We start from the raw sequence: 59,118 nt of genomic DNA on the forward strand, positions 1-59,118 counted from the left end.
CGATCAAGAATAACACAAGGATATCAGCTTTCACTACTTATATAAGGTTCTGGCCAGGAAAGTTAGGCAAGAAAAAGAAATAAAAGGCACGGACATTGGAAAGGAAGAAATAAAACCGTATTTATAGACGGCATGATCTTGTATATAGGAAATTCTCAGAATATAGGGTCAATTTACAAAATACATTGTAGTTCTATACATTTGCAATGAACAATCCAAAAATGAAGTTAAGAAAATAGTCCCATTCACAATAACATCAAAAAGAATACTTGGGGAGGGGTGCCTCGGTGGCTCAGTCAGTTAAGCATCTGACTTCAGCTCAGGTCATGATTTCATGGTTCGTCGGTTCGTGCCCCGCATCGGGGTCGGTGCTGTCAGCTCAGAGCCTGCTTCAGAGCCTCAGTTTCCCCTCTTTCTCTGCCCAACCCTAGTCACTCGCTCACTCCCTTGCTGTCTCAAGAGATATATATATATATGTATATATATATATATATATATATGTATATATATATATATGTTTGGGGAAAAAAGAGGGGCGCCTGGGGGCTCAGTCGGTTAAGCGTCCAACTTCGGCTCAGGTCACAATCTCGCGGTCCGTGAGTTCGAGCCCTGCGTCGGGCTCTGGGCTGATGGCTCAGAGCCTGGAGCCTGCTTCCTATTCTGTGTCTCCCTCTCTCTCTGCCCCTCCCCCGTTCATGTCTGTCTGTCTCTGTTTCAAAAATAAATAAATGTTAAAAAAATTTTTTTTAAAAAAGAGTACTTAGAAGTAAATTTAACAGAAGTGTAAAACTATACTGTGAAAACTATAAAACGTTGACAGAGGGAGAGCTAAATAAATGGAAAAACATCTCATTTCCATAGAGCAGGACACTCAACATCATTAAGAGGGCAGTACTCCCCAAATGATCTCAAGAGTCAGTGCTTTCCCTCCCTATCAGAATCCCAGCTGACTTCTTTGTGGAAATTGACTAGCTAATTCTAGAATTCACATGGAATTGCCGTGGACTCAGAATAAGAAAACAGTCCTGAAAAAGGAATAAAGAAGGAGGACTCACTCTTCCCAATTTCAAAACTCACTATAAAGCAATGGTAAAACAGTCTGGCATTGGCACAAGAATAGACATTGATACCAATGGGATAGAATTAAGAGTCCAGAAATAAACTACATCTTTGGTCAACTGATTTTTCACAAGGGTGCCAAAACCAGCCAGAGGGAAAGAACAGTCTTTTCAACAGGGGTGCTGGAACAACTGGACAGCCACATGCAAAAGAATGAGCTCAATCCTTACCTCACATTATATGCAAAATTAACTCAAAACAGGTCAAAGACCTAAAAGTAATAACTAAAAACAGAGGGGTAAAACTGTCATAACTTTGGACTTAGCTAAGGTTTCTTAGATATGCCACCAAAAAGCATGAGCAGCAAAACAAAGATAAATTCACCAAAATTAGAAAGCTTTGTGCATCAAAGGAGACCATCAAAAATGAAAAGACAATCCACAGAATGGGAGAAAGTATTTGTAAGTAATATACCTGATAAGGGACTTGTATCTAGAATATATATTCTTACAATTCAGTAAGAGGAAGACAATTTAAAAACGAGCAAAAGGATCTGAATAGGCAGCTCTCCAAAGAAGACAGAAATGTCCAATAAACACGTGTAAAAATGCTTAACATTGTTAGTCATCAGAGAAGTGCAAACCAAAACCATACTGAGATACCACTCCATATCCACTAGGCTGTCTAAAATTAAAAAGTCAGATAACAAATATTGGCCAGGATGAGGAGGAATTGGAACCCTCATACACTGCTGGTGTGAATGTGAAATGGTACCACTGCTTTGAAAAACAGTCTGTTAGTTTCTCAAATGATTAAGCATATGGTGAACCATGTGACCCAGAAACTCCACTCCTAGGTATATACCCAAGAGAAATGAAGTGAAATATAAACCCATACAGAAACTTGTACATGAATGTTTATAGTAGCATCATTCATAATAGCCAAAAGAAACAACCAAACTGTCAGCAGATGATTGGAAACACAAGATGTGATGTATTCATACAATGGAGCGATACTTGATCTAAAAAAGAATGGAGTACTGACACATGATACAACATGGATGAACCTTGAAGACATGCTAAGTGAAAGAAACCGATCACACACACAAAGTGTATTATATGATTCCTTTCATATGGAAGTCCAGAATAGGGAAATCTATAGAGACAAAGGAGTTAATGGTTTTTTAGGCTGCAGTGGGATGGGAAGATAGAGGGTGGTAGCTAAAGGGTACCCGGTTTCTTTTCAAGGTGACAAAAATGGTTGAAAACTATCTGTGGTGATGGCGGCACATATCTGTGAATGTACTAAAAACCATTCAATTGCACACTTAAAATGGGTGAACTGTATGGTATGTGAATTTCATTTCAATACAGCTGTTTTGTTTTTTTTTAAAGTGCCACTGGCTATCAGGTATGTGAGTCTAGAGCTTGAAGAAGCCTGGATTGGCAATAAAGACTGGGACACGGATGGTGGTTCACACTGTCAGAATGGATAAGATCACTTTGGAAGAACACTTAGAATGAAGAGTGAGAACAGCTCATGAAATAAATGGTCAGGTGATATAAATAGAACTATGACATACAGTGTCACAGAAATCCGTGAGATTGGATATTTAGAAGGGGTGATGATCATCACAACCTCAAATGCAACAGGAGAGCCCAAAATAAGATTTGGTGGCAATAGCAATGGTGTCCAAAGCAGTAAGCATAGAAACCAGATCACGGAGTGGGAGGTTTTCATCTCCAGAGCTCCACTAAAGTCAGTCTCGTTGAGGTCTTAACCTCCATGTTTCCAAATCCAGTGGTCAGTTTTTAGTCCTCAGACTCTTAAACAGGAATGAGAGTTGATAGTGCCCTTCTTGAAACATTTATAAAATTTGTTTTATAGGATTCCTTGCTCTTTTGGGTTTTAAGTTCTTTTTCTTGGTTGCTCCTTTAAAAAAATTTTTTTAATGTTTATTTATTTTTGAGAGAGACAGAGACAGAATGCCAGTGGGTTAGGGGCAGAGAGAGAGAGAGAGAGAGGGAGACACAGAATCGGAAGCAGGCTCCAGGCTCCGCGCCGTCAGCACAGAGCCCAGCGCGGGGCTCGAACTCCAGAGCTGTGAGATCATGACCTGAGCCGAAGTCAGACGCTCAACCGACTGAGCCACCCAGACACCCCTCTTGGTTGCTGCTTTTAAATAAATTTTGCCGGATATTTTTTCTCCCTGACCTTTACTAGTTGGAGTGCCTTGGGATTAGAGGGCTCAACTTATATATAGACTCTGCTTGTCTTCTCTTGCGTGTTAACTAAGTGAGCACTCCCCACTGCATGGTTATAGATGCCATTTATACGTTAATAGCTCCCCACTTTATACCAGCAATTGTCTTCTCCTACGAGCCTCAGATTCATATTTCAATTGTTTACTCAGAAGCTCCACTTGGAAATCTAATAGGCACCTCCAGTTCAACATGTCTAAAATAGAACTGGACATTTCTCCAACAAAAACCCTCCTCCTGCTCCCCCCTCCTGCCTGGAGTTCTATCTCAGTAAATGGCCCGACTGTTTATTCTGTTGCTCCAGTCCAAAAGCCCGAGACAGCCCGCCTCTTTATCTTGCACTCCAGACTCACTCTATTAGCAGGGCACCTCTGCCACCTTCCACGTTATTTCCCGAATCCGGTCACTTCCTGCCACTTCCACTGCAACTCTAGTCTTGCAGATCTTTTGCAACAGCTTCCTAACTGGTCTTTCAGCTTCCATTTTGCCTCCCTGCAGACAGTGTTCAAAGAACCAACCAGACCAAATCTCTTCATTTATAAATCAGATCGTGTCACCTTTTTACTCAGAACCCTCCATGGCTTCCTAGCACCTGTAGGAGATACAATCCTAAATCGTCTTCTTGGTCTATAAATCTGGGAGTAATCTCTGACCACGTTTGTCTAATCTGCTCTTTCGCCACACTGGCTGCCCTGCTGTTCTTTGAACACACCAAGCCCACTCAGGCTCCAGGTCTTTTTACCTTGTTGTTTCCTCTGCCTAGAAGGTTCTTCCCCCAGTGGATATGATTCACTCTCTCACTTCAAATCTTTATTCAAATGTCACCTCGGCAGAGGGCCTTCCCCTGAACCGCCTCTGTAAAAGAGCACACCTACTCAGGTAACCCGCTTTTACCCCGCTTTATTTTCCACTAGTCTTCTTAATATTATTATCTTTCTGACCTTCCCCTCCCTTTACAGTCCCAACCCTCTGCACTGATAAATAAGTTCTGTGAATGCAGGAACGTCGGTGTGTTTTCTTCACTGCTTCAGCCCCAGTACCTAGAACAGGAGCTTACGGACGCCATAGGAATTCGGTATATGTTGACGGACTGAATGAAAGAACGGTTGGAATGGTGAGGCATCAGACAGCTGCTTTGTGCTCTGGTCCTCTTCTAGATGTTGGGGTGACAAAGGTGACAGAGACAAGCCATTATAGAGCTTATATTCTATGGTACTTTCCAGTTACAAATTCATAATTATAGCTTAAATGTCACAGGTAAAAATCGTCATGAAAAAACAATGCAGAGTGAGAAGGCAGAGGAGGATGGTGGTGTGGGGTATCATTCTAGTTGGAACAGTCAAGAGCTGCCTCTCTGAAGGAGGAGGATTTCAGTAGAGATCTGAGTGGAGAGAGCAAGTCTAGTAAAGATCTGCTAGAGGAAAATCCCGAGAGGGAACAAATGCAGAAGCCCTTAGGGATGGATCATGCTTTGGCTGCAGCTAAGAGTGGAGAAGGCCAACAACGCTAGAGCAGAGGTAGGCAGTATGGGAGAGGAAATCGGAGAAACAGGCACCAGGTCATGTAAGGCCTTCTTTGGAAGCCTGTGTGTGTGTGTGTGTGTGTGTGTGTGTGTGTGTGTGTGAGAGAGAGAGAGAGAGAGAGAGAGAGAGAGAGAGAGATAGGGAAGCTTTGGGGGCAATAATATGGCCTGACTTACATTTTAGGCCGCCAGTCTGGCTGCCTTCCAACTAGCAAGTCAATCATGGAAGTAGACAAACCAGCTAGGCGTTCATATGTTCATAAGTAACATACAATGAATTCTAATAGGATGGTAGTGGTAGAGGTGAATGGGGTCAGGTTCTTGCACCGTGCCCCGGTCAAAATGCCCTGCGCCCGGCAGCAACCTTTCCAGGGATCTCCCGCAAGCTTCCTTCAGGTGTCAGAGCCAAGCGGTGTCCACCACCAAGCCCATTCTGCGGAACTTGCGACACCCCCCCCCCCCCCCCGCCTCCCCTTCGGAGAAACAGCCTCTTGAATCGTTCAGCTGCATCTGAAGCTTCCGAATCCCTTAATTTAAAAACGGGTAAATGGAAGCTCTCGCGGGGAAGCGGGTCTCAAAGGGATTGAAACCACTTAAGGAAACAAGGTCCTCAAAGGAAATGGGGTTTCCACAGGGAGCCTGGCAAGCACTGCCTGTTCCCAGTGTTCAAAAACAGGGCGGAAATGGAGGCCGCCCAGGAGGTTGCCCTCCAGTCGGCTGGAAGGGAAATTCGGTTCCACCGCAGCCACAAGTCCGGGAGGCCCCCTGCCCCCGCGTCTGCCCGCAGCCGTGCGAGAGGCGCGAGCCCCTCCGAGCACGCCGCGAAAACAGCTTCGCCTCACGGGAGCGCGCACGCGCCCCTTGCTCTGTTTGCCGTTGGCCCTAAGCCCCGCCCCTTATGCGTCCTCCGCGGAGGGCTGGGAGCCGAGAGCTCGCGCGACCACTCTTCCTTCAGTCTTCTCCAGCACCTCGTCGCAAACGGGGCCGGAAAGCGTGGCGGCGCAGGCGCAAGCGCCGAGAGCGGAGGCGGTGGTGGTGGCGGCCGCTGGCCAGTGTAAGATGGCGGCGGCGTTGGTGGCGGCAGTGGACGGGGCGGCTGGGCCTGGAACAGTCGGAGCAGCCGCTGGCAGAAGGATGACCCAAGACGGGAAGCGGGCTGCTGAGCCTCGCCGGCTCCCGTGCTTGTAACTGCCCCAGCCGGACACCCCCCCCTTGACCTACCCGGTCCGTGTCTCGTTCCGGCTTGGCCTGACCCCCTCGCCCCTGGCCCGCTCCCCGTCAGGATAGATTGGATTCCTTTCCCAAGCTCCCGGGGCTCAGGTCTTTTCCTGGCCCCGACCCGGGTCTCCGCCGGGAGGACTGGCTGCCCTTGCCTCAGGTCAGCCCTGGGGTTGCCCCCAAGAGCCTGCCCCACGGTCCACAGGGACGGCTTTGCTGCTCGGGTGACCCGTTTGGGTGCGCGTGTTTACCCCCTTAGGCTGGGGGAAGCGGTCGCCCTGCGTCTCCCCGTCACCTCGGGGCCACCGCGCAGTGTGCCCCCCTCCCCCATCCCGAGTTCTCGGGCCCAGCACCTTGTACGGAAGGCCGAGGTCCAAGTCAGTTGTCGCCGTCTGGTCTCGCTCCCTTTGTAATACAATTCTCGCAGCTTGCTTCCCCTCACCCCCAGATCTTCCAGGGCCCCGCAGAACCGTACCCTTTTGCTCCCTGTTAGTTGGAAAGCATCTGGTGGCTTGAATTTCTGACTCATGATTGTCGCTGGAGTCTCTGTAAACAAACCGGCACTAACGCTATCACATTCTCTCCGGGATTTCCCCCCTGCCCTGTGGCTTCTTGTTGAGAGGTTTGGTTATGGGTTAGCAGCGACAAGATTCAGGTTTTCCTTTTAAATGACTTTTAACGTTTTAGCGGAGCTGGGAGATGACTTGCCTGGTTCGTGGTATTTCTGTAACTGCCTGGGTTATTTATTCAGTAGTTGGGCTTACTCTGGTTTTAAACAGTGCCGAGGAGGTCTGAAAAGGAACTAAAATGTATTCACAGATATGTCGTGTTATGGTCAGTAGAGATACTTTTGCCATTTAAACTTTAACTTTTCTCAGCCCTTCAGTGAATCAACCGACCTATTTTCTCAGGAGCTCAGCCTGGCCCAACTTCAGTGATAAAGAAGGAAAGGTGAGTAGGAGTTGAAGGCATTTAAATTCCTGAGCCCAAGACAGACCCTACCCTGATGCCCAAGTGCTGACCACTACAGTCATAAAATTCCTACCCCAGTATCCCAAAGAGTTGGGGTGTTGTTCTTGGCTGTGTTCCAGCTCCGGTTAAATTACTTTGACAAGTTTTATGGGCTGTGGGCGTCTTGACTTTCTGTCCTAAACTGTTGCTGGGTATCTTCAAATAACGCACCCCGCCCCCCCCCCCCACCTCGTTAAGCCTAGAAGGGAATGTGTCCCCCTCTTCCTTTATTCATTTGCCTTGTGTGTTGCTTTTCTGTGGATCGTGTTTCTTACGTCGTTAAAAGCTGGGAATTAGTCTGCCTGAGTTCTCTTCAGCCTTTTGTCAAATCGAGTCTCTTCCCTTCGCAGGGCTTTGCATTGTTACTTGTGTTTGGAGGAGAATCTTCGGCTGCTTGTCCCCGAAAGCTGGGAAGTGGTGCTGGGGAGGTCGGCGTCCGAGTTCAGTCCACTTGAGAATTCCAGTTTTGCAGGACATCGTAGTCAAGTTGGGGTTAAAAAAACCCAATCAGCTGCTCTTTAATAGCCGGTCTGAAGAATTTGGGGTCAGCCGAGGAATCATCTTGTGCATTCAGCAGCACAGGCCAGGGTCAGAGAGGGAGTCAGAACATACTCGTAAACGTAGTTTTTGTAAGACTCCTGGGTTTCTGGTAGCGGAGGATAGTGCTGTGGTTGAAGTCCACGGGATGTGACAGAAGAGCTGAGTGGCTCTGGGAGGGAGGCCTGGCTGATTCTTCATACGTTCAGGGTAGGTAGTAGGTAAAGGTTGGGTGGGACACTGCTGAGTTTTGTTCCGTGTGGTGTCCTGATTGGAACATCAGCCGGGCATGTCTGTGTGTCAGTGAGACAGATAAGTACAGCCGTTAGAGCTGGACAGATCAGAACTTAACTACTGTACTAAGATTTATTGGCCATGTGACCTTGGGCAAGCTACTTAAACTTCTCTGACTCTTAATTGCCACATCTCTGAAAGTGGGATAACGCCACTTACCTCCTACAGTCATTGTTGGTCTCGTGGGAGGGAACCTGTGTGAAGCTCTTATATTGTGCCTAGCGCATGATAGACACTGAAAAAATGTCTTCTGTTTTCTTTACACATTGTTGCTATGGCTTTGAATAAGGCATGCGCCAGTTTCTACTTCTTTGCCTTCTGTTTTCCAACGTAGTTTCCTTTTTATTTTTTTATTTTTTGTGAATCGTTTTTAACTGGTCAGCTTAGATGTCTGCTTTGTAGGCACCCATCTACAGTTACCTTCTGAACATGATTGGAGTCAGTGTGGTGGGGGTTCAAGACCAAGAACAGCGGAAATAATTAGACGTCCGTGTGTATGTGTCTCTCTAAATAAATGCGTTCTTAGACTAAACATCAGTGTATCTCCTTAGTTCATCGCCTCCTCCTCTTGGTCTCTGTTCATACACACCTGGTCAGCGTTGACACGAGGATTGGAATTCCTTCCCTTGCTGCTTCAGCGTTCACTGCCTCTGCTCCAGCTACCCCTTATGCCTTTTCCTTTTTTGCCTTGACGAGAATACATTTTTTCAAGCTCTTGGGCTCTGCAGTGACCCCCATCAATAGATCATCAGAGGCCTAGACCATGAAAAGGTCTCCTTGTTCTCGGAAGTGAGTCTGGGCTAGGGAGCTAGGAGTGTGGAGCGTTTTATTTCATCTCCCCAGCTGGCCCGTCTTAACAGCATGATGGCATAGATGCAGGTTTTTAACCTTCTCTTGTTGGCTTTTCTTCTACGTTTTTGGGGGAGGTAAGGGCACATGAAAATTAAAGTGTTGATAACGTCGCAATGAAATCAACTGTATTCATTCAGGCCAGTGACCAAATTAGACTTGGTCAGCTTTCGTTACCACCACCACCAAAAGTAGACTTGGGTAGAGGGTGTTGAGGTGGACTGAGACTGCATTTTTATTATTATTATTATTTTTTAATGTTTTTATTCATTGACAGAGCGAGAGAGAGTGAGCGAGCACGAGTTGGGGAGGAGCAGAGAGAGACAGAGATACAGAACCTAGAACAGGCTCCAGGCTCTGAGCCGTCAGCACAGAGCCCGACACGGGGCTCGAACTCACGAGCCCTGAGATCATGATCTGAGCCGAAGTCAGATGCTTGACCGACTGAGCCACCCAGGCGCCCTGATTTATTACTTACGTTTTTGTGAGATCTGGAGATCTGTGTTGGGAGAGGGGTGGGGTGGGAGGAGAAAAGGAGATATGTTGAAAAAGGTATAACTTTGTTCCTTATTACTCTGTGTGCTGGGTGAGAATCTCTCCTCCCCCAGGGGTTTCACCTTCTGTGCTTCAGGTGACATCTGTGTATATAGTGAACCAGTATTCTTAGTTTGTGGGCCACAACGATAAAATTCTTACTTTTCTGAAGTTATTTTATATTTCAGGGCGTCGCATAAGACTTGTCGCATCTTAGTAGGAAGTATTTCCTAGCATGGCTGAGTGGGAGGGTAGGTATGCTTGTGACTGTGACCTTAGTTCCCACCACCAGCCTGACAGGGCACTGTATACAGCAGTCTGTGGAATGTATAGGAACCAGCACCAGTGCTGTGATCCTTAGCGTTCACTGGGATCAACCTAAGACAGGCTTGTCTGCAGAGAGAGTAAAAGAAAGCAGCCTTTTGGTGGCCTGTTTAAAACAATACTGACATTTCAGAAGCAAAAGGACTCTAGAAGACATTCTGCAGAAGTGTGCCCTGTTGTGGGAGACTGAGACCTTCGAGTTTCATGCTCTCGGTCCTGTGTTCTATCAGGTGAGTTGCAGTGACTAATTAACCTTTGTTTTCAGGAGATAGATTTGTTTCTGGATTGTTTCTACTGGAGAAAAGTTATTCTAAACATGTCTAGGAATTTTCCGGATTATAAAAGACAGAATTAAGAGGTTTTTTTTTTGCATAACATTGCCTTTAAAGTTAGTCGTTAAGACTGAATTAGCTTTTTCTTTTTTAAAAAAACAAATTATCGGTAAGCCAAGATAATCGGCTTACACTCAACCAATTTGGAACCCCGGGCAACTAACTGGAAGAATTGAACCAGCAGTGGACACGGAGGTAGTGACACGTGTATCTCTTCATGTCAAAGCTACCTGCCAATGATTTTAGGTTAGCTTCACAGTAATAATGAAAACTTCATCTTAATGTTTTTGTGCCTGTAGTAGAGGAACTGTGCCACGGTTAGGATTGGTCAGAAATTCTTGTTTACTGATTCAGTTATTTTCTTGGAGAAGAAAGTCCTTGAGAGGTCTTTGAAAGTTAGTGCGTGATGAATTTTGTGACTCGGTCACGCTTCTTTAGAGCAGGCTTTTATCTGTGTCTCTGTAGGACCTGGTTTCTGGGCCAGAAGCCCACTTTCTCAAGTGCTACCTTCACCTCTGGAGTGTGCACGCTAAAGATAAATTAATGAACTGAGTCTGCCCTGAGTTTGCAGATAGGGCCTGGGAGTGACGAATATGACAAAGACGGCATCTTTTTAATGAAATGGTTGTGTAATGGATTGGGTTATTGGCGACATTTTTGGTATCGCGTGTGAGAGGTTAGATATTTGCTCTTGTCGTTGATACGGATCCTGTGTAAGGAGGCCTGTCCAAGTTCTAACGTGGAGCATCCATGCTTGCCTCTCATGTCATTTTGTTGTTGTTGTTCTTGTTTTTCTCAGCCATCTGGAAACCTGTGGTAGGATCTACCTCTAGTGGTAGCCAGGAGGCTGTATTCCCCTGGTGTAGTTTAAGCACTGCCACATTATCAGACGTGTTTTTGACCTTATTTTAGGACCCAGCATTAAGACTCTTCCCTCTCACCTAGTGCAGGTAGGAGGGCACTTCTTGAGGTTTTTAGACTTTCCGTTTTACTGTTTTATTATAAGTTCTATCTTTGGAGCATCGCACTTCCATCTCCTTTCCAGTGATTAAAGAACAGTTTGCAGTGTGAGTGCAAAAACTGGTAATGGGGGCTGGATTCTCATGTAAAGGTAAATCATTTCATCGTGGAAACACAGTGGAGTTTCCTTGGAAATGAATTTTCCTTAGAATCATTTAAACTGAGGTAAATGGGCTTAAATGTTGTCATAAAAGGTCCCTTAAGTCTGTTGCCGCAGACAGCACTTAAGGTTTAGAGCGCATTCCTAACATACTCTGAAATACTGTTACTAGAATTAAAGCCAATAAACTGTAAACACAGGACATTTGGAATTACCACCAGGGAGAGGAGGCATGCATCCAAAGGAGGAAAGAAGTTTCTTGTTCGTAGTGTAGTTGATGCAGGAATTCTTTATTTTCTTCCTCGTCACCTGTGAGGATTGCTTTGAGGTCCTCATCTTGGCCATCCGGTGAGCCTTCAAGAGGGAGAAGAACTCGGAGAGAGGCACCTGGGTATAGTGCTTTACCTGTAGTTCGTAGAGCATGGATGCGCTCGAGAGATATTGACAGATCTCTGAGTCTTTAAAAGGTCAACGAGAACAGGTCAACAGATCTCCTAGACTTAGAACCGTGTCCTCATTTGTGTACGGTGTTTGGAAGATCATTGCTGGGTGGTGAAGACGCCCAGGCTTCTCTAGGAAATGTGGTCTGGAGCCAGAAGTGAGAAGCCAGGAAGAAAATACACGTACCTCCCAGGTACAGACAAGCTCTTTGCAAAAATGTCTTCAGTTCTCTAAACCAGCTTCTGCAGGGTAATGGTATCATCCCATTTTATAGGAGGAGAAACAAACGTAAAAGTGCGTGGGAGGGGCAGAGTCAGACCCAGGTCCGACTGACACCAGAAACCCTTCTGTTCTACCAGGTTCTGTCTTGAAAAACCGGGCTCTTCAGTGCCGAGTGATGAAGCAAATGAGCTCAAAGGAAGAATTCGGTGTTTCTTATAAGAGTGTATCTAAAGAATAAAAGGTCTGTCCACATGACTGCACAAATAAAAACATTTCTGGGGCGCCTGGGTGGTTCAATGGGTTAAGCGTCCGACTTCGGTTCAGGTCACGATCTCGCGGTTTGTGGGTTCGAGCCCCGCGTCGGGCTCTGTGCCGACAGCTCGGAGCCTGGAGCCCGCTTCCGAGCCTGTGTCTCCCTCTTTCTCTGCCCCTCCTCTGCTCACGCTCTCTCTCTCTCTCTCAAAAGTAAACATTAACAAAATTAAAAAAAAAAATACTGAATTGTTTAAACATGGGTTTCAGGTGATGATTGATTGGTAGACTGATGAATTTTTTCAGGAAATAACTTTAATGGACTCAACTGAAGAGATAACTGAGTCCTTTTATGATCCTTGAAGAGGGAGGAAATGACATTCTCCCTTTATATCTGGGGTAATTCCATGGAAAGCTTCTCTGACTCTTCGAGCCTTTTCTCAGTACGCGTCTTTGTGGGCTTCTCTGTAGCATTTGAAATGGGAATTCTCTCTTTCTCCCTCTCTCTCTACATGGACCGTCCCCACCTTCTTGAAACCTTTTTATCTCTTGACTTCCAAGACTCCTAGCACTCCTTATTCCTTCCGCTCTCCTGAGCATTTTCCTGCCTCCCTCTTACTTCTTTCTCTAAGGGTAGATGTTAACCCGGGATTGTTTCCTCGGACTCTCTCACCTTTCTCGGGTACATATGTTTTTGTTGTTGAGTGAGGTAAAGTTTATAAGGTAGTTGATTTTGAAGCTTCTCCATGTAAGTCGTTCCCACGTCTGTATCTCTGACCCTGATTTCTCAAATTTCAGACCTACACTTGTTTTCTACTACCTTCCTGACATGTCAACTTGGATTTTAAACATAAAATCAAATTCATCTCTTCTCCCACATGCCAGCCTCTCATTTATGGGGTTGACTTCCCTTGGGCACCCAGACTCAAACTTGTCTTTTTGATTTTGTGAGCTTCATAACTACCATTGAGCCATCAATTTTACCTCTACAGGGTTCTCACATCAGTTCTCTTCTTGTAATGTCGTCTGCTATCAGCCTAAGACAGGTGCTCATTGCTTTTTACCTCAACAACCATGGCAGCCTTTAAACTGGTTTGTCCTTCCTTTTTTGTCCGTTTCTGTCGATCTTATTATCCTTGACAAAATAATCTTCCTGATGCCTAACACACACACGCACACACACACACACACACACACACACACACACACACCCTACTGCACTCCTTAACTAATCAGCTGTACCCCACCAGCCAGTCAAACCAGACTTGAACATGTTTTTCATCCTCCATGTATTTATTTTCCCATCCTTGTCCTGGTCTTTCTCACCTTTACGCACTGAAATCCTGTCCTTCCTTTAAAGCCCAGTTTATCTTTTTTGTAACCGTGATTGGTGCTTGGGTCACTTGTATCGTAGTTGTGTACTCATTTTTCCTAATCGATGATTGGCTGCAGAGGGGATCATGACTGCCTTGTCTGTATTTGTAGCTCCTGTATTGCCTTGTACGTTGTTGTGTTAGTAGCTTGTCTGTGTGTAGATGGGCCACTGGGTGGTGCCAGAGCCCTATAATTGGGATAAGCAGGGGCAGCCCGAGCGCCGTGCAGTTAGGTTGCCTTGTGCTGTGAAGTCTGCACAACACTGATGGACATTAACTTCCCCGATCCGGAAGCATGTATGGTCTCTTTCTGCTCCTCCGTCCAGCTTACCAGGGGAGACCGGGCAGTGTGGTCAGCCCCTCCAGGCACTTAATAGAGAGCGGCCCAGAACCTACCCCCCCTGGAAACGTGGTTTATAGTATGAGTTTCAGTCTCCTTGGGGTTATCCTTTGAATTTCAGTGCGTGAGGTTGTCTGATGAATAAACTGCATACCAATGGAGTGTGGCTGGTGGCCGGAAGGTTGGCCAGAAGTGTTTATTGTGAAGTAAAGAAATAGTAAGGTGAGGAGAAAGGATTTAAAATGAGCCATTTCAGCTTGAACTCCACAATTGGGGATGGGGAAAGTAGGACTGGTCGATTCCAGATGGACCGCAGAGCCCAGGGCAAAGAGGTAAATTAGGCCCGTGGATGGAGATTGGCCCTGAACAGCTGTCCCGTGATGGGGGTGTCGGGACGTCTGTCCTCCCAAGAGCAACCCGAGACCGTGTGGCTCTCTGGTAGGTGTTTTACCAATAATTGAAGTATTTCCTACCACTGTTTCTCAGTTTCAGAGGAAATTCTAAAACTTTGCTCCAACTACGGGTGTCGGTGTAGGAGAGCGGGGCCCTTGACTCGCAGAGGGAGGCGCACCACGCCAGGCACCGGGCCGCCCGGAGCGCTCCGGGCTCGTGTGTCGGTGAGCTCGGGTCTCAGTAAAGGGAGCAGTGGCGGTACCGTTCGGAGGAGTAGATGTGCCCGTTGGGCCTGAGGTGAGGTAGAACTGTCAGACCTATTTTCCTAGCAAAGGAGTTAAAATGAAATTTAATTTAAGAGAAATTTGAAAAATAAAAGCAGTAAGTATGCAAAATAACAGTACAACCACTGGAACTATTTTGAACTGCTTTCGGTTCTTGATACGTTTAGCTGTCACCAACTAGGTGTTGGGGTCTTTTAGAAGTTTAGGCTTCATCTTGCCTATCTTGCTTTTTTTTTTTTTTTTTTAAGTGTTTATTTGTTTTGAGAGAGAGGCAGGGGTAGGGGGGTGGGGGGGGAGAGCATTCCAAGCAGGGGACGTGGGGCTCAAACTCACAAACTGTGAGATCATGACCGGGGTCGGACGCTTACCTGACTGAGCCACCCGGGCACCCCTCGCTTGCCTTTAATGGTGCTGCTGGTAAGTCACGGGCAGCTTTGGTCACAGTAAAATTCCTCCCACACTTTCTTTTTCGAACAAGAAGACCTGATGTTTTGCCTTCATTTACTGTGGTGTGTTGACCACTTTAGCTGACTTGTTACTGTCACAGGCTTGAGAATTTAGTATTTAAAAAAAAATTGTTTTTCTAGTGTTTATTTACTTTTGAGACAGCGAGAGACAGAGCATGAACGGGGGAGAGTTAGAGAAAGGGAGACACACAATCTGAAGCAGGCTCCAGGCTCCAAGCTGTCAGCACAGAGCCCGACACGGGGCTCGAACTCAAGCTGTGAGATCATGACCTGAGCTGAAGTCGGATGCTTGACCGACTGAGCCACCCAGGCTCCCCATGAGAATTTAGTATTTTTAATTTTTAATGATCGGGCTTTGTCCTTTACATTTTGCCCAACTTCTTCCCCCTGCCTCCTTTCTCTCATTCTCTTTTGTTTGGCCAAATTTATTGAGGGATCATTCACATACAGTAAAATCTATGCCTTTTTTCAGTGACCTGTTCTGTGGACTCTGACAAACGCATACTCACGTAACACCACCACCCACGGTCGAGGCGGACAACAACTCCGTCGTTTCTAGAAGTCTTCTTGTGCCTGGTCGTTGTCCATTCTCCACCCCCATCCAGCAACCACTGATCTGCTGTCTGTCCCCGTAGTTTATCTTTTCTAGAATGTCCCATGAGAGGAATCCTGTTACGTAGCTGCTCGAGTCTTGCTTTTTTGACTTAGCATGACGTATTTGCAACCCGTCCTCGTTGCTGTGTGTGTCAGTAATCCACTCCTTTTTATTGCTCTGTAGTAGTTTATTTTGAGAGAGAGAGAGAGAGAGAGAGAGAGAGAAAGCGTGAGTGGAGGAGGAGCAGAGAGAGAATCCCAAGCAGGCTCTGCACCGTCAGCCCAACACAGGGCTCCAGTTCACAAACTGCGAGATCATGGCCTGAGCTGAAGTGGGACGGACGCTTAATCGGCTGAGCCACCCAGGCGCCCCCACAAAGTACTCTCGTACACTGTATTAACTGCCTCTTTGCTTGGTTTTTGGTTAGTATTTTGTCATATATTGGGTTAAAACTTTAAGGCCTTTTCCTTAAGACAGGAGAGATCTAGGTCACTGGCCTTTCTTGGGTAGAAATTAAAATGACACCTGGATCTTTTTCCCCCATCCCCCAGTAGTTTACTCTTTAACCTTCTGTTTGGCAGGGGTGATGGTTATTTTTAGAGTGTAGGCAGTAGGGCTAATCTAATTAAACTCCCCAGCTACCTGGGACAGTGAGCTCATCAATCGGCTCCTCCAGGCTCAGATTCGTTTGCTCTGGACTGAATTTTACATGGAAATCGATCAAGGTAAAAGCAGTGGATTTGCCGGGAATGTAGTGCAGTAAAAAATGAAGAAAGCAATTTATGTTTGGGTCAAGTAGGGTCCCTAACCTCTGATTATAAAATAACCATCATCTTTGATGGCGGCAGAGACTCTAGAGTGGTTCTTATACTTGAGACCTAGGCCCTGTCCTAGCATCTTAGCCTGTTTTCAGTTGGACACTTGAGTTCCTGCCCCAGAGTTGAGATGGCGTTAAACTTCTTCATTCCGACAGAACTTTATATCATAAGAATAACAACTCCTTTCCAAAGTGATTGTATTTTATTGTTATCATTTCTTGGCTTTTTAAAAAAGTGGTCCTCCTGAATGTGCACCCAGAGGGGTATGGAATGTGGTCCGGTGGTGTATAGAGAAAGAATGTTGGAATTTTTTTTTTTCCCTACAAACATTAAATGTAATATTTAATGTGAATCGGTTAGATAACGTGTATGTACATGCACGCACACATAGTCAGGATTCATGGTAAAAGTTTTCACCGATAGGGGTTTATAATCCGTTTTGAGACCCCTGCTCCAGAGCGTCCTTCTGCAGAACGTTTAACGTAGAATTCTGCTTATCTCGACCGTCTCTGGAATTAACCACTACTGTTTTACAAAAAGAGAAAAATGAAGCCTCAGGAAGGCTAAGTAGCTCATCCAAAGTCAGAAAGGATGCTAATGGCTTACTCATGCTGCAACCCTGGACTAATTTTCAGTCTACAACTAATTTTGCTAAACTCCATGGCCCCTAAAATGTGACCTTCAGAAGCTATCTGCCTTCCAACTCCGTGATTAAACAGAGTTGGCATAAGCATTCACGGGGTTGTCCCTGTTTCTGAATTTAGCAATACGTTCCGTCAGCTTTCTTCCTCACGAAGAAGATCTCATTTTGCAAGAACCGTAAGCCATTTTCCCCGAAAGACCAGCTCTATAGCCTGGGGTTGAACCGTGAGGCCCTGTTCTCCCCCCTCGCCAAGCTAGGAGCTCTGGCTTCTCCTGGCCCCGGAGGCCGGGAGCGCGGCTGTGTTTTCAGGCACCGACCTGAGTCTGCAGCTCAGGCCGTCTGGGCCTCTGGAGGAGTTGGTGCAGTTCGGCTCGAGAAGGGTCTCCGGAGCCACTTTCTTCTTTGGAGGTGGATGATGGTGAGGTGGAAAGTAGGGGCCGGTTGAGAGGTTTGCTCCCGGAGGTCAGAAACCTCAGGTCTCTCCTCAGTTGACCATCATCACGTGTGCTTATGACCTGAGGTTTTTAATCTTAGAGTAGCACAGCTTGTTTTCCTTACCCTGCGGGACTTTTGCAGTTTAAATGGAATGAATTTCAGCCCTGGGTGGGGAAGAAGATGCTGCGAGATGCTAAAGAGTAGAAACAGGGACCGCCGCCAGGAGAGGCCGGTGCTGTGTGCAGACCGCTCACAACACGCCGCCTCCGAGCAGCAGCGGGAGGAAACCAGCCGGCCCCGCGGGCCGCTCTTCGCCCGTCGTTTTCCGCGCGGCTTCACAAATCTGTGCTTTGTTGGCATTGTCTCCCAGCACCCTTCCAGGTCCTTCCCCAGACTCGGCCTTGGTCCTGCCTGTGCATTATTTCCACCCCCTGCCCTGGGCTGCGGAGCGAGCCTTGGGCAGCTGTCTCTTGGCAGGGGACACTTGCTGAAGCAACTTGGATTTCTGTAGAGGAGAGTAGGGGGTAAGGATGCGGGCGGGGCTGCTTCTGGGATAATTGTTAGGGGAATGAAAGGGCTGTTGAAAGATTAGAAGCCAGTGTGCCTGGGTACGAGGACCGGAGTCATAATCATACTTTGTCTTTTACCAGTGCCTTTTGTCCAGGCACTGAAAGGGCTTCACAAAATTCTAGTCTGAATAATATTATTCTTCGCTCTTTGGAATTTGCTCGAGGTGGGAGTGAGGCTCTGTAAAAATAATGAATGTGTTATGGTGGCATAAAAGGAAAAAAAGCTAGGTACCCCGGTTCCCAGACAGGGCTTTGCCGAAAAGATAAATCTGGTGAAAGTTGGTGGAGTTAGGTGCAATAATGTTTGCTGTTTTATGAAACGGACTGAGATGGAAATGTCACCCTCTTCTTCCCCAGCTTTGTACTCGGTGACTTACTTGTAAGAGGAAGAAAGAAACCTTAGGTTCTTTCTTGGGGCAAGGTGCTCCTTGCTCCTGAATTCTAATTCGGCTTTGCTTCTCGTCGTCCTTAGTTGATGTCTGTGCCTGTAAGTTTGAAGCTAGGCATCTGAGTAAACAAAGCCCAAGCTCTCACCCCAAGAGCTTGGTCTCTTCTGTCTCTGTTGACTTGTGTGTAAGATGATGTTCAGAGTCTGGCCCTCTGCTTCATGTTATGAAGACAGTGTTTCATAAAATTATGGACACATCTGACTGAATTTACAGCAGAAGATTCCTGCCTAGAGGGCAATGCTGAAGCTAGCTTTTTGTGTTAAGGCTCTCTGCTTGTAGTACCTGTCACTGGATATATGCCTGCTGGTTCAGGTTTTATTTCAGTTCCTTCCTTTCCATCTGAAAAAGCATTGCCAGTTACTCAGGTAAAGAGATAGCAGTTGACCTCCCAAAGATACTGTCTCTTTATGGAATTTAGACATGGGGGAGGGGGGCCTGATATGATTTTCAGCAGCTGAGAAGCCCTGTTGAGCACAGACTCAAAAAGTTTTTTTTTTTTAAAGCTTTAAAAAAAAAGTTCACTTATTTTGAGAGAGAAAGCAGGAGTGGGGGAGGGCCAGAGAGAGAGAAGTAGAGAGAGAATCCCAAGCAGGCTCCGTGCTGCCAGCACAGAGCCCAGTGCGAGACTCAATCTCACAAAACAGGAGACCGTGATCTGAGCTGAAATCAAAGAGTCGGACGCTTAACCGACTGAGCCACCCAGGTGCCCCCCAGAATAGTTTTTTAAAGTGATCTCTACTTTAAACCCCCAACATGGGGTTTGAACTTCACAACCCCTATATCAAGTGAGAGTCACATGCTCCAGTGACTGAGCCAGCCAGGCACCCCTCAAAAAGTCATTTTTATGAAAACGATAAAGGCCGTGCGTTGTTAAATCTCCTGTCCCTTTTCTCTTCTCTCCCAGATTATTTCCTAATTGTTTCCTTTTCTTCCTCTCCTAAATGCAGGCTGGCTACGGTAAACATCGTTCAAGATGTCCGGCAAAGGGAACGGCGCGGATGGCAAAACAGACTTAGCCAATGGTAAGGGGCCACCTGAGGGTCTCCTCCTCCCCCAGGGAAAGTGGAGGCCTGGAGTTTAGTGGAGGGAAGGACATCTTTCCTAAGAGTGGACCTCTCCTGCGCTGTTTTGTGTGTAGGAAACAAGGAGTTGTGGGAAGGTGCGTTTCCCCGGTTGTGATGAGAGGTCTCTTTCTGTGGTGGCTTACAGTTCGATAGAGCTAGTGGACGACGGACGGAGTTACAGCCTGAACCGACTGGAGTCAGGGCTTGCTTGCTTGCTTTGTAGGGTCTCGGCAAGTGTGAAATCACTGGGTCGAGGGCAGGTTTGAAGGTAGAATGTCGGGATTTTGACATGGGTTATTCGATCAGTGCTTGAACCCTGAGCCAGCTTCTTAACTGAGAAATGTCCTTCAAATGCATAGAATTGGGCAGCACAAGAGTCTAGCGTTCCTCAACGCCTTGCGGGCCAGGACTACAGGCTAAATTCTAGTTGATGTGATTGGTGGAACAGTGAAGCGGAGTAAGGAAAAGTGAGATTTTTAAAAAATGCTGTGTATTGCTCCTTTGTTCCCTTCTTATCATTGCTGTTCATTCATCTTCTTTCTGTAAAAGACAGTGGTTCAGATTTTTTGCTGGGCTTAATTGAAAAGTTCAGGGTTCTAGAGTGGTTTGGAATTTGGCTGTTAGCCAGATCGGGGATTAGCGGGCTATGGCCAGCAGACCAGATCCAGCCTGCCACTGTTTTTGTAAAGTGTGTTGGAACACGGTCACGTCCCAATCATTCACATGGTGCTTACGGGTCCTTTTGTGCCGTAACGGTGGCATCGCGTACTTGCGACAGGGCCCTTTGTAGAAAAAATTTGCCAGCCTCTGGGCTAGATCTTGGTCATCGACTGTTAGGGTCATCTTGCTGAGCTCGCGATTTGCTCTGGCCCTTAAATTAATCTGGTAGAGCCCCCAAGTCATCTTGATCGGTTAATCATAATTTTAACAGTAAATGCTAGGATATTCGGTGTTTACATCTTCCTTCTGCGTACAAGCGAAAGTGTGGTATTTCGTCCTTTCTCACCACTCCCGGTTTCAAAGCCAATTGTGTGTCAGAAACCACAACTACTAATCTTTCTCAGCATCCACAGCAGTCTCAGCAAATGTAGTTCCTAGGAGAAAATTGCTGCACTTTTCCCCTTTTTCTTCCAGTTCCTGCACCAGTTGTTTTCATGCTGGGATCTTAGTTGGGGTGCTTTTTTGAAAAGAGCTGTTTGTGTGTCTCCCAGCCTTCTGTCACTGCTTGAACCAAAGTGCTTGTATTGTTCATCTGTTTTCTGTGTTGGGTTTTGCCTCAGAGTTCGTCGCGAAGGGGTTCCGTTGCCGCCAAGATTTTTAGAAATTGCCGCTCTGCTCCAGGCGACTAAGCGGTCAGGCACTGCTTTGAACCCTTTAAACGTCATTGTGGGGTCGGATAGCTCGTACCAGAGTCGCCCGTCGCCGGTCTGCTTTTCCTAGCGGCCTTCACTTCTGGTGAGGTAAAATTTGGCATCATCAGGAAAGGAGGCCGTGAACAGTGTTCAGAATCCTCATTCCCTCCTTCCTTTCTTCACACCTCGGCTTTAGTGTGGAAGTCGTGGCCGTATTGGCTCTGGCACGTTGCCAGAGTGCTCGCTGCAATAAGATCTGGCTGTGGTTGGGAGGATGCAGTGTCTCGTTGTCGGGGGCTAGATTGCTCCAAGTGGCCCAGTTCTTTTATGGCCACCAACATGGCAGACCGAAAAAACATGCTGAACTTCCCTTCCCGGCGCCCTCTGGTAGCGTTGCTTGTCATCAGTTGTGCGTGTGCTTCCTGGTAAAACTCTACCTCAGGGTACAGTTCCAATAACTAGATGTAGTGCTAACGTTATTAAGTCAATGGAAGTTGTTAGAACACATTTATTAGCAAACAGCGAACCAGGAACCCAGGACCACAGTTACCGCATGTCCCTTCTACCTCCTTCTGGATTCTTAGTGGACTTTAAGACCTCAAGGGAAGAAACTGGGATTTAGGAGGTGGGAGGTGGTGGTACTTCCTTGAAGTAGGAAATCGTTCTTGTCTACACCCACTGTCAGAATGATTTTAATCTGTTATTTTCTGCCTTCCTCTAAGAAGATGGAGGTGCCAGCTGTTGCTGGGAATGGCTGTTCTTTTTTTTTTTTTTTTTTTTTCCTATTTGACTTAATTGTTTGCTGTGCTTAATAGACGTGTGTCCAGCAGAACAGAGCTTAAGGTAGTTGTATCGGTTGTACTTGGACTCAACCTGGCTGTGCTTTGCTAGAGAGAGGCGGGGGGGGGGGGGGGGGGGGGGGTGGGGGCGGGTTGTTGTCAGACTCTTGGGCTGCCCTGTGGTTCTTCACTTGGGTTGAAGCACCTTTGTTTGTGTGTGGCTTTGATCTTAATCTTTCCAGTTTCTTGTCCTGTACGAGACTCCCCCCCCCCCCCCCCCCCCCCCCCCCAGAAGGTAGTCTTTATGGTAAGCACTTGAACAAAAGCACGTTGACCAGAGTTGGTTTCTGGATCTTGGGGCGTGATGATTTCTTGGACCGAGGAGGGAGCATCCTTCTGATCACTGTCCCGTTTCCTTGTCTTCCCCCTCGCCCGCCCATTCCTCACTACCATGCAGGAAGCCTGTCTAGCAGTCCAGAGGAGATGTCTGGCGCTGAGGAGGGGAGGGAGACATCCTCAGGCATTGAAGTGGAAGCCTCAGACCTGAGCTTGAGCTTGACTGGGGATGATGGTGGCCCCAACCGTGCCAGCACAGGAAGCCGGGGTACAGATACAGAGAGCTCAGGTGAAGACAAGGACTCTGACAGCATGGAAGACACTGGCCATTACTCCATCAACGACGAAAACCAAGTGCACGACCGCTCAGAGGAAGAAGAGGAAGAAGAGGAGGAGGAGGAGGAAGCGCGCCCTCGGCGCCGTGTCCAGCGGAAGCGGGCCAACCGTGACCAGGACTCATCAGATGATGAGCGGGCCCTGGAGGACTGGGTGTCTTCGGAGACATCCGCCCTGCCTCGACCTCGGTGGCAAGCCCTTCCTGCCCTTCGGGAGCGGGAGCTGGGTTCTAGCGCCCGCTTTGTCTATGAGGCTTGCGGAGCAAGAGTCTTTGTGCAGCGTTTCCGCCTGCAGCATGGGCTCGAGGGCCATACTGGTTGTGTCAACACCCTGCACTTTAACCAGCGCGGCACCTGGCTGGCCAGTGGCAGCGATGACCTGAAAGTGGTGGTTTGGGACTGGGTGCGGCGGCAGCCGGTGCTGGACTTTGAGAGCGGCCACAAAAGCAATGTCTTCCAGGTGAGGCAAGGGAGCAGGACGGCCACTGGGAAAGTCAGGCAGGAGTTAGACAAGCCTGAGGTGCTTGGAGCGGGAGCAGACAGTGAGTCTGGGCTGGCCTCGGGGCTCAGTCCTGTCGTGGCTCCCTTGATAGCTTAGAGGAGTTAAATACGCTGAAAGAGCCATGACTGCCTTTCATTCTTCCCAAGCCTGGTGGTGGTCGGAAGCCTCGTTATAGGTCGGGTGCTTGGAAGTCATCAGGAAGGAACTCGGGGGGCCCTGATAGAAGGCATCCATCTAAGAGCAGAGGCTCTTGAGCCAGACGGGCTTCCCATCCTGGCCCTGCCCCCTCGCTAGCTTTGTGATCTTGGGCAAATTCTGTAATCTCCGGCTTCAGTTTGTGTATCTGTAACGTGGAGCTAGTAACAGGATCGTGAGGATTAATACGGAAGCTGAGCAGTCTAGAATCCTGTCTTGTACTTAATAAACGTTTGATGAATATCTGTTAGTATTGTCCTTCTCGTTTACTCATCAGCCCCTCCATCATACTGGAACTAGCATTGATTCCTGGGTGGGAGCTCTTCTGCGGAGAGAAGGCGCTGGTTGCCTTTGTAACAAGTTTCCCTTTGCTTCCTGAACCAAGATAGACTTTCCTCCTCTTTTCCTTACGGTTCTCCCCCTCGTAGGCGTAGCCCTAGTTCACCTGAGCACTAATCCTGTGCCAGTTCAGCCTTCCAGAGTCACCTGCAATGCCGTCTTCTATCAGAAGGTTTTCCTCCCTCTTCTTTAACTCTTGGAAGAAACTGGATTTGAGCCAAGGGTATAAGGCTAGGAGAGCCAAGTTTCCAACCGTTGCCCAACAGAAGGGATGGGGTGGGGCCGTTATCCCGTTTTTCCCTCTCAGATTCACCTCCTCAATTTCTTTTGTGTATCCCTTTTTGTCGTTAACGTTCCAGGCCAAGTTCCTTCCCAACAGCGGTGACTCCACCCTGGCCATGTGTGCCCGTGACGGGCAGGTGCGGGTAGCAGAGCTGTCTGCCACACAGTGTTGCAAGAACACGAAGCGTGTGGCCCAGCACAAGGGAGCGTCCCACAAGGTAAGTAAGCTCTCGCCCCCACGGTTGTGTGGTCCAGCTCCTCAGCCCCGGATCTCAGCCAAGGCCTTCGTAGATCTCTGCCCGTTGTGTCCCTTCTGTTGTGGACACCTGCCTCACTTCTCTCAGTCCTAAAATTTGTAGCTGGAAAGGGAGAAAAAGCAGCCACCCTAAACTTCTTGGAAGGCAAGTGTTTGAGAGCTCTCTGGATCTTGCACGTGTGGCATTCAGTTGATGAAGCCGAAGCCGACCCACGGTTGCTTTGGAAATCCTTGAGGTCTCCTGCGGCTTCCAAACTTCTTAAATCTACTTCGATTGTTATCTAGAACATCTTAACAGCGCCAGAGCCCTAGTGGTCGGCTCCTCGCATGTGAGAGCACCAACTTTTTGCCCAGGTCTCAGGGCACAGACAGCACTATTTCTGGAAGCCCTATTTAGAACTGGGAATATAGGACAGACAGTCATGGGGGCAGCCAGTGAGGAGCTGCGAGCTGCCTAGTCTCAGAGTGGTCATACTGTGGGAGGAGAGTGGCCCGCTTTTACAAACCCTAAGCTAATGTGTATCCTTTTCTAGCCCAAATGGCTCGGAAAATATGAAAATTACCTATTTCTTTGATTCTTAAGCCTACCCCAAACCTGCTAGTTAGCTAATTTTTAGAACTACGATGTAGAGAGTGACACTTGGGCACCATTTTTCTGCCCACCCGAGAGTGGAATTGATTTTGAGAATGAACCTTAATGGCTGACGTTTTTCTTTGGTATTGTTACTCAGATCCCTTGAGGACTTAGTTGAAAAAGCAAAACTCCTGTCCTCTTGACTTGTATGGGATCAACAAGCTCTAACTAATTCACACACAACAAGAGAGAATGGGTTTATTAGTTCTTTTCCTGGGGTTTTATAACAAAACAGCTAGGCAGGTTTCTCACTTAGGTATTTAGTTAGTTAGTTAGTTAGTTAGGTAGTTAGTTATGGGACAGAGGGCACAAATGAGTGAGGGGCAGAGAAAGAGAAAGAGAGAAGTTGGGGCTCACCTGGGGCTGGCTTGTATTTTACCCAAAGCAGGGCTCATGCTCACCCGAAGCAGGGCTTGAGCTCACCAGATGTGGAACTAGAACTCATGAACTGTGAGATCATGACCTGAGCCCAAGTCAGATGCTTAACGACTGAGCCACCCAGGCGCCCTCTGGAGATATTTAAAATGCAGTCCTTCCCGGGGTGCCTGCGTGGCTCAGTCAGTTAAGCATCCGACTTCGGCTCAAGGGTCATGATCTCACAGTTCATGAGTTAGAGCCCCCCATCAGGCTCTCTGCTGTCAGCATGGAGCCCACTTGAATCCCCCGTCTCCCTCTCTCTCTCTGCCCCCCCCCCCGACTTGTGCACGCACACACACACTGTCTCTATCAAAAGTAAATATTAAAAAATAAATAGTAAATAAAATGCAGTCCTTCCTAAAGATAAAGGAATAAACTAGATGGCCCTGATTCTAATCTGTAGAAACCTCATCCTTTCTTTTTTTCTCCTTCAGTTGGCCCTGGAACCGGACTCTCCCTGTACGTTCCTGTCTGCAGGTGAAGACGCCGTTGTTTTCACCATTGACCTCAGACAAGACCGGCCAGCTTCGTAAGTGTAGCAGTAGATATTTTTACATCACTGGACCTCTTGGCCTTGAAAGTACCCTACGTGTCCTAGGTAATACCCACCTCTCCGGTCAGTCCCCAGAGTCCCTCTGTGCCTATGCTAAGAAGCAGATTGAGGTTTAGGGCAATTCCTCACTTCTTTGTTGTTGTTTGTTTCTCAGCAGTGTAGCACTGTTCATGTGTACTTTTATTTCCAGAACGAGATTCAGTCATCTTACGTGTGAGTTTGAATAACTTGTTGATCTCCTCTCCATTCACTTGGGTGCCACTCAGCTCACCCACAGGAAGCACATCACCCTGCAGGGCAGCTGAGACATACGGTCCTATGTAGTTTTCAGTTATTTATAGAAACATGTAAACAAATGATAAATCTTGAACAAAAATATTGGTAGCTACAGTAGAGTTCTGTCTTATCACAGCTCATTTAGACATGAATTTGAGACTCGTGATTAATGATTAAACCCTTCTCAGCTATGTGATCTCATAGAAAGAACATAGCATCTTGTTTGGATCTGGACAGACCTGGGTCAAATTGCGACTCAGGCACTACTAGTTACGACCTCTCTGACTTTTCTGAACCTCAGTTTCTTCAGTCTGACTTTGGGCATAATCAGTATATCTTACTCTCTTGTCTCTGAGGGTTATTGATAAAGGTGCTTGAAGCCCCAGCATAGTGTCTGGCACTATGTTTGGAACTGATTATATTATGGCTACTAATTATTTTACTGTGTTAAAATTTTAGTTCTTATAATAAACAAGTACATCTTGTTTAAAAATTTCAAATAATAAAGTATGTGGGCAAAATGTATATGCTTCTTCATGCACATCTCCCCCACCCTCACTTTTCTAGCTATTGGTACCCGTTGTTAAAAATTTTGGAATACCTTTCCAATCCTTTTTTATACTTTTATGTACCTTAATATATACACATATGTTTCACCCATGTATATATATACGTACATACACGTAGGATTCTGCAATTTGCTTTTTTCACGTTATAATGTGTTTTTGGAGTTCTCTCTACACCAGACCATAAAGGTCTACTTTACAGCATTGGTGTAATACAGTTTATTTAATTGCTACCTTGTTGATGGATTATCTAGATTTTTTTATTGTCTTGTTAGTCTTAAAAACATAACAAATTTTGGGGTGCTTGGCTGGCTCACTCAGTAGAACATGGGGCTTTTTTTTTTAATGTTTATTTTGAGAGAGTGTGCACGCGCACGCACACACACACACACACACACACACACACACACACGAGCTGGGGAGAGAGAGAGAATCCCAAGCAGTCTCCACACTGTCAGCACAGAGCCCAACTCTGTCAGCACATGAGCCGAATTCACGAATGTGAGATCATGACCTGAGCCAAAACCAAGAGTCAGACATCTAACGGACTAAACCACCCAGGCGCCCCTAGGGAATATAATCTTAAGGCTGATTATTATTAGACTTATTTTTATTTTATTTTTTCTTTCTTTTTATTTATCTTTTTAAGTAAGCTCTATGCCCACCATGGAGCTTGAACTCCCGACCCCAAGATCAAGTCATATGCTCTCCTGACTGAGCCAGCCAGGCACTCCAGACTTTTATTTTTAGAAAGGTCACTATATATAGAAAAGGTTGTCTAGAAAGTGGAAGAATTTGAAAAATGTTTTAGGCTTGTAGAAAGGATGTACTGTACTTCTATAAACCTTCAAGAGAATGAAGATTGGGAGATTATGGGTTTTACTGGAAGGTGAACAGGCCTGGGTGACAACAGATCTACCTTCTAGACTAGCTTGCAGTTGTTTAGTTGTGAGGAAATAAATTAATTTCTTGATCTGCATGTTTGTGGTTTTCATTTTAAAGTTCCAGAGTAGGGGCAGGGGGAGAAACGCAGAGGTGAAGCAGATGGGCTGAGTTTGTTCGGTCTGCTCTGGTAGAGAGCTGTGAGGCAGGTGGGAGAGAGCTTATCCTGTGCGTCAGGTCCTAGGAAAACCACTGTGAGGCCACAAGGAGTTGGGAGCCCAGTACTGGGCAGAACAGATGAGTGTGTTAGCTCCCTGGATTTGGAATGAAATGAGGTACACGGTGGCTCTGGTGTGAGCAGTGATAGATGGGGAATGTAGGAGAAACTTCACGTAGGAGCAGGCCCAGATTCTGGATTTGGGGAATCAGGGACTGTGAGTTTTCAAAGTTTTTGTTTTAAGGATTGAAATAGTAGCGGAAAGCTTGACTGAGGTGGGGAGCCGAATGGCTGGAAAATCCAAGCTATTCTTAAGTTTAAGCTGGTGCGTGAACATCCACTTACATCAGAGACGTTTTTGTGTGAAGCTGGCGTAAGGAGAACTTTTATGTATTTATGATAGCTGCGTCTCTGGAAGCTGGTGGTATTGGCCGACCTCTTAGGAAAAGAGTTGGCTTTGGAGCTGTGGATGGGATATTCATTTAGCCAGTGGCAACCAGTTTGAGATCTTCTTCAAAGGAATTCTTTGGTCTGACTTGTAATTATTTTCCTTTTTTTTTAATTTTTTTGCTGGAACATACCTGCTTACTAAAAAACTGCAAATTTTATAGCGAAACTTAGTAAATTTGTTTCCTGTGTTTTTGTGGGCTGCCTCCTCCTAATGTGAAAAACATTTTTCCCCCTGCTGCCATCGCGATTAATCATTGAAACAATTTTTTTTTAAGTTTTTATTTAAGTAATCTCTACACCCAACATGAGACTCGAACTCACGACCCCAGAATCAAGAGTTGCATGCTCTTTCGACTGAGCCAGCCGGGTACAAGATTAATCATTTTTGTAGCACATCTGCTAGTTCCCCAGAGGGCCCAAGGTACTCTGCATTCATCCACCGGGAGAGAGAATTCTTTGTTTCAGGTGAATAAAGTGAAGCATTAGGAGGATTGAGTTCTGTCAGGATTACAGGACAGTGAAGCCCTATTTCATAATCTGTCCCCCCCCCTTTTTTTTTTTTTTTTAAGTTTATTTATTTTGAGTTGGGGAGAGACAGAGAGGCAGAGAGAGACTCCAGCTCGCACCCAGAGAGCCCCATGTGGGGTTCAAACTCCCAAACTGTGAGATCAGGACATGAAGTGAAGTCAAAAGTCGAAAGCTTAACCAGCTGAGCCACCCACGTGTCCCCAGGTTTCTTCCTTTTGCTTCCACATGGTCACCTTTATATTTGTCTGACCCTCTCCTTCTGAAGGTCCAAACTGCCGAGAAAATGGAATGGTCCTGTGAAAAGCAGCATCTGCTCGTTCTCCCGGTCTACAGCCCGATTAGACGGGGCACCCGGGTGGCTTGGTCGGTTAAGCGTCCAGCTCTTGATCTTGGCTCAGGTCATGATCTCTTGCTTCATGAGTTTGAACCCTGTGATGGGCTCTGAGCTGACAGTGCATGGCCTGCTTGGGATTCCTTCTCCCCCCCGCCCCCGTCCACTTGCGTGCTCTTTCAAAAAAACAAAAACAAATGATTAGAGCTGTCTCTTCTCCACTGCTGGTTTTATTCCTTAAACTCTTTTGGGATGTGTTTTCTACCTTGTGTTTTTGAGGGTTGTGTATGTGTGCGTATTTCCTAATGACGTTCATTTTTAATGATTTCCATCTACTGTTTTAATGAAAGGTTACAGAGATTTTAAAATCAAGTAAAATCTCTCCACTTTGCTTAGCGCATTTCTAGGCTGGAGTGACTTTGACCAGGCAGAGAGGATGCTAAAATCATTTCTTTACCAAGAAACTCGTTGTCATGGTTCTATTTCTTTCAGTTTCCATAGCAACAAGATGAGCAAAACTCTAGAATTAAAAACGAAAGCTAGAACCCAGCCCTTTCCTTCCCAGTCTTTCATTTCCTGTAAATTTACTAACCTCTGTGATGTCACATTTGACTGGCTGGACACTTAGACCTGGGAAGCCGTAGTGCCACCTTTAAGCTGGGACAGAATAGAATGATTTAGTCCGAGTCTTCTGGCTACAACTTCAGAATTTTAGAGAGTTTCCTCAGGACCCCAGTACCCTCCTAAGGACTGCCTTTTGTGGTACAATCAGAGGAGTAATTTAGAGAGGATTAGCCAGCCTTGTAGACAGCTGTCTTCTTAGGAATCTCCTCTCCTAGCTCACTTCGGGTAAAGGAAGAATGCTGGTTTCCTCCGGGCTGTCCCTGTGCCAGGAAACTGTGGCTTGTCAGTCTTCAGTGTGCATGTTTAGAGCTGGGTTGTGACACTTCTGTGGAATCCGGGAGACAGATTTAACCCTAAGGTCCCTTCTGGCCACTGTTTTCATGATCAGTCCTCTTGCTGACTGCTCCCAGATGATTGGGAGGGTAAAGTTTTTATCTAGGACGGGAAGGTGTGGGCAGGGTCGTCATGTTGGGCTCCAGCTAAACTGACACCACCTGGGGAGCAGTACTTTTGCGTACGTGTACCTTACATGTCTTGGGGAACACCGGAAAATGACTTCACTACGCATTTGTTTTTCCATTCCTCAAAGTAGCATTTATTAAATATACGTGGAAGTGATTTTGTCTTGTTCTTGTTCCAGTGTTCAAAACTAACAAAACCACTTTTCCCGTTTCTAAGTTTTTATTTATTTATTTATTTATTTATTTATTTATTTATTTATTTATTTAGAACATGCACAAACATGTGAGTGGGGGCGGGAGAGGGGGGGGTGGGGGGGGGGAGAGAGAGAGAGAGAGAAAGAGAGAGAAAGAAAGAATCCCAAGCAGGCTCGTCGCTGTCAGCTCAGAGCCTATCACCGGACTTGAACTCACGAATCGTGAGATCATAATCTGAGCAGAAATCAAGAGTCAAATGCTTAACCGACTGAGCCTCCTGGTGCCCCAAGACCACTTTTTTCTTTCTTTCTCAATCAGAATCTGGTTTCTTCGTAGCTTTGTCTGCATTACTCTCTGCTCTCTCTTGCCATGACCATCTGGGTATTTTCGAGAATACAACTTTTCTACTTTTCTACTCTTAAAGGAAACTGGTGGTGACAAAAGAGAAGGAGAAGAAAGTGGGGCTCTATACGATCTATGTGAATCCTGCCAATACCCACCAGTTTGCAGTGGGTGGACGAGATCAGTTTGTAAGGTGAGTCTGGCTCCTTTGTGTCTGTGAGGAGTTTGAGACTTGACGCGTTGGCTGCCGCCAGGTGTCTCTCGTGGGAATGTGTGAATGGCCTAGGAGTCCATTGCCGGCCATCTTGAGTTTTTTATCGTCTTCCAAAGAGTTTAAGCTCCTTCTGAGGCATTCTGTTCCCTAATGTAACGGTCCTGATGTGGGGGGGGTGGGGGGTAGCTTACCATATTATAGAGATGATCAAGTTTTAAAGAAGTTTGATAAATTGGCCAAGGTCCCTACAGAGCAGCTGAGACATAAACCCAGGTTTACTAGCAAATGCTCTATTAGTAAATATTTTCCACCATTTTTCATGTCTAAGTTAACATGTACTAAAAATTTTGAATGGTTTCAGATACAGATCTGAGTGGGAGTACTCACTGTGAACTCAGGGTTTTTGACTCCCACCGTCATGAACCAGTTTTCTTTTTTCATAGTGATACCTTCGTCACTGTGAACATTTGCTGTAACGCTTGCTGTTGAGGCCCATCCTGAGGAAAACCGGAGTTCAGAGATTCAGTCCTCATGTGCACCACTTAGCTTCCTTCTAGCCCTTCGTCACAAACTTAGTCACGTCACAAAACCCCTACCCAGTTGGCCTGCGTGAACTGTATTTCTGTGGCTATACCATCCCCCTTTGCTGAGTAATCATCAGTTTAAAAGGGAGGAGACAGAGGATCACTAGGAAAATAAATGACCTTTTGCTTTCCTGGTGGTGGGTGGAAAGCATTATCTTCCTTTTTCAACGAAAACACATTTTTATAACTGTGTTCTGAAATTAATTTCATTGATAAGTGTCTTGGGGATAGATTCAGTTTTTAGAAATGCATGAGAGATGACCTTCCGTTGTTCAAGAATCCTGCCACAAGAGAATTGGGCAACTTTGTTACTCTCTACTTCCTGTCTCCCTTGCTTTTCAAATTCCTGTCCTTTCTTCACCAATAACAGATACATAGTGGTAGTTTTTGTTTTGTTTTGTTTTTTAAATAAGAAGCAGTTGATCAACAGGGGTTGTACTTGTCAGAACGACCAGGTGGTGCCTCCTGCAAATAGGGCATTTACTGAAATTCCTGATTTGGATTTCCTGCCTAGAGCCCTGGATTGCTTGAAAAGTCCGTGTCTGTAGATCATTCATCCACGGGTCCTTGATGTTTGGAGGAGACTGAAGCAGTTGGCTTTATTGAGAACTGCAGTTGATAATGCCTTAATCCGAAGCTAATACTTGGCCATGGCTAGAGAAAAGCTGGAAATTAGTTTTAGCATGTCAGCACAAGGGGAAATACTTCGATTTTCTGTTTCTTACCAGCTTCAGTATCCTCTGTCCCTTTGTACATCCCAGATTCTGAGGAGATACAGGCTATTTACTTGGCAGAAGCCTGTGTGGGTTTTGAGGCCCCCTGACCCTGTGTAAGCAGATGGCCCTTGTAGCATCCCAGCTCTTCTCTGACGTTAGGGTCGTCTCCAGTTTCTCTGGCACCTCTTCGGTTCAGCCAGTTGAATGTTTTGGGATTTCCCCATCAGAGCTCACCTTTTCGGTACAAATTTGAAAATATCGTTACCGTAGAGTTTACATCATACGCCAGTAGCTTTCATTCCTAGCCTAAAGGAATTCCTTCAAGGGAACACAGAGAAATAGCTCACTCGTCCTCAAGGCCTTTGCATCATGAATACGAAATTTTGTTTTAGTATTGTGAGGGAGCGTGGAAAGGGAGCCTAGAGAGACATGCTTTTTGGTCTGTGACCCCAAAAAGGTGGGGGAAGGAGGGGAAAGAAGGGAAAAAGTAGGCAAATGGAGACGGTGGAGGTGTGAGTGCCTCCTACTAAATCTTGTTTGGGTTGGTTAACGAATCGAAAGGAGTGAAGAAGAGGAGGATGTATCAGCTGAATGAATCCTGTGGTGGTTGGTGGACAGGTAAATATATTGGTAAAGGACTCGGAGTGGGTAGATGGTCCCTTTGCCTCCCTGTCCTTCGGCTGATCTTCACAGAACAGAGAACACTAGATTACCGGCGGGTGGCGGGGAAGAGGAGGTGAGGCGGGAAGAGGAGGTGAGGGGGGAAGAGAGAGACTGTAACGTGACGAGTGGGCGGGTACCTGGAGGATGGTGGAGGGAGGTAACATAAGGGTGCTGGGTGCTGAGGTCATGCCGAAGCCACTCTTTGTCTGATTTAAAACGTGAAGGGCATAGAAAGACTCACTGCCGTGGAGATGTCACTTCTTCCCAGCTGGATCTGCTGATTTGGTGCAGTTCTGATCAACATCCCAGCACGTTATTCTGTGGATAGTGACAAACCCTTTCTAAAGTTGATACAGAGAGGCGGGAGACCCATAATAGTCAACACGGTGTCGAAGGGGAAGAACGAAGCTGGAGGACTGACGCTGCCCCATTTCAAGACTTACTGTAAAGCCACAGTAATGAAGATGGTGTAGTGCTGGCAGAATAACAGACAGACAGATCAGTGGGCTAGACTAGAGGGCCCAGAAGTAGACCTGTGTGAGTGGAGTCCCCTTACCTCTGACAAAGGATCATAGGCAGTCCAGGGGAGCCGAAGTAACCTCTTCCACAGATGGTACTGAGACAGCTGGGCATCCGCATGGGAAAAAAAAAGGGAATCTAGGCACACACTTTACACCCTTCACAAAAACTGACTCGGGTGGATCATAGACCTACCAATAAAACCCCAAACTATAAAACTCTTAGGTGATCACGTAGGAGAAAACCCAGATGACCTTGCTGGGGTATGGTGATGCCTTTTTACTTCAATTTGGATTTAATAAGTTTTTATTGTCTAAAACGTACAGTTGGTGGAATCTATTCATGCGTCTTCGCCAGCGGCCGGGGCATCTCCGTCCTTGGTGTTCCTGGTGTAAATAGCTTGAGCTCTGTACTTTGAAACCAGTTTGATAAATCCTTCGCTAAGGAGCTCCCGGAGGGCTGCCTTGGCCAGAAAACCTCAAATCCCCGGTGTCTCAGGGCGGACAACAGCTAGAGTCTGAGCTTATAGTTAGGAACGGCCTTCCGGAGTTTGTCATGAGTTGCTTTGTCAAACAAGACCAGGTTATGGAGCTTGTCCCAAACTTGGCCTTTGGACACTTCTTTTTGGCCTTGCCCCCAGATTTGTTCACTGGGTCTTTGTCTTTTTTGGCCCACTTTCTGGCATCTTTCTTCTTCTCGTCGTCCTTGGGTGGCATTGCAAAGCTCAGAGAGCAGTGGGTACCCCTGCGGGCCTTGCTGAGATGTTGGACCAAAAGTGGTGACGCCTTTTCAGACACAACACCAGAGACACAGTTTGTGAAAGAAATAGTTGATAAGGTGGACTTTATTAAAATGAAAAACTTCTGCTCTGTAAAAGACGCTGTCGAAGAGAATTAGAAAACAAGCCACAGATTGGGATTAAATATTTGCAAAAGACCTATCTGAGAAAAGACCGTTGTTTAAAATACATACAGAACTTTTAAAACTCCACGATAAGAAAACAGCTCAATTAAAAAAAAATGGCTCAGAGACCTTAACAGACGCCTCACTGAAGAAGGTATATAGGTGGCAAGTAAATACATAAAAAGGTGTTCCACTTGTGTCACGGGGAAAATACATACTAAGCAGCGAGAGAACGCGGACCACGGCAAATGCTGGCAGGTATGTGGAGCCACGGGAACCCTAACAATTGCTGGGAATGCAAAATGGTAGAGCCACGTTGGAAGACAGCGTGATCGTTTCTCATAGAACTCAACATGCTGTTCCATTTGATCCAGCAGCCATGCTTCTTGGTATTTATCCAGAGGAGCTGGAAACTTCTGTCCACAACGAAACCTGTACACGATGCGCATCGCAGCTTTATTCACCATTACCAAAACTTGGGAACAACCAAGGTGTCCCTCAGTGGGTGAATGCATAAACTGGGACATCCAGATAATGGGATAGGATTCAGTGCTAAAAACGAAATGAGCTAACGAGGCACAAAAAGACATGGAGGGACGTGAAATGCATATTACTAAGTAAAAAAAAAAAAAAAACAAAAAACCAATCTGAAAGGCTACATCCTATGCGATCCCAGCAACATGATATTCAGGAAAAGGCAGTAAACTACGAGGACAGTAAAACTACTAGTGGTTGTTCTGGGAGAGGCGAGAAGAACAGGCAGAGCACAGAGGATTTGGGGGACAGTGACAGTGCTCTGTATGATCCCATAATGATGGGTAGGTGTCATCATCCATCTGTCCCAACCTGTAGAAAGTACCACGTCAGGAGCGAGCCGTCAGGTGAACTGTGGACTTTGGGTGATCATGATGTGTCGGTGTAGGTTCATCCTTGGTAAGAGCAAACACAAACCACTCTGGTGGGTGTTGTTGATAATGGTGGGGATCCTGCTCACATGTGGACAGAGAGTGTATGAGAAATCTCTGTCAGCCCTCTCAACTTGACTGTAAGCCTAGGACTGCTCTAAAAAATAAAGTCTCTGCCATTTGAAATTTCTTCCTGTCCTATGCTCAGAAAATAAGGGAAAAATTCGTATTCGTCTTTGTATCGGTGCTGTCTGGCTCAGTAATTGACAAGCTACACTGCCTGTTTTTTTCCTAAGTAAGGTTTTATTGGAGCACAGCCCTGGCTGTTCATCTACGTGTTATCCAAGGCTGCTTTTATGCTACAGTGGCAGAGTTCAGTAGTTGTATCAAGGACCAGGTGGCTTGTCAGCTTAAAATATTCACTATCTTGCCATTTAAGAAAAAGTTTACCAACCCCTAGTCTAGCTTCACAGCTAGAATATAGTAGGTTTTTTTTTTTTTTTAAGTTTATTTAAATAATTTTGAGAGCGAGAGCACATGCACGGGGGTGGGGGGTGGGCAGAGAGAGAGAGAATCCCAAGCAGACTCCATGCTGTCAGCACAGAGCCTGACATGGGCTTGATCCCATGAACTGGGAGATCTGACCTGAGCCAAAAATAAAGAGCCCAATGCTTAACCGGCTGAGCGCCCCCAGGCGCCCCGTAGAATATAGTAGGTTCTTGATAAATACCGAAGAAAGGGGAAGGAATGTAAAGATTTCCTCATAAAGAGGAGGGGCAGAGCGCATTAGATACAGAGGAATACTGAATGGTCCATATACCAAAATATTGCATATTTAAATGTGTTTTACAGGACACCTGGGTGGCTTAGTCGGTTAAGCGTCCGACTTTGGCTCAGGTCATAATCACAGGTCGTGGGTTTGAGCCCCTCATCAGGCTCTGTGCTGACAGCTCTGAGCCTGGAGCCTGCTTCGGATTCTGTGTCTCCCTCTTTCTCTGCCCCTCCCCTGCTCACGCTCTGTCTCTGTCTCTCTCTCTCTCAAAAATAAATAAACATTAAAAAATAAGTAAATATGTTTTACTAATTTGCTGACTTACAAAGTTTACGATTGCTTAGTGACATTTAAGAATTGTTGGTTTAGTTTAGAGGGAAAAAATTGATTATCAGATGCTCTGTTTGTTGAAGAGTACTAATTAGCAATATAGCAGTCTCCTATTTGTGGGTTTTTTTTTTTTTTTTTTTTTTTGATAGCTAGGGGAGGGGCAGAGAGAGAGGGAGATGCAACTAAGCAGGCTCCGCGATATCAGCACAGAGCCGTACACGGGGCTCAAACCCACGAAATGTGAAATGGTGACCTGAGCCGAAACCAAGAACCAGACGCTTAACCAACTGAGTCACCCAGGCACCTCTCCTATTTGTCTTTTCTTTATCCGGTGTTCATTTGGCAAAGATTTCTGGGTAATTCTCAACGCAGGAGGATATTAAGCAAGAAATTGTGGAGAATAGAAGTATGTATTGATTCATTCATTTCTTCATCCAGTGTTTACTAAGCACCTGCTATGTGCTAGACACACACTTGACTAGACATACAGGGAGCATTCTGGAGAAACAGGTATGTAAGGATTAAAAATATTAAGTAACTACCCAGGATTACTCATCTACTAAGTAGCAGAGTTAGTATTTGAACTCAGATCGTACGCCTCAGATATGGTAGAAACCCTTTCACCATGCTGTTCTTTCTCACAGAGGAAATATTAAAGACAAAATTAGCGTATCAGGTAGAGGGAGCGGTGTGTGTGGAGGTGAGAGAGTGAGGTTGCGACATGGTGTCTTCAGAGAAGCATCGCTTTTTTGTTTTGTTTTTGTGTAATGTGTAGGATCTTTTGAGAAGAGGTGGAGAGTTGTATGTACTAAGGAGTTTGGACTTTATTTAGTAGAAAATACAGAGTCACCGAGTAGATTTTAAGCCGGGAATTTACACAAAATAATTGCATTTTGGAATGATCCTGGTGACGACATGAGCAAGGAGGTCAGAAGGATACAAATAATCTCAGCGAAACCTCTCTCTAGGTTGCAGTTTCCCTATACAGAGGCTGGAGAGCTGAAGACCCGGGCTCTGGGGAACATGGGCATTTTAGAGAGACAGACGAGCTCATGAACACCAGTAAGGGGCCGTTGGCCATCAAGGAAAGACACCGTTTGAGGGCAGGAGTGGTGAACGCTGTCGGGATGCGAGAGAGACGCCCCGAGACCCTGCTGTGGGTGGAGGCCGTCAGGTCCTGGTGACTTGAGCCAGACAAGTGTCAGTAGAGGGCTGAGGGCCGAGGCTGGACTGCAGTGGATTGAGAAGTGAATAGGGAGTGAGGAGGTGAAAACGTTGATGCAGGTTGCTCTGCTTAGTAATTTGACTACGACAGGGAAGGGCAGAAAAGGCAGCGGTGGGGCCGGTCAGTGGAGGGAGGGTTTTTGGGAAGTGGGCGGACAGGCACGAGGAGCAGGTTGAAGAGTAGACGGACGGAATCAGGTCCTGCAGGGAGGAAGTTAAGAGCAGCTGCGGAGAGGAGGCGCGGAGACTGGAGGGAACACGCTGCCGTGTGTGGTTTCTCCCGGATGTCCAGCGCCTGGCGGGACGCTCGCGCACGACATCTGCCCCAGATGTTGGGATGGATGGTCAGAGGTTGGGTTGCAGAGATGAGGGAAGGGGACCGTGGTTGGATGGGAATGAAGGCAGGAGAGAGGACGTCTGGAGGAGATCCTGGTGTGGTGGGTGTTCGTAATTGTCGCCGTGGGGAACGAGAGGGAGAACCAGCCAAGTAAGGGGCCAAGACGGGACCGAAGACCCGAGGACTTGCACGAGCCCGGCCTGGTAGCAGCGGACCCTGTTGGGGAGCTTTCGGTGGAAATCAACAGTAAGCGATTACAAGCTGGGAGAGGAGAGAAGCCGCTTCGGGCTGATGGGGTTTAGGATTACCACCTGGAGAAGAGCTAGGGTTTGAAAGGGGGTAGGAGAGGCGGGCCTTCAGGGAAGAGCGGGAGCCAGAAGCTTGGTTGGGGACGGTCCTTTATCTGTCCTGACCTCCCACTGGCTGTGGTTCCCGCCACTACGCATTGCAGCTCTTCAAGGGATCGGTTTGTAAGTTGTAACATCTCCGTCGTTTCCGCCCACGGCAGGATTTACGACCAGAGGAAAATCGATGAGAATGAGAACAACGGAGTGCTCAAGAAATTCTGTCCTCACCACCTGGTAAGGTTCACGAGGGGCCGGTGGTTCCAGGCTTCCCCGACTCAACCCCAAGGCTGTCCCCAAACTTGTCGGCCTGGCGGGTGGAGCTTGGACTTTGGAGTCAGACCCCTGGACTTGAATCCTGGCTCCACCACTTACTGGCTTTGCGGTCTCCGGCAGCCGCTTCACCTCCGTTAGCTAGGTTTTCTTAGCGACAAAGTGCGGAGGTAAAGATAACTGCCTTGCCCCGTGACGGTGGGGCCGAGTGAGATAGGGCGGATGTAGGATGGCTGGCATCCTACAGAAGACGGCCAGCCGAAAGCCCTCTCCCCCGAGGCGGCCGCGTTTCACGGGCTGTACTCCTGTCCGTCTGTCTCTTCCGCTCTCTCACTCTCTGGGAGAAGATGTAGGGGAGTTTGAAGGAAAACCTGTTTCCTGAAGGTGGTGTGACAAGTGGGGGGGTGGGGCATCAGTCAGTATCTGCTCCTTATTGCAGGTGAACAGTGAGTCCAAAGCAAACATCACCTGTCTTGTGTTCAGCCACGACGGCACAGGTACGTGCGCAGGGCCCGGCTCCGAGGCTGGCGCGCCCCCTCTGTCCAGGGAGCTGCCGGGCCAGTGAGGCGCGTGCCCTCCGGCGCTCACCGCCGTGCCCTGGCTCCGAGTGGAGCAGCTGGGGAGTAGTCGCTGCTGGTGAGCACACGAGCGGGAGGACACAGCAGACGACCCCCGGAGGCGCCGGGCGCCACCCGCAGATCAGATTTCGCAGCGCCCGTCCCGAAGCCCAGGCTCCTTGCCTGAGCAGGTGCTCACGCCTTCGGCTCCTCCTCGAGTCAGTGGGTGTGACCTTCCTGAGCATCCTGCTACCCCTGGGTTGGCAGCGTGTTCTCAGTCTACCCTGGACACCTGACCTGCCTGCCGTTCCAACCGAGTGAGATGGGTGCCATCCCCGGGTATTAGGAGGGGGCACTACCGGCCAGAAGCTGCACCCCAGCCCCCGACTCCTGGTCCCGGCTGTTTTTCAGCCTTTGCCTTCACTACTGTCTGCTTGTTCTTGGCAGAGCTCCTGGCCAGTTACAACGACGAAGACATTTACCTCTTCAACTCCTCTCACAGCGACGGGGCCCAGTATGTGAAGAGATACAAGGGCCACAGAAATAATGCCACAGGTGAGGCTGTCTTTTAGTTTCTGTCTGGTGGCTTGGAGAACTGCAGTGTTTCAATCAGGTTGTGCAGATAAGAACTACCTGAGGGACTTGGCAGGGGGAGGGTGTCCCTGATTAATTAGCCGGGGGTTTTCACGGGCCTGCTGTGCTCAAGCACGGAGGGCCCGAAGCCCCTCGATCCCTGCAGTGAGATTACTTCCTCTGGGCGTAAGGGGACGTGGGTGACTATTTTTCCTGGGGCTGCAGGCGACTGCAGGCTTACCAGGCTTGTCGGGGAGGCTGGGAAAGCCGTCCGCTGCCGGTGGTACCGAACTGCCTGAAATAGGGGGGAGCTGCTCACTCTAGGGTGGAGGGGGCGGTGGGCCTCTGGGAGGAGGCAGAGGAGGAGGGTGGTGCTGGGGGCTCCTCCCCAGTCTGTGGCGGGAACGGCCGTCTGGGTTCTGCGTGCGGCTGCCTAGCTTCGCCGTGCCACGGACTCACTGCCGACCTTTCGGAAATGCCGAAGCGTGGCTTCCGTCTTCAGACATCTGATTCAGCTGGCGTGGGGTACAGCGTGGTTGGAGTTCTCGAGAAGCTCCCTACTGGACTCTCGTGTACAGAAAAGTTGGGGTGGCCACGGCTCTGTTGCTGCCACCACTCCCAACAAGTATCTGTCATGATTTTGACTTGGAGGGACGTGTCCTTTCCTTCCGAGTGAGTGAGGAGAGCGGGAGAACTTGGGCTTGGAACTTAGTCCACGGGCAGCCAGGGCGAGGGTGCAGCCCCGTGCTCAGCGCGGAGCTTGGGCCCCCAGCTTCCCTAGCCACGTCCCAGAGTGGAGCCCTGTTGTTCAGTCTTGGGTACGGGCGCTTCTTACGGGCAGCTGTGGCATATTCCTCCGTCGTCCTTAGCCCCACTGCCGGCCCAGGAAGCACTGACGGGGTCCTAAGGAAGCACACAAACCAAGGATGGGCCGGGAGTGTGGAACAGGGCTGCCTGGTCGGGGGATTCAGGCCGGGACAGGTAAGGCATTCGTGAGGCCGGGGGTGCCCCGCAGGGTATAGACCACGGTGATTGAGGCTGCCACCGAGGGACCGGAGCCCCTCTGCCCCACGGAGCTCTTCGAGGGACTAGAAGCAGGCTCTGGGAATGGCATGACTCTTGCTCTGTCTGTTGTATACGCACAAGCCCTTGATTTGGTTTGTGAAAATGAAAGGGATTCTGTGGCTCTTTGCTGACTCGGAGTTTGTGAATAACTAAATTCCCTATGAGGTAAATACATACAGGCCCGATGCCAACTTCCGTGTGGTTTCTTCCCTCGTTCATCGTTTCAGTAAAAGGCGTCAATTTCTATGGCCCCAAGAGCGAGTTTGTGGTGAGCGGCAGTGACTGCGGGCACATCTTCCTCTGGGAGAAGTCCTCCTGCCAGATCGTGCAGTTCATGGAGGGGGACAAGGGAGGCGTGGTGAGTACGCTGTGCCGGCCTGGCCGGCTCCCTGCTCTTCTCGCCATTGAGGTAGGTGTTCGCAGGGCCCCCGAGTTCACTGTGGCGGCGCGATGCCCTGTCTTGGAGTCTGGCCAGCCACATCGAAGGCACCAGGGGGTGCTGAGGTTTGCCTGGAATGTTTTCTCCCGTGTTCTGCCTTCTGCCCCTCTGAGGCATGGTTTGTTCGGGAGAGAAAGGGACTGTAGGGAAGAGCCTGTGGCCTGAATGCGGGGTCTCTAGCCATGCACCTTTTCTGAAAGGAGAGCATGGGAGTTCGGGGCACTCCCATCGTGCCCAGTGCCAAAGGGGTCTCCGTGCCACGTGCCTCATCCCTTAAGAGTAGCCGAGTAGGCATCTTGACTGGATTCTGGGTCAGTGGATACAAGGTAGAAGGAGCACTTTTCAGGCAGTTGGGAGAGTCAGAATATGGTCCACACATCCTTTCGTGGGGCATTCAATGTTAGGTTTCTGTCATGTGACAATAGCGTTTTATTTATATAGGAGAATATCCTTGTACTTAGGAGATACGTATTAAATACGTAAAGGTGAAATGTCATGTTTATATTTAAATGAATATAAACCCATAACATCTACATTTAGATAGGGACAGAGCAAATACGGTGATTTGTTGTGGTGGTGGTTTAAATACTGACTGAGCAGCCTGCTGTACAGCCCATGAGCAGATCACAGTCTGCCTGTCCTTTGAATTCCAGACACCCTTCGTAGGGGTAGGACAGAAAGGAAGCATGAGGGGTCCTGAATTGGGGAGTGAAGTATGGTCAGCTCTTAAGATCCATCTAGCTCATCATGTATTTTTTTTCTTTTTTGAGACCCAGACTCTGAAAAGGAATTTAGTGGCTTCCTATTGTAAGATTTTTGGACTGCAGAAGATCTGAAAGAGGCAGTTTGAGAGACTGCCTTGTACTGATTACCCGAGTCTGGTTAGGAGCCTCTCAGGAACGGCTGAGACAGCTTGGTCTCTCTCCCTTTTCATCCCGTCTCAGCTCCGGGCAGTTGCAAAGAGCCCATCTCTTCATGAGGTGTCTAGACAGTGGTGGTAGAATTTAAAATGGTGCTTTGCAGTCAGGCTCCCTTTCCTTGCGTGTTTCTTGCCTTCATGTGAAGCTCTTTCAGGTTTTTTCTGGTTTTGTCTTAAGTTTTCGGGACCTGGGGCCAGTAGAGATCCCAGGCTTCTCTGGCCTGGACGCATGTGGAGAGGGTGTGGAGCTTGAAGGTGTATGTCACTGTTGCCTGCTTCCTGTCCTGCCCTTCCGTAGGTCCTCCTCTATCATCTGCAGTGAACAAACTAAAACACTGGAGTCTTCATGAGAATTCTGCAGTAGGCATGTAGTCAGAAGGAAGTCAGAAGGGCCCAGTGAATCCTTTCTAGATCATAAACTGTCTTGCGTTCCGTTCCGGAGAGACGCAGGGCCGAATGCCCTCTCCCAAACCACTCTGCAGGCCGGTTTGCTTTCAGCTCTGCCAATATCAGGGTCTGATGGGTAATCCAGGTTCTCAGGTGGAGAGGGCAGCCGCTTGGGATAGGCGGGCCCCACGCCTGGATCTGGTGGTCACGAGAGTGAGAGACCAGAACAAGAGATCTAGAGGCTGCACCCCGAAGAGCGTTTCCCAGCTTGTTCTTGTCCCCATGTGAGCTTGATGATCTGTGTGTTCCCACCTGGCCGCCTCCGTGTTTTTGGCCCTAACTTCCCTGCAGCTGCTCGCCGGGCACCAGCCTCCAAAGAAGATGCATAGCAGCTCATCGTAAAGTAGAATATTACAGCCAGAAGGGATCTTAGAAGTTATCATCCGCCTTGCCCAGGTCTCTCGACTCTGGTTTTGCGTCAGTCTCTAGTCCTTTCTTTGTTCCCATTTAAGGACAAGGGGGTGGGGTTGATGTTAAAGGACAGTCCTTGGTCCCCCAGAGCACTTCACTGCTCTGTCCCATCCGCGTATCTCCCAGCCCAGGCCTCTTGAGGCTGGAGCTCGTCGCTCCGCTCAGGTTGTTACTGACCGGGTAGTGCTGGCGTTCAGATGGGCCCGGCCCAGAAGCTCTCTGTCGGCTCCCCCTGCAGGCTCCAACCCACGTACTATACGGTATTGACTGCTGTCTCTCTTGCCTTTGGCTTTGTCCTTAGTCCCAAGTTCCAAGGAATTTTTTTGATTTTGCTGACTTGCTCCAGGAGAGGTAGTCAGGGTGGAGGGCTCCTCAGGAGGCGGCGGAATGATCTCTGGTTTGTACGTGTAAGTTGTCACGTATCTTTGGATAATAATCTCCGGCAGTGGAGCTCCTGTCTGGGGTCTCCTCATGCCGCAGATGCTGAGAACTGTCCGCACTACCTGAAAAGAGCCCCAGTAGAAACTTCGCAGCGAGCTGATACGGGGCTTGAGAGAAAGAGAAGAGGGGAAACGTGGTTTCTGCTTTACTCTCAGGCTCGGGCTTCACTTCAGTCTTCTCTGAGCATTTATTTACTTGTAAAATGGAAGAACAAAGACGATTGGAAGCCCGGGTCAGTATTATTTTCCATGCTGGCCCCAGTTTCCCCTCAGCTGCGCTCTCTGCGTGTGCAGGCCAGGCAGAGGAGGTTGGTCCAGAGAGAAGGAAAAGATAAAAGAGGCTTTTTGCCAGGGGTTGTTTTTTTGGCCTACGGGGGCAGCTGCAAGGCGGGATGGGATGGGGGGGGGGGGCGCGGTGCGGGTGAGGACTGGCTAGGGCCACACCCTCTTCCTTCCGGGTGCCTTTCCTATCTATTCTTCGGCTGACTAAGCCCCAAAATGCTTTAGCAGCTAGATCTGGGACCAGCTCTTCCAGTGGCCCTGGGAGCTGCCTGCCCTGCCCTGCCCTGCCCTGCCCTGCCCAGTTTGGAAGGCTGATGTTTCCAAGTTAGACAGCAGGGGGCATGGGTGCCCCCAGACAGAAGGAAGCTGCTGAAGCCAGAAGGCCTGCCTGTCTGCCACAGTCCCTTTCTCCTGCGCAGTCACTGTACCCAGAGGTGGTTTAGATTGATGCCGTGGATGCCCCAGGAAGCTGTGTTCCTACACTGTGCCACCCTATGGCTGAGCCTGTTGGGCTTTCTGGGTGCACAGCAGGATGCCGTTGCCCTGGGGCGTGCAGGGTTCTCCAGCATCCGCGTGCCTCCACTGCCTCACCCCTCCCCAGCCTGTGCCTCCCTCCAGTCCAAGTAAACCGTGCCAAGTGAATGTGATTGTTCTCTCTTTTCTGGGGGCTCAGCGGCAGCTGCTGCTTTCTTCATTTTTAAAAATTTATTTGCCATTTGGTGAAAGGCACTGAGATGTTTTTTTTCCAGCCTTGGGCAAGTTGGGACTGTGGAATCCGGAGTAGATGAGGTCATCTGGACCTCATTGCCTTTTTGTGAAGCCAGCAGTGAGCTTGGCCAGTCACCCGCCTGCCCCTGGGGCTGTGTCTAGGGCGAGGCCACCCCTACCTATACCTGGGAGATGAGAGATGGGCCTGTTCTATCTACCCAGTCTGTGTCCAGCGTTTCTTCCACCCCCAGGGCCCTTGGCCTGCGTTCGTGGTGGTTGGGCCTGCCTTCCCAGCACTCTCTCAGCTCTGATTGAGGAATATGTTTGGCTCAAGGTGAGTAGTGGTTTTTAAGTCCTATTCCCATATACCCCTGAACCTGTGGTTTCCTTTCCTCTTGACCAGGTAAACTGTCTTGAGCCCCACCCTCACCTGCCCGTGCTGGCAACCAGCGGCCTAGACCATGATGTCAAGATCTGGGCACCCACCGCTGAAACTTCCACTGAGCTGACGGGGCTGAAGGATGTAAGTAGCTGACTGCAGAGGTCCATGTTGCATTTTGAGTCTAACACCCTCCCCCAGGCGGCTGTGATTGGCCCTCGGGGAGCATCCCCTGCGCAGGGGTCCAGGGGCAGCTGTGGAGTGCGCCGAGTTCACGGCGGAGTGGGGAAGGGGGGGGTCTTTCGGAAGAATCGTTCTATTTTAGAGCTTCCTGACCTTCTCAGTGGATAAACCTGGGGCACCCTTTCCTCATCTGGTCTGGCTCCCCTTCGGCTTAACGGCTCCTGGAGGACGTTTTCAGGGGGATGGGGCGCCAGTCCCTTCTGATCAGGGCCGGGGTCCCTAGTCATTACTCGCCACACTCACCCCCAGCACCCTCTCCGGTTCAGGTGATTAAGAAGAACAAGCGGGAGCGGGATGAAGACAGCTTGCACCACACTGACCTGTTTGATAGCCACATGCTCTGGTTCCTCATGCATCACCTGAGACAGAGACGCCACCACCGGGTAAGCTGGTGTTGGGGGGTGGGCGCCCGGGGGCGGTGACCCCCGCAAGGGTCACATGTCCTAGTGCACACTTCCTCGCCATTTTAAAAAGCGATCGGGTGGTTGTGGTTGGGTTGCTTATCCATTGTCCTGCACCCCCACCAGAGCCCTGGCGTAGCCTTGGAAGAGCCACCAGGCAGACGGGTGGGGTCTGCTCTCTGCTCTCCATTGCCACGCGTGAGAGCGCGGTGTTTGCAGAGGCGTGAGGGTGGGGAAGGAGTTGGGAAAAATGATAAGTGTCAGAGTGACTTTCTGTTTTTCCTTCTGCCCGAAGAGGCCTAGGGCAGGGGTTAGCAAACTCTGGCGGTTGGCATGCTGCCTGTTTTGGCAAAAGTTTTACTGGAATACAGCCATACCCGCCCATTCACGTTGTCTGTGGCTGCTTTCGTGCTACCACAGCAGAGCCGAAGACTTGCAATAGACATATGCGATAGACGGGATCGGTAATAGTTATTATCTGGCCCTTTTAAGGAAAAGTCCGCCGACCCCTGGCCTAGAGCACCTGAGTTACAGTTAAGACTTAACAGGCTTGTCCTCTTTGTGGGGAAACTACTAACAAGCCTTTCCTACTCTACAGCGCTGGCGAGAGCCTGGGGTTGGGGCCACAGATGCAGACTCGGATGAGTCCCCCAGCTCCTCAGACACATCGGACGAGGAGGAGGGCCCCGACCGGGTGCAGTGCATGCCTTCCTGAGGCCTCGGACCCGGGAGGGGCGGGCCGGAGCTGCCAACCCCGATCCTGCCTGGACAGCCCTTTCCTGTCTCAGGCCCTTACCTTCAGCAGAAACGCACTTTGGACTTTTTGCTTTAGATAAAAGAAAGACCTCCTGGGAGACAGACAGACCGGAGGGGGCGCGAACCTGCGGAGTAGCTAGGAGTAGGAGCCAGGCCCTGGCATGGGCTCCGCGGAGAGGTGCAGAGGGCTCAGCAGAAACAGCCTCTCCCCAAAGCCTTGTTTTTTTTGGGAGGGGGGAGCCTATTTTGTTAACTGGTTTGGGGTAGGGAATGGGGTTTCCTTTTCTTTAATCTCCCTTGTTTCTTGGGTGGGGGGCGGGGATAACTGGCTGTTCAGTACCAATGGGCCGGGGTGGGGGCGGTGGATGTGCCGTTCTCTCTTTGGTTTAGGTTGTTGACCTTTTTCTTTATGTTTTAAAAGTCTGTGACAGTTGCATTCCCCTGCCCCCCCCCCCCTCCCGCCCCCGGACGACCCCATCCCAGGATCCTGTTATTCTGGGGAGTCCTCGGAGCCCCTAACCGCCCCACACTCTTCACTGTCCTACCCACCCGTTCATCCTCTGTCCTTCCCACGGTGTTTTCACACTCGATGACGTGTCCCTCATGCCCTTCTCTTCATCCCGTCACCCCTAACTAGGTCTGGTGAGGGGGGCTGGGGTGGCGGGAGGAGGGGCAGAAGTGGAGGAAGGATAGGAAGGATGTTACCTCTTCTGTTACTTAAAAAAAAAGTTGTTTGGTGGCAGCAATCTCCTTGCCCTGTCACTGTTAGAGGCCTAATTTTATATCTATAAATATATTAAAAAGCAAGTCAAACTTGGATGTAGCACGTTAAAATTCTTGTCAGTTTGAATACCTGTATGTCCTCCGTGACTGCAGGGAAGGGACTGAAGGTGGAGGGTGGGAGTCCTGCCCTCGCAGTCGCACAGGGCCCAGCCCGCCCTCTGTTTGCGGCCACCAGAGATGGGGGCCGACCCCTTGGGTTTTTGAGGCTCCAGAACGGAAAGATCCTCGATTCTGCCCTTCCCTGCTTCCTGCCGCGGTTGCGGGGTTGGGAAAACAGGGAGTTCCTTTCAGTTCTTTGCCCCAGATCTCCTACCTCTCCTTGGGTCTTGTGGGTGCTCCCAGGATGCTCTCCCAACCAGAGGCTGGCCCGTCTTTAAAACTTGACCGAACTGTGACTTCAGGAAGGTTCTGCCACTGCAGACTGTCTCTCCTCATACTGTACGTGACAGAGGACACGCTCGCTCTTACCTGTAGCTGCTTGATTCTCTAAGCCACCCACCCTGCCCCAGCAGCCCCCCTCCTCGTGGGAGGAGAGTATAGCAGAGAAAGGCCTCCTGGGGTGGCCTCTCTAGCTGGTCCACCTCTTGGCATCTTGCGACTGAGGGACAAATCGTTAATCTAAGGATGGAGATAGCTGGGGCTTGGACACCTGTCTCGTCACTGGTCGCTGAATGAAAGTCCTAAGTTGAATCTTTGCCCTTATTGCTTGTGCTGCTATCCGCCCCGGCCCCCCCGGCCCCCAACCAGGAATTCTGCATCCTGAGGCGGCCCGATTCTCCTAGAACAGGCCAGGAAGGAAGGGCAGAGTGAAGGGATGGAAGGCACTCCTTCCTCCTGCCCCTTTTCTTAGCAACGCTCAGACCAGATGTCAGCTGCTGCGTTTCCTCCCCAAGGCGGGGACGCGCGCACTCCTGTTGCCGGCGGGGTCGTGGAGTGGCCTGAAAACCATGCACTCTGGAATTGGTTGTGTACTTTCTCTCAGTAAAGCTTTTTTTTTTTTTTCTTCTTCTCCTTTCTGACTGCCGCTGTGTGTGTGCGACATGTGGCCCATTCATTCGTGATGGACCGGGTTGGTCTCTTGCACTATAGGCTCCTGGCCCTGTCTCCCTTACGGTTTGAGGAGGTCTGGTCTGGGACAGCCGTGTTTCCAGGCCCGGGCTCCAGTGGAGCAGGCCCCATAGCTCAGGGCCACTCGGGAGACGGGTGGGGGGAGGCGGGGGGAAGGATACCATTAGGGGTGTTTTCCAGGCTGCGGTGAGGGATTTGGGGTATCGCTCCCCCTCCCCTCCCAGTCATTCAAAGACTCCAAAGTCCTGGTAATTCACAGAAATTCTAGAATCGGGTACAGTACAATCACCTTTATTCCAGGGTTAGAATGAGGCCGTGCACACTGCAGACAGGGGAGCACAGGATAGGGACGATCTCACAGCAGTACAGGGATGGGAGGGCAGGTTAGTCTTTTTAGATTATTTTTGCCTTACAGAGATACTACTAGACTCTGTTGAAAATGACCCTGTCTCCCTTCTCCCATCTCACCCTCTCTCCTCTTCAGAGAACGCTCCTAATTCCTTCCTCCCTCTCTCTCTCTCTCTCTCTTACACACACACACTCTCACATCACATATCCTGACCGGAAGGACAATTCGTGCTCAGTTCCCCCCTCCCAATTCTGCAAGTATCTCTCTGTCCTTGAGGGAGAAGCCAGACAGGGCTGGGGAAACTTGGGAAGGTCCTTTAAGGCAAAACTGTGTGGAGTACTCAAGGTGTATGTGTTAAGGCAGGTGTCCGCAGCGGTGGCCAGAGGGGACGGCTGGGCTGGGCTGGGCACAGAGGCGGCTCTCCGGCCAGTCTGGCTTCTTCCCTCCTCCGACAGCCAGCCCTCCGCTCCCACTTAAGTTTTGCTCCCACGTCTTCAAAGCTCTGAACTTAAAACTTTCTCTGAATAGTCTCTTGAGATTGCATGTGAATTTAAAGTTGAAGAAAGTTTCTTCGCTTTGACTACACAGCCACTGGACTGGCGCTCCCTTCACTGCACCCCCCCCTCCACCCCCGCCCTGGCCTAGACACTAAGTTAATGCCAGACACAAGAAAGGGCAGACATGGCAGTGCGGGTTTAATATACATATATGTAGATATATATGTACACACAGTTAGCACGGTCAGGGCAGGGAGGGCATCTTGGCACAGGAAGGAGGCTGGGGTCACTGCACTCTAGTGATTTGGCTAGGAGGCATTCACGAGCCCAACACGCCAGGAGAGTGGGGAAGATGGGCGACGGGCTAACAAGTCCCCTCCTGGACTGAACTGGCGGCGGGGGGGGGGCGGGTGGTCAGTGCAAAGGAAGACACTGTAATTAGCTTCTTCCCTTCGTTCCAGCTGGGGGCGTTCTAGACCCGAGATAGGGAGGGTCGCCTGTAGTCACCACGCTGGGACCCTGTGGGTGGGACGGGGTTGGGGTTAAGACCTAAGGAGCTCATTCCTCAGTCTCCCTAGGTTTGGAGTCAGTGTGTGCAACAGTCTGAGTAGGAATAAAGGAGTGGAAAAGAGGGCCCCCCCACCCCACATCTGGTTTAGGGGGGCCTGCTCCCAGCATGGGCTCTGGGGGAGGCGGGAGGGTCTAATGCTGGGTGCTCCACGGGGTTTGAACTTCGGGGCCAGGAAGGGATCCAGTGGTCCTCTCTCCTTAGATCCCTGGCTCATACCCATCCTAGGCCCATGGGAGGGGAGCAAAATGGGACCTGCCGGGGCCCAGGCCCTCCAACCTGAGGAACCACTAGAAAAGACTCGGCCAATCCAGCGTGGGAGTACAAACTCGGAACTCTGGCTGTTCTTTGCCCCGTCCGGGTGGGGGTTGGGTAACCACTTTCCCTCCCGCTGCTCGTCATTAGGTCCACCCACCTCTCCCCAGGCCCTCACCCCAGCTCGGCTCCTCAGTGTAGGAAAATACAGGTCCTTTCTGCTCCCACACTTCGGCCGCGTGGGGGAAGAGTGGAGGAAAGGGCAGTAGGAGGAATGTGCCCATTTCTATTTGCATAGAAACAGCCCCCACCTCCCCCTAAAGTGGGGAAACGAAGCCCCCCCCAGCCCGACCCCCATCCTCTCACAAGGAGGAGGAACTTGATGAGCTAGACATACAGACGGACAGCCAGAGCGTGCGCACACGCACACACACGCGCACAGTAAGGGGGTTAGGACCAGGTTAGTAAGTGGGTAGACTGGGGGGGTTGCCCTCGCCCCTCCCCTGGAGGCTGGGGGAAGGGAGTGGTCCAGTGAAGGTCCGACCTTCCTCCTCTCCTCCCCTTCGCTCAGGCTTTCTTCGGTGGCGGAGCCAGTTTGATGATCTCTTCCTCCGAGGGCTGCCGGATGATGTCTGGGGGCAAAAAGGGAGGTGTCCAGGGACGGGAGGCGTGGACGACAGCAGGCAGGCCCGCCGCATCCGCCTCCGTTGTCCCCAGAGTCAAGTGCTCCAAGGATCACCCCTGGGCGGGGGGAGAGGTGCACGGTGAAGGCGTGGCCTCCTACCTTTGTACTTCTTGGCACTGGGGATGCGGGTCAGCTTGGTGTCCAGCTCATCCTCCTCGGAGATCTTCAGAACACGGGTTCTGTAGTCCACCACCATGGTGAGCAGGTCAGGGCGGCGAGAGATCTCGAAGATGTGCTCGATGTAGGAGAGGTTGTCTGAAGGAAGACGGAGACCGGGTCAGCCAGGCTGGAGAGGCCTCCCCTGCCCCACCAGGCCAGGCTTCTGGGACCCACACTGGCTATCAGAGGGCACGCCCCTGGAAGGGGCGGGGCTGCCGAGCAGGACAAGCAAGCTAAGGCACCAACAGTAAATACGGAGGACTTCCCAGGAAGAGCAGGTGGTTGGTCAGTGAAGTTTAAAACATTAGGGATTTAGGGGCGCCTGGGTGGCGCAGTCGGTTAAGCGTCCGACTTCAGCCAGGTCACGATCTCGCGGTCCGTGAGTTCGAGCCCCGCGTCAGGCTCTGGGCTGATGGCTCGGAGCCTGGAGCCTGTTTCCGATTCTGTGTCTCCCTCTCTCTCTGCCCCTCCCCCGTTCATGCTCTGTCTCTCTCTGTCCCAAAAATAAATAAAAAAACGTTGAAAAAAAATTTTTTTTAAAACATTAGGGATTTAGAACGAGGCACTCGGGCTGAATACCAGGTGCCACGTTGCGGGGAGGGGAGAACAGAAGAGTTAAATGGCCTTCCTGACCCCCCACACCCACGCTGACTCCCTAGCACTCCTCCTCGTCAGCATCAGAAAGAATTTCCCGACAGCACCCATGGGGGTGCAGGCCCCAGACCAGCCAGGAGAGATGCTGGGCCTCGTGAGCCCGGGCACGGCCGTGGCCAGAAGGATGCTCTCCGTGGCGGGGCTGCTTCTAGGCTGCAGACGCCCTCCGTCCTTCCTCCCTGGCTCCTCCCCTGTGACCCTCTGCGGCCGCCTCCCGACCGCTCGCCATGCTACAGGCAGACGAGTACCTCTCGCGGCCCACGGGGCCCACGGGTCACTTACCGCCCGCCGAATACCCCGTCCCTCAAGGCGCCCCACGGCGCAGCCTTAACTTACCTTTCCAGCCACCGCTAAATGTCCCCTAGGCCCCACCAGCCAAGCCAAACAGGCCCCCTTTGCTCTTCCAGGCACACCAGACACTCCGGCCTCTGGGACTGTGGTCCTTTGCCAAGCACGCCCCCGCTCTGGACCCTGCCTTCGAAATACACTGGCCTTGCAGGGCTAGCTTAACGCACCGACTCCCCGCCCAAGCCACTCCCAGAGCAGTGGTCTCTAAAAGTGAATCCAAAAACGTCGGAACTTGTGGTTTTACTTCCAATCCCATCGCCTTCGACTTGTGTTTTAATGGGTTGTCACACATCTGACAATAGCACAGGGGCGTGTGAGCGCCCCCGTTAGTGACTGACGGCACCGTAAGGCACGCAGGGACCACCACCCCCGGGTCTCTACTCGCAGCCTCTCCCCCGTCCTGCCGGAGAGGAGAGTGCTTGGCGCGTGCGGCCCTGACCTTGCTTCTCGCTGCCGCCGCCAGGACTGAGCCCCAGAGGCCGCGGCCCCCGCCCACCTTTGTCCAGCTTGTTGTGGCTCTCCAGGAAGCTGAACCAGGCACTGCCAGTAGTGATCTCCTCGCTCTTCTCGCTGGGGATGTCCTCCTTGCAGGCCGATTTGAGCTGTTCCAGGTCTTCGAGGGTGATGTTGTTGGTCAGGTCCTGGAGGAGGGTCCCGTACTCGGCCATGGCTGGGGGCGGGATGAACAAAGGGAGAGGCGGCTGAGCTGGAGGTGCCAGTCCGGTTTCCTCACCGGCACCCGCCTCCACCAGCTCCCTCCACCCTGGCGGAGGCTGGGGGGGGGGGGGGCCCGGCTGGAGGGAGAAAATGAAGACCCAAGGGCGGCGGGAGCAGTCGGGAAGAGACGAGAAGCTAGGGGCCAAGCTTCAGCCTAGAGTGACAAGTCACACCTCCTTCTCCCCCATCTTTTTTCATTTCTGCCCCCCCCCCAGCAGTAACCCTGGCAACAGCTCCCCTGACTGAGGAGGCGGTTACCATAGCAACCTGCTCCAGACTTTCTCACCCACTGCCTCCCAGGCCCCCCCCAGAATCGCCCCACCCACCTGCAACCCCTCCCCCTGTCAAAAAAAAAAAACCCAACAAAACAAAAACCCCACAACACTCCAAAACGACCTTCAGGGAGAGGCAGGCTGGCCCGGCCGTGGCAGTGAGAAGCTCTGGGAGGGGCAGGAGGGGGGCTGCTTGGTTAGAGCTCGTGTGTTCTAGCTCCCATTCTTCCCCAGAAGCAAAGGGGTCCCTCACTTCGACTCCCCACCGCCCCTCTAATGACTCATTTTGGATGGATGCCTAGGTGCTTGGTCTAACGGTCCCCTGGCCCCTCCGTGCCCCCCTGTATTCAGTCCTTAGGGCTCGGGCGGGCGGGGAGGGGGAAGCAACGGGCCACCCCCACCTTTGTGGAGCCCGTTTCTCCCTTGATGGCCGCCGGGCCTCCGCACAGCCCTCTCTCCTAGCCTTTGTGCTACGCCCGCAGCCCCCGCGCCCCAGAATACCAAGCGGCTGGCTCTGGCCCCCTGCCCGGTTCCCAGGCTGGCTGGGTGGCAGGGGAAGGGGTTTCGAGGCAGCTCTGGGAGAGTCTGGCAGCAAAGGGGCTGTCACCGTTGCCTGCACCCACGTCCGGCTGGCACCACCTTCGGGGTGGGCTCCTGGAGGGGGCTTGGGCGAGGCTGCGGCCTTCACCCCACCCCTCTTTCAAGAAGATCTTGAAGTGGGAAGGTAGAGAACGTTCAAGGCCCTCCTTCCCACTAGGTAGGAAGCGTGACTAAGACAGGAAGAAGGAAGGTCAGACCTTAGAATGAACTTCTGGAAGTGATAAGATGTGAAACTCCGGTGCTGAGTTTAAAAGGGGCTCCCCCCCCCCCCACAATGAGTATATATTTCTTTTATAATCAGAAAAGTAAAGCATTTTAAAAAGTAAGTTCTATCCTAAACTCTGGCTGAACCAAGGATTGGGACAAGGAGATAGACGACCTTGTACTTGACGGGGACTGCCCACAAATCACCCCAACGCTGGCCTGGGAACGTAGCAGACAGCGAGGGGCTGGCCTCACCCCATTTTCCTTATGTCTGGTCTAGGTGCAGGGAAACTGAGGCAGACAGGCATGGCATAGTAAAAGGCGTGGACCCAGAAGTCCGCATTCCCAACCCCCTACTCGGACCGGAACCAACAAGCCTCCCTTGGTGGCAGGCACCGTGACACACACACACAATGAGCCAGCAGGACCCCCACAAGAAACAGGCGCTCACGGGCACGCTCACTTGCACAGCCAGGTGCAAGCAGACAGCAGGGCCCGGCGGCCGCCCCACCAGGCCGGGCCAGGAACAATGCTCTCTGACTGTCAGCACCAGGAGCCGTCTCTGCCTTGAAATCTAGGTCACAGCAGCAGGCTCTGGAGCCCAGCCCCCCCCCCCTCAACCCCCTCCATAATCCCGGGCCAGGAGAGGGGGGTGACGGGCAGGGGGTCCAGGCATGAGGACATCCATGGGGGGGGGGTGGAGAGAGCTCAAAAGGAAGGGGCAGCACGGGAAGGAGGCAGGGTGCCCCCAAGAAGACCCTGCCCCCCCATGGAGGAGACCCTGACACCAAGCCCTCGGCTGGGAAATGGGACAGCGGTTAGGGGTCTCCTGTCCATTTTCACGCAGAAGAGGCTGTAACTAGATCCTGTGGAAGGAGAATGTGTGTGTGTGTGTGTCTCCTGGAAGGAAGTTGGGTTTAGGGCTCTGAATCTAAAACACAGACTTCCAGGGGAGGTGGGCGGGGAGGGATTAATGTGTGAGTGAGCCACCCACGAAGGAGGGGGGCGGTGGGTAGGAGCTTTCTTAGAGCGCGAGGCAGACGCGAGGCCCCCAAGAGGCGCGGGGGTGGGGGGAACGTTGAGGGGCGCGGGCACCGGGAGGTGGCGGTGGCGGGGTGTGGGGGTGCGTGCGTGTTCTGGGAATGGATGTGTACGTGCTGGGGCTGGATGGGTGGCGGTGAGCGTACGAGGTGTGTGTGTGTGTGTGTGTGTGCGTGCGTGTGTGTGAACGCCGCACGCGTGTGTCAGCTCTATAATCACAGGCCCAAAAGCAGAGAGAAGGGAAGGGTGAGGAGGGCCCCCAGAATGGAGGAAGAGCCGGGGCTGGGAGAGGGAAGGAGGCTGCGAAGGAGGGATCCTAGGGGAGGGTGCGGGGACTCCGCGGTTACCAGGGTGACCTCGGTTCTGCCCCCCCCTCCCCCAGCGGTGGGGACAATGACACCACTGGATGGGAGGGATGTGGGAGCGGCAAGGAGGGGCAGAAGCTGTGCAGTAAGGCCCCCTGCGGGAGTGGGAAAGGAGGCCTGGGGGCTCCCTCCCTGGAGAGATCCGTCCAGCCAGGCCTGGGCGGGGCAGCAGGGGCAAGGCCAGCCCCTTGGGGAATTCTTGGGGTGCAAGGAAGTGGAATCTCCTTAGGTGGCTCTCAAGTCTCACGGACAAGCACCGTCCTCGGGGCGGTGTGGCCCCGGTGGGGCTTGGCAGAAGCCGGGCTCCTTCGCCCGGTCACTTTTGTCACCGAGACTCAGGGTTCCTCAGGGCCTACAGAGGCGTCTCCTCCCCTCCCAGCCCTGCAAAGTCTTCCAGGTCCCCGGAGCAGCACAGAGGTTGTCTGGGGAACACCAGGCAGCCTGGGCGGAGGCCATTCTTGGGACAGGATACCAAGGCAGGAACCGGGGCCGGAGCTGAGGCTGCCAGGAAGTCAGTCCCCTTCCCTCCCAGATCATTCTGTGCTCTGCTCACTGCTTCCTCACACCTACCTTCCTTCCTTCCTTCCTTCCTTCCTTCCTTCCTTCCTTCCTTCCTTCCTTCCTTCCTTCCTTCCTTCCTTCCTTCCTCCCTCCCTCCCTCCCTCCCTCCCTCCCTCTCCTTCCAAGCTGGCCCCAGGTGGAGCCCTGACAGAAGTGGAAGTGATGGAGGAAGCTGGGGGGAGAGGGGCAGGTGGGGAGGATCTTACATGCTGGCCTCCGGGGATAGGAGCCCAGAGCAAGACAGGTGGGGGCCCTGGGGCACCACCGGCGGAAGGAGCGGGCCGGGGCACCCTGAGAAGCCTAGCAAAGCGGGGTAACCCCTGTGCGTTGGGACACTACTTCATGCCCATCCCCTCTCCCGTTTGGTCCCAAACTCCCAGTAAACTTCAAAAGAAAGCCTCCCCCCCCCCCCATCTGTGGCAGCTGCCGGAGTGGGGGGTGGAGGAGGTCTCCCACACCAGCAGGAGGGGGTCTTACTGCCTCGATTCTGGATCCGGGCATGGGGTGCCAGGCGACGGGAAGCAGAGGGGTGAGTAGGGAGGGCAGGGCGCCTGTTCTACCTGGGCCCCAAGTTCAAGCAGTCCTAGTCCTAATGATTCCCTTAATAACGCACTCAGTTGACTTCTTCCCTTAGCTTCCATTCAGCTTTGGGGGGGGGGGTGTCTTTCTTCCTGTACCAAAGGAAGAAGGGGGCTCTAAGACTCGGCCGGCCAGCCTGGGAATGAGGGGAGACGGGATACCCGGGCCTCAGGCTGAGAAGGCAGGTGGGTTAGCCCTGGGCACAGAGGCCCTCAGTCTTAGAGAAGGCAGACGCCCCGCGATGGGGGCATCAGGAGACCTCTGGCATCGGGTCGGGCAGGGCAGAGAGGGCTGCCTGCTGGTGAGGTGGCCCGAGTGCTGGCCACTCAGCTGGTGGTGTCTCTCCCACTCCTGTTTCGGTTTCCTTCCCACCTCTCCCCCTCACCCGTCTCCTTCCTGCAGTCTCTCGCTCCCTTCCTCCTGTCCTATCAGTGGGCTTTCAGCCGGTCCCACTGGGTGGTGGCCCCGAGGACCGAGGACCGCTGGGGTCTGTGACTCAGTGTCCCCCTCTGAACACTCAGGGCTAGAGTTTCCCTGCTGCCCAGAGAGCGGCAGCTTGGGGAAGGGGGGGGAGGGGCTTGAACTGGTTGGCTGCATCCAGGTGGCGCGTGAGGGTCCGTAGGGAAGGGGACGGCCCGGCAGGGCGTGACTCCGTGGCCCTCTTCACGCATGACAACATGCACACAGGACGGGCACAGGTGTCGGGGGCGGTGAGGAAGTAGGCAACCGGGGCGGTGGGCAGCCTAGGGCATCTCTGGCAATCTCCCCAACGGAGTGTTTAGCCACAAAGGGAAGAGCAATTAAAGCTAATCGCTCTGACAGCCTGGGGGCCAGACTCGTCGAGAAACAAAACCCACACATTCAGCACGTTTCTCGAACTCCCCGGGGCCTCGCCCCATCCTGCTTTCGCCTGCTTTCGCCGGGTCCTGGCTCTCGGAGCCCGTGCCGCCCAGCCCCCAGCCCTCTTCCCACTGCTCTGGCCACCTCGGCCTCGCTTCCTCCCCTCCCGTCCCCGACTGTGTCCCTGTCCCTCGCACACATTCTCCTCATTCTCTCTCTCTCTGACTTGGGCTCCATCCTTGGCTGACTCATACTCATTCTTTTTCTCCCTCTCCTCTTCTCCCACCCCCTCCTCCATCCCTGGGCCACTCGGGGCGCAGAAACCAGCCGCTCCCGGCACCTAAGTGGACCTGGGGGGGGGGAGGGCAGAGGCCGCAGCAGCCCCTTACCTTCCCGGCTCCCCCAGCGTCGGGGCGCCAGGCGGGCTCACTCACTCCGGATCCCGTCTCCCTGTCCCTCTGTCTTAAAGAGGGGCAACCTGAGGCCCAGGGCTCGGAGACTGTGCCCAGACAATCAGGGTGGCCTGGGGACAGGGGCCCCCACTCAGCTGTCCCGCAGACAGATGTTCTCCCAGGGGACGTGCACATGGAGGCCGTGGGGGGAGGGGGTGGATGTGTAGTGCAGGGACGTTTGTGATTTGCTGTGTGCGAAGCGATGTGTGGAAGAGTCACATGGGTGTGTGTCACCGTGTGTGCTGGCGTGTCTCTCGTAGGTGTGCGTGTCCCTGTCGCTTCCGACACGGACTGGAGGAAATTAGGGCTTTCGCCTTTGCTGCTCCTCCCCGCCCCCGGCTCCCGCCCCCCTGCCCCGGACACGCGCCCGCCGGTCCCCCGGTGGCCCCCCGCGGGCCGCGGCGGGGGTCCTGGCCGAGCCGGCCCGCGCGGGAAGCGGGCTCCCGGCCGAGCGTCCCCGGGCCGGGCCCCGCACCCCGCACCCCGGCCGCCCCCCGCGGCCCCGGGTCGCCGCCCCTGCGCGCCCGCCCGGCCCCGAGCCCGACCCCGAGCCCGACCCCGGCCCCGACCCCGGCCCCGGCCCCGGCCCGCCTCTCACCGCCGCGGGCTGAGCGCTCAGGGCGCGGCTCTCCGGCGTCCCGGTTCCTGGGCAGCGTCCGGAGCCTCCTCCTCGGCTCCCGCCGCTCCTGCCGCCGCCGCCGCCGCCGCCGCTTCCGCCCGCCGAGCCCGAGTCCGAGCCCCGCGCGCCCCGCCCGGCCGGCCGGTGACGTCACGGCGGGGGCGGGGCGGGGGCGGGGCTTGAGGGAGGGCCGGCGGGTGGGCTGCCGAGGGCCGCTGCCCGCGCCCCCGGGGACTGCGGGACCCGGCCCTCGGGTTTCGTTCTTTCCCAGCGGGACACCCTCGTCGCCCGGTTCCCTTTCGGTGGCCGCGGCGGCTGGGACCCTGGGGAGCACAGAGTGCGTTAGGGTTTAGGCGTCCGGCGGGCCTCGGGCCTCTGATCCTCTTAGCTGGCTGACCTGTGTTTGGAAAAACCTCTCTCCTCCCCTTCTGGGTCAGGGGACCCGCTAGCGAGGGATCGGAGGCTGGCTCGGGCTTCTCCACATTGGGGGCGGGGGCGTGGGTAGGGATGCAGGCGGGAAGCAACACGGGGCGTCGTCCCCTTGACCTGGAGCCCCGGATCTTCTCTCCTCAGGGGTGATGCCCCGTTGTGTGCCTCTCACCTTTCCCGAATATACCGCCCTCCTGCCTTCCCCCCACCATGATGTAATTTTATTTTCTGGGGAGGAAAAGAGCAGCAGTGAGCTCAGCATGCAAATATAGACATCTTGCAACGCCGCACTTAGCTCTGTCTCCTAGCTCTGCCTCTCTGCCCAGGCCCAGCACCCGGCGGCGGCTCTCAACTTCCTCTCCACCCCTAGGGACTTTCCTCCCCCAGATTCTCAGCCAGACTGAAAGAGGGAAGGAAGAAGTGGGGAAGCATCTGTCTGCACCCCCATCTCCAGCCTGAGGTCTCTTGCCTCAACTCTGGCAGGGTCTGGCCCTGGGAAGAGGTCCGGGCCCCACCAGTTCCCCCGGCGACCTCTGGGAACGATCGCCCCGGCTTCCCTCGGTTCTGGCCTGGCAGAGCCGGATTGGCCTCCGGGACCCCTGCTTTCTTGGTCTACACTGCCCCAGAAAGAGGCTCAGGCTCCTGGCGTCTTGGGTTTTCCATAGGCCTTCTCTCTGCTCTTCAGTGGCCCTCTCCTGGCACCACACTTCCAGAGTAAGACCACCTCGTAATCTGCCTTTGAAGATATCTCATTTGTTCTGCGTTATAGGACCGAACATCATTTCACTGACCTGTCGTTAAGACTCAGAGAGACTCAATGGTGTGTCTGTAGTCAGTGACAGGCTCAGATCTTCCCGAGGCAGCAGGCACGGGGGACTGGGGCTCCGTGCTGGCTCCCGTCCTTTCTTGGGTGGTTTATGCCTCTGAGACTCAGTGTCCTCACCGGTGAGATGGGGACGCTGATGCCCGTCTGCCAGGGCTCTTCTGAGATTCAGAAATCGTCTCTGAGGACTGGCACAGAGGGGGGCTTGAAACCTAGACTAAGCTTCTAGTTAGTGTGGGACCTCCCAGTGACCTGTACTAGATCGTAAGCTCCCTGTTAGAATCGCATCCGCCCAGGGCCCACAGCACGGATTAGACTGAGCATTAAATGGTTACCAGTTGGGTAAAAACATGGTCTCTGCGCCACACTCCTGCGCCTTCCTTAGGAGCATGTCCCGGGTTTGTCTGTAGAGGTGACGCTTCGGTAACCTCGTGTCTCCTTCTTCCATACCGAGTGGCCCCCTAGTCTCTCAGCAGCACCTTTCCACCTGACCCATGACAACTGTCCCATCTGTGAGTTCTGGGCGCGGTCAGTAGCTTGGTTCCGCGACTCGACGCCTGGCTCCCTTGCCCATACGCCAGCCTGGGC

At 51.1% G+C, this 59,118-nt stretch overlaps 2 protein-coding genes, 1 long non-coding RNA gene and 1 pseudogene across 7 annotated transcripts; 1 reads left to right on the forward strand and 3 right to left on the reverse strand.

Annotated features, from left to right (window-relative positions):
- The first annotated feature begins 5,774 nt into the window (after nucleotides 1-5,774).
- On the forward strand, nucleotides 5,775-46,479 carry DCAF8 (DDB1 and CUL4 associated factor 8). Of its 4 annotated transcripts, XM_042926515.1 has the most exons (15): nucleotides 5,775-6,066; nucleotides 6,939-7,011; nucleotides 11,862-11,965; nucleotides 19,290-19,364; nucleotides 21,995-22,668; nucleotides 23,604-23,744; nucleotides 25,268-25,362; nucleotides 30,341-30,451; nucleotides 37,934-38,006; nucleotides 38,482-38,539; nucleotides 39,047-39,154; nucleotides 40,465-40,595; nucleotides 44,287-44,406; nucleotides 44,772-44,888; nucleotides 45,505-46,479. In XM_042926515.1, the coding sequence occupies exons 4-15, from the start codon at nucleotides 19,316-19,318 to the stop codon at nucleotides 45,619-45,621; spliced, it is 1,794 nt and encodes a 597-aa protein (XP_042782449.1). In that variant the 5' UTR covers nucleotides 5,775-6,066; nucleotides 6,939-7,011; nucleotides 11,862-11,965; nucleotides 19,290-19,315; the 3' UTR covers nucleotides 45,622-46,479. The 4 variants fall into 4 exon arrangements, with proteins under 4 accessions (XP_042782449.1, XP_042782445.1, XP_042782446.1 ...); XM_042926511.1 differs by lacking the exon at nucleotides 11,862-11,965 and having other exon boundaries at nucleotides 5,776-6,066; XM_042926512.1 differs by lacking the exon at nucleotides 11,862-11,965 and having other exon boundaries at nucleotides 5,776-5,896.
- Nucleotides 13,536-31,108, reverse strand: LOC122212486. Its single transcript, XR_006199167.1, has 3 exons — nucleotides 30,860-31,108; nucleotides 15,343-15,605; nucleotides 13,536-14,407 (listed from the first exon to the last, which is right to left on the reverse strand). It is a non-coding gene; the product is annotated as an uncharacterized LOC122212486 (long non-coding RNA).
- LOC122212485 lies at nucleotides 33,295-33,670 on the reverse strand (annotated as a pseudogene).
- A 1,309-nt stretch (nucleotides 46,480-47,788) lies between the features above and the next one.
- PEA15 (proliferation and apoptosis adaptor protein 15) lies at nucleotides 47,789-57,370 on the reverse strand. Of its 2 annotated transcripts, XM_042926517.1 has the most exons (5): nucleotides 57,258-57,370; nucleotides 51,525-51,698; nucleotides 49,967-50,122; nucleotides 49,727-49,814; nucleotides 47,789-48,878 (listed from the first exon to the last, which is right to left on the reverse strand). In XM_042926517.1, the coding sequence occupies exons 2-4, from the start codon at nucleotides 51,694-51,696 to the stop codon at nucleotides 49,750-49,752; spliced, it is 393 nt and encodes a 130-aa protein (XP_042782451.1). In that variant the 5' UTR covers nucleotides 51,697-51,698; nucleotides 57,258-57,370; the 3' UTR covers nucleotides 47,789-48,878; nucleotides 49,727-49,749. The 2 variants fall into 2 exon arrangements, with proteins under 2 accessions (XP_042782451.1, XP_042782450.1); XM_042926516.1 differs by having other exon boundaries at nucleotides 47,789-49,814.
- Between the last annotated feature and the right edge of the window lie 1,748 nt (nucleotides 57,371-59,118).

The sequence above is a fragment of the Panthera leo genome, chromosome F3, assembly GCF_018350215.1.
Source record: "Panthera leo isolate Ple1 chromosome F3, P.leo_Ple1_pat1.1, whole genome shotgun sequence".
Taxonomy (NCBI): Eukaryota; Metazoa; Chordata; class Mammalia; order Carnivora; family Felidae; genus Panthera; species Panthera leo.

What these genes read in the sequence shown, in the direction of transcription:
- DCAF8 (XM_042926515.1), top strand. Translation starts at nt 19,316, where the DNA reads ATGTCCGGCAAAGGGAACGGCGCGGATGGCAAAACAGACTTAGCCAAT. An exon ending in GGACGAGATCAGTTTGTAAG is followed by an intron (nt 30,452 to 37,933) that starts GTGAGTCTGGCT and finishes CGCCCACGGCAG; the next exon opens with GATTTACGACCAGAGGAAAA. An exon ending in GTTCAGCCACGACGGCACAG is followed by an intron (nt 38,540 to 39,046) that starts GTACGTGCGCAG and finishes TGTTCTTGGCAG; the next exon opens with AGCTCCTGGCCAGTTACAAC.
- PEA15 (XM_042926517.1), bottom strand. Translation starts at nt 51,696, where the DNA reads ATGGCCGAGTACGGGACCCTCCTCCAGGACCTGACCAACAACATCACC. An exon ending in CCACAACAAGCTGGACAAAG is followed by an intron (nt 50,123 to 51,524) that starts GTGGGCGGGGGC and finishes GTCTTCCTTCAG; the next exon opens with ACAACCTCTCCTACATCGAG. An exon ending in CAGTGCCAAGAAGTACAAAG is followed by an intron (nt 49,815 to 49,966) that starts GTAGGAGGCCAC and finishes TTTTGCCCCCAG; the next exon opens with ACATCATCCGGCAGCCCTCG.